At 36.0% G+C, this 70,677-nt stretch overlaps 7 protein-coding genes, 2 non-coding genes and 1 pseudogene across 12 annotated transcripts; 4 read left to right on the forward strand and 6 right to left on the reverse strand.

Moving 5' to 3' along the window:
• Positions 13,418-13,489, forward strand: TRNAG-UCC. Its single transcript has one exon. It is a non-coding gene; the product is annotated as a tRNA-Gly (tRNA).
• On the reverse strand, positions 13,742-14,722 carry LOC18596642 (annotated as a pseudogene).
• LOC18596644 lies at positions 16,891-24,204 on the forward strand. Of its 3 annotated transcripts, none has more exons than XR_001928545.1 (16): positions 16,891-17,128; positions 17,379-17,627; positions 17,717-17,878; positions 18,102-18,152; positions 18,446-18,580; positions 18,793-18,816; positions 18,965-19,076; positions 19,718-19,846; positions 20,009-20,058; positions 20,535-20,693; positions 20,782-20,877; positions 20,958-21,073; positions 21,215-21,338; positions 22,090-22,208; positions 22,623-22,703; positions 23,722-23,759. XR_001928545.1 is itself a non-coding variant. In XM_007025256.2 (16 exons), the coding sequence occupies exons 1-16, from the start codon at positions 17,063-17,065 to the stop codon at positions 23,866-23,868; spliced, it is 1,815 nt and encodes a 604-aa protein (XP_007025318.2). In that variant the 5' UTR covers positions 16,894-17,062; the 3' UTR covers positions 23,869-24,204. The 3 variants fall into 3 exon arrangements, 2 of the variants coding, with proteins under 2 accessions (XP_007025318.2, XP_007025316.2); XM_007025256.2 differs by having other exon boundaries at positions 16,894-17,128; positions 22,095-22,208; positions 23,722-24,204; XM_007025254.2 differs by having other exon boundaries at positions 16,894-17,128; positions 19,721-19,846; positions 22,095-22,208; positions 23,722-24,204.
• Positions 26,520-27,399, reverse strand: LOC18596645. The gene is made up of 2 exons (XM_018122713.1): positions 26,867-27,399; positions 26,520-26,727 (listed from the first exon to the last, which is right to left on the reverse strand). The coding sequence occupies exons 1-2, from the start codon at positions 27,149-27,151 to the stop codon at positions 26,710-26,712; spliced, it is 303 nt and encodes a 100-aa protein (XP_017978202.1). The 5' UTR covers positions 27,152-27,399; the 3' UTR covers positions 26,520-26,709.
• Positions 30,885-34,935, reverse strand: LOC18596646 (probable LRR receptor-like serine/threonine-protein kinase At3g47570). The gene is made up of 4 exons (XM_018122850.1): positions 34,554-34,935; positions 31,994-33,838; positions 31,511-31,870; positions 30,885-31,052 (listed from the first exon to the last, which is right to left on the reverse strand). Exons 1-4 carry the CDS (start codon positions 34,636-34,638, stop codon positions 30,958-30,960), a joined length of 2,385 nt encoding a protein of 794 aa, XP_017978339.1. The 5' UTR covers positions 34,639-34,935; the 3' UTR covers positions 30,885-30,957.
• LOC108662459 (probable leucine-rich repeat receptor-like protein kinase At5g63930) lies at positions 34,811-36,251 on the reverse strand. Its single transcript, XM_018122851.1, has 3 exons — positions 35,419-36,251; positions 34,927-35,292; positions 34,811-34,839 (listed from the first exon to the last, which is right to left on the reverse strand). Exons 1-3 carry the CDS (start codon positions 36,035-36,037, stop codon positions 34,811-34,813), a joined length of 1,014 nt encoding a protein of 337 aa, XP_017978340.1. The 5' UTR covers positions 36,038-36,251.
• LOC18596647 (ras-related protein RABA1c) lies at positions 38,708-42,471 on the forward strand. The gene is made up of 2 exons (XM_007025259.2): positions 38,708-39,169; positions 41,676-42,471. The coding sequence occupies exons 1-2, from the start codon at positions 38,949-38,951 to the stop codon at positions 42,109-42,111; spliced, it is 657 nt and encodes a 218-aa protein (XP_007025321.1). The 5' UTR covers positions 38,708-38,948; the 3' UTR covers positions 42,112-42,471.
• LOC18596648 (probable WRKY transcription factor 65) lies at positions 43,830-45,274 on the reverse strand. 2 transcript variants are annotated; one of them, XM_018122584.1, is made up of 3 exons: positions 45,021-45,274; positions 44,763-44,906; positions 43,830-44,655 (listed from the first exon to the last, which is right to left on the reverse strand). In XM_018122584.1, the coding sequence occupies exons 1-3, from the start codon at positions 45,164-45,166 to the stop codon at positions 44,112-44,114; spliced, it is 834 nt and encodes a 277-aa protein (XP_017978073.1). In that variant the 5' UTR covers positions 45,167-45,274; the 3' UTR covers positions 43,830-44,111. The 2 variants fall into 2 exon arrangements, with proteins under 2 accessions (XP_017978073.1, XP_017978072.1); XM_018122583.1 differs by having other exon boundaries at positions 44,763-44,909; positions 45,021-45,273.
• On the forward strand, positions 49,502-49,573 carry TRNAE-UUC. The gene has a single exon. It is a non-coding gene; the product is annotated as a tRNA-Glu (tRNA).
• LOC18596649 lies at positions 49,781-50,748 on the reverse strand. Its single transcript, XM_018123011.1, has 3 exons — positions 50,619-50,748; positions 50,313-50,459; positions 49,781-50,216 (listed from the first exon to the last, which is right to left on the reverse strand). The coding sequence occupies exons 1-3, from the start codon at positions 50,694-50,696 to the stop codon at positions 49,950-49,952; spliced, it is 492 nt and encodes a 163-aa protein (XP_017978500.1). The 5' UTR covers positions 50,697-50,748; the 3' UTR covers positions 49,781-49,949.

Raw genomic sequence — 70,677 nt, forward strand, 5'->3', positions numbered from 1 at the left:
ACTTTCCTCACGTGAGCGTATTCATCAAGAAAACTCTTCCTTTTTTTCACTTGATTTTGTTGTGGAAAATGACCATGCTAGTTTTCTCTTCATTGGGCAAAAATCTCATGTGAGCCTGAGAGAAACAGTTGATCTTCTTCAAATAGTTAAGAGATTCCTTTTAACGATTTTCGGTTTGACATCGTAGTTTCTTCTCATGGTATGAAATATTAACGAGGTTGTTTTTTAAAGTCCAATTCGAAGTTATTTTTTGTATTATATAAAAATATTAAACTTAATCTTTTTACATAATAAAAAACTAAAGTTCTGAATTTATTACTATTATTATTTCTTTTTTTTATTGATCGTGGGTGGAAGCCGGAAAATGAAGTTGAATTGAGGTCAAGTGGCCTGCAACAGTCACATCTTCATCAATCTATTATAGACCTAACCATGCACGTCGGCGACGTGCCAGCAGCCATCTCTTCCTTGTTCCAGCACCTATCTTTAATTTCCACAACGTTTCAAAAGTTATCATCATTTCCTGATCCAACACAAGTCACTTAAGACCTACATGCAAAAGTCAAATCTTACTCACCGCAATGATCCTTCCCTTGATTTTCTTCCGTCCTCTCCCTTAAAGGTGTAACCGGCCATATTCGAAGATAATGACAATTATTTGCTTTATTATAAAGAATTAGTACTATTACCACATGCTTTTATTTGGTGTTTCCATTTTCAGTCTAGTTGATAAATTATTCTCCATTAAAGGATGGCAGTTGCAAGAGACTGATGGTACTGATTGATTTCTGTTAGACATTGTTGCAGATATATACATATTCACGTCTTCCATGAAGGGCAGTTGGGAGAGATTTGGATCAAAGTCAGCGGATTTATATGTGGAATTTCTTCCTCAAAAGCAAATTAAAATTACTCACACCAAGAGACATAGATAGATTCAGTGTATCCTTGAGATCACGGATTATAGTTTTTTGATACGCCAATAGGAGCTGCCCCAAAACCTCTGCTTTTCTAGGACACATGACAATGTTTAGGTTTATGCGACAAGGCATTAATTGACCAAAGAACTCTGTGAAAATCTCCTTCATCTATGTTTCTTTCCTGCTTACTTAAATATATCATGATCTTCACTACATTTAGGGTCCATAATGAACTTGATTGAGATATTAATTAACAACAGTCACCTGGATATTATGTTTTTAGCTAATAATAAAAGAATTTACATGCCTCTTTGTTATTTTAATCCAGAGGATTAACCTTGTTGTGAGTATCTAATTTGATATTTGTCGATTTTCCTTTGATAAAGTTTCTTGATACGAGCCACTAAATACGCGGCGTGGGTCATGCAAATTGGGCGATAGTCGTAAGTTGTAGCACTGTACTATAGTTAGCATTACCACCCTAGGTGGCTAGCCCCCCTCCAGCCCCTAGTTCCATTTTCTTCCTTTTCACTTTTAGTGGTTCCCGGTAAAACGGTTTGCGATAAAAACCCTTTAATTTGCTAGATGTTAATAAGCTCTTTTCAAAGTTGTCCTTAAAAATCAAAAGCCGACGAATATTGTTCACAGATCACCCCCTGTCTTGCTCCCATATCGACCTTAAAAGAACATCATGGCTGCCTTAAGTTACACACTTTTCTTGAGTTGCATCATGATATTTCCCATGTTCATGCCAACAAGTACTGTTTCTGCAATTCGTATCCATCCGCCGCTCACACCATCAGAGTCTCCAACTGAAGAGCCTAATTCGAACATGCTAGGCGTTCATAAAGCTCCTTCGCCGCAAGAATCACGTGGAAATGCTTTCCGTGTTCTCATGAAGGGTCGCATAACGCCTTCCGGTCCGAGCCACAGGGGCAATGCTGAACCCATTTTCACGAGACATCTCTTGAGAAACAACGATATTATAAGCTTTCAAGAGCTAACTTCTGTGCCAAGCCCCGGAATTGGCCATCGATGACACTTTTTAACTTTGTACTTGTCCTCAGGTTCTTGTTGAACTTCATTTTTTTTTTTATACTGCTCTGGTTGTTTTAGAAACCAAGTGTAGAAAAGGCAAAAGAAAGCTCAATTTTTAATAGCTGGTATAAGATTCTATCTGTATCATGTTTTCAATTTCATTGCAATTAAATCCTTCTGCTTCGATTTTAATATTTATCGCTTGTATTGTTTAATATCCTTCTATTACTCTGTTTTCTGAAGTTTCCTAGAAAGTTCGTGTGAAGGTACTGTGTAAACTGTGTCGGATCGTATATTAATAAAAAGAAACTCATTGGCATGATGATACCCCCTTTTTCATGCTTCTTTTTGTTTCTTTTTTTGAATGTCAATTCCTTTTATCGCAATTCGCACAGCAATGGCCACGGGTGTACGATTCCTTTTGCAGAGGATGTAGGTAGGTACAGCAGCTATAACAATTGCTGACGAGTGAACACATGCTACTTTTAATTTTCATAAAGTTCTTGCCAAAGCTTTAATGGTGCTGTTATTGTTTCTGGGGTCTTATGATCCCACAATCGAGGGTCATAATAGACCTCATGCCCCTGATCATGTGAACCAATTTTGATTTGCATCTCTGCTTTTACTATCTAGCCTAATGGCCAAAGATATCAACACAAGAACCATTCTCATTTTCATTTTCTTTACCCTCCACAACTCTGCTAGTTTCCATGGCCTTTCCCGTACTATTTTCCAGCAGCTTGAAGTCGTGAACCGGTCCAGCATGGAATGCACATCTCCTCAGAAGTGAAAAATAGTTAATGCCCTCCCTAGTCTTTGAAAATATATAGCGAATATGGCAAAATCACATGAGAAGCATTACGTAATGAGGTTAAGCTTTCCCTTCTGCAAATGGAGATTCAACATTTCTAGGAATTTTTACAGCCCATCTGACCATGTGCCCCTTCTGAGTATCAGTAATTAACCAACAAGGAATCGCATTATGTGCTAGCATTCTACTCAAATGCATGCTGTCAATTTATGTCACAGCTTTTCTCGGTATATATGAGAAAATTCTTGGGAAAGAAGGATTAAAGTCTTGGACCTTAAAGAAGAAGATTAGGAAATAACATTAGATTTGAAATTCAAACGAGATCATTGCAGCATAGGAATTATCCACGGAATGAACTTATAATTGTACCAAAAAAAGAAAAACATCTTCAGCATGGGTTTTAAATTTTAATCATTCCGGAATTGATCACCGACAATTATGATTTGTGATTAACTTGCCTTTGACTATTTTTCCATGAACAGAACTTTATCATGAGATCTCAAGATGGTTGAGGAATCCAATTTGTAAGGAAAAATGGGCAGCAGACTTTCCAATTGTTGGGTTTTCTTTTTCTAATAGACGGCTCAAGATATAAAAAGCAACTAAATTTATATGCCAATTTGTGATGGATATAGACCAATGCTTTCTTTTTCATGGTTTGGGCCATCGTTAATTCAAGATCCCATTGTGAGTGTGTTGCTTTCATTTGTCAACTAGATTTAGCCCAGGGACGGGATCTTGCGTGGAAAGTCGACCCAACGATTTTTAGATTGGGACTACAGATTAAATGCAAGAAAACGTATCAAAGTTTTTCTTCAACTCGGAGGTTGTTTTCCATTGGAAATTTGCTCTTAAAGTCTTAACCGAGGTGTAAGCGATAGGGATGTTCTCAGTTGGGTTCATTCTGTCAAAAAATTGTCTACATGCATTTATTCCACATTGATTTCCAGAACGTGAAATTTCCGACATCTTGGAAAATTGCCCTCTCACATTATTAACTTGATTAAGGTGGACTAATTAGACTAGAGATCGAAAAACACGAGTGGGAATTTGGGTAAGAAGATGACCCACGTGTGGTCCAAACCCCTGGAGTCAAACCGTCAAGGATTTTCTGGTAGGCTGCTCTCATGGTGCCCCTTGACTGAGTGACACTGATAGGTCATTTCAAATTACAAATCAAACCTTCCCCGTTTAACATTATACTATACATTATCACATGTTTCACTTAAAGTCGTACTGGGGCAACGTTTAATTGGCTAGGCAAGAGACGAAGAAAGAAAAATGGTCTTTCAATTCTGTCACCTCACTTGTTGATGCCATAACTTAAGGGTACCATGAAAAACTGCCTTCTGAAATCTACATCGTCATATAAGACAGAGATACTGCCTTAAATCAAACAGATTGGATAAACAATTGAAGTCCGATCGTAGAGATTCATGTGCCAAATAAATAAAAGTTTTTGTCACATATAAATTTAGCTCTCTAAATTGGTTCATGTCGATTATGTTCTCAATATCATTAAAGAATTGAATGAAGAACTACAGATCAGAGTAAAAAATCTACCGTTAATGACCATGTTTCTTGCCAAAAGCTGTTGTCACAGAGTTAAGATTCAGACAAATTGATGGTCGACTGAACCACGAACATATGCAAAACGATTTGATTTCAAGTGTTCCCTATATTTGCAGGTGACTGGTGGTTTTGTGGAGCCCTTTTGTTGGTATGGACGAAGGCAAAATTACGTTAGCATTTTTTGATCATTGACAGACAGGATGCTTGAAGCATGAAACTTATGTAGCTCATCACAAGGATTAATCTCGTCATCAACCACTTTTCTTCCACATTTCCTCCCGATCACTTTTTTTTTTTTTTTGAAAGGTGACCTACCGATCACTTCAAACCAACCGAGGCAGCATTGATTAATACTAATCAGCCTATGAGTGGAATCACTTGATCATGCATGGTCTTTTGGGTACTGAAATTTATGTATGATTGAGGTAATTTGTTAACTTAGTGGTTGATGACAGATGATGCCTTAATTTATATCATAGAGAAGTGACTAATCTCACATTAACATGACCCCAAATGCAAAAAGGTTAAGGCAATATCAACCGTCCTATCAAACTTTTGGGACACAAGATCATGTAATCTATGTGGCTTTTTGTCGTGTGGGAAATACCTTTTGTTTTTCCTTTCAACCTGGTATAGCTGTTTTGTCACTGATTATAATTCTCTCTCAAGTTTCAATTGCTGATCAGCTTTGAGAACAGAGCTCTCTGCTAGTCTCAGTTTGCTGACAATTTTTACTCTGCCACCGGTACATAAATTTGCAGCTTTAATGGGCAGCGGTGTTGAAGTCCCAATAATTGACACCTAGACTACTTTTCTGCAGAAGAAGTTAGCCGGTAGCTTCCATAATTTGAGGGATTAAGAAATTTGAGGTTGGACTTTGGGGTTTAAAGTTCAAACTAGTCAAAATTTCTGTATATACCCAGAAATTCAGGGAAAGATCTAGTGGTGACACAAGAAGTAAGCAGCTTCATCTTAGACTCTAAAGGACCCATACCACCAGTCCATTTTGATGGCTTAGTGTCCTAGAATTTAGATTGTTAGTTTCATGCTTTGGTTGAATTCAGCCTGCGGCTGAAGACATAAATTGGGTTCATAACATCTTTAATTATTCACCAATGTTGAATTTAGAAATAAAAGGAATATTTTACAAGAATTTCGCAGGCAATAGTGCATTAATTGAATTGATTTTGACCCGTTGAATCATTTGATTATTCCATGGGATTAGAAATAGTCACATTCCTGCTACATTCTTGGAAGAAAAACGTTTGAAACAAGGAAAGGAAAAATCTCAAGCAAAATGAACCTTAATTGGGACGTTGCAAACCTCTTGATAGATTAGACTTAGAAATTAAAGGAGCTCAAGTATTGTCTGGCAAACATAGCGTGTACCAAAAGGAAATAAGTCTCAGGTGAAAATCATGGAAGGAAAGAAAATTATCCTAATGATAAGTTTCTTATTTTTAACCTTTCCTTCTTACAAGACATACTGTGTGATTTGGCATCTGTGTTATTGGCCCAAAGCTCCAAAAGTTCAATAACCATCTTTATGTAAAAGCAACCGACAGTTAATGGTTTGTGATGTATTTGTCTCCAAACCAGTCCTTTCTCCTTTTTTGGTCGACCTCCTTTTGTTTTAAAAAATTAGGGGCCAAATGGCGTGCCATTTTGTCGACATTATGAACAGACCTTTCCCTTCCATTTTGCTTCTAGTTCTTTTACCCTTTCCTTTGAGTTGTGTATCATTGTTGCTTACCTTTATGATTGGAAATGTAATCCTTCTCATATCCAAAAACAAAAAGGGAAAAAAGTTAATAGTAAAAGCATGAAAAGCTCACTTTCACTTAAGTGTTTGAAAAGTACATTAAACAGTGCTTAATTTAATGTTTACATATCTTAATCAATAGTAAAAAGAAAAAAGATAATATTCACATAGTCATTAGATACTAGCTAGGTTAGTAACTTTTCTTCTTCTTCTTCTTCTCTTTTTACATTTTAAATATTGGTTGATTTACTAATAAGTGGTGATTTCCTTCTATCATTTCATCAAATTCTGTTCTTGTTCATGGACATTTATTGATCAAATATATGAAAAGAGAGAGAGAGAGGATTCCAAGAAATGCAAGAACTAATTACTGATAAGAAGAATTAAGACACTTTCATATTACTAAACTATTAAGACAATGGCATTGATCAAAGGGATATAACAAAACCAATCCCAGTGAAAGGATATAAATAGAAAGAAAGAATAAATAAAGCCTTACTGAGTATGCACTTCTATGTGTACAATAATAATCTAAACCCTAATTATAAAGAATATAAGAAAAAAGTAGTCAAAATTGTCGACAGAAAAGTCTAACCAAAAAAAAAAAAGAAGAAGAAGAAGAAGAAGGAGAAGAACCCTCTGTATCAAGATATCTGGAAAACCGGGGAGAAATTCCAGAGAGACTAATGGCCTGCGCCAGGGCTTGGAACAGACTGAAGAATCCGATCAATGCCAGCAAGATGCCGGGCAAAGAGCTTCTCGTTGTCGAGCGTGGCGTGACCCTTCTTGCTAGGAGCAGAAGCTGGCACCGTACCCTTAGGAAGGGCACTAAGCACCAAGCTTGCAAATAAAGAAGGGACATTTTTGTTGCTATCCCCTCTGTTTAGTAGCTTCCGACTTTCCATTTGTGGCACAAACGAAGCAGAGATCACCAAGAAGATGAGCACCAGATAACTGAAACGAGCCATGGATTTGTATAAAGTACAATTGCAGTAAAATGAGACACAGAGAAGAAAAAGAAGAGAGAACTGGAATCTGGGTTTTGTAGGTGAAGTTGGAAAACGTTAAGAGAAGTTGTAATGTCGTGTTTTGTTTTGATGGCTTGATGATGGGTTTGGTGCACATATATATAGAGAGAAACAAGCAAGAGAGAGTGAGAAATCATGGAATGAACCAACGTGTGACGGCTGCACAGAGAGAGAGAGAGAGAGCGTGGAGGACAAGTTAGAGGGGGCTGTGGCTGAGTCAACATTAAAAGAGTTTGAAAATGAAGAGAAATTAACAAGAAACAAGAAAAGAAAAATTTGAAGTTTCTGAGAGTGGAATGGTCATATTAATTGATATGGTGGTATTACTAATAAATCGGGATACTAAAATTGAGTGTAGGAAAGGCCGCGTGGAGGTGGAGGCAAAGAGTTAGGTAAGGGAGTGAGATAAGCCACCGGCCAATTTCATGCACCGTCAACTCTTAATTTTTGGTCCAACAGTAGTTCGGCATCCACATTTGGTATTGTTTTGGCTCAGTTAGGCTTTTGGCAGTTGATGGCAGCGGCTCTGCTACTGTCTCCAATTCTCCACTAGTGAAGCACAAAACATTGTTTGATTTTGATTTCACGACTCAATCTTCATCTTTGAAATTCCACTCAATCATGTTTCTTATCATGAACAAGAAAGATTTGAAGAAGGGGGAATTTCCTATCTTTACTTATTAGTACAAAAGAAATTAATTATCACATATTTTACTTACACTTTCTTAAAATTGACTAAGACTTTTGCTGTTTGTTACAAGGGAGACTCATAGTTACATTTTTCACCTCAAACGGCTAAAGGACTAACGCAATTCTTGGGAATTGTGAGAGCAACTTCTTTGGCAATATGTATATTGGACTATGACTCATGACTCGTGACTCTTAAATTGAAGCAACTGTGATGTTTCCTCTTCAATATGTGCTTGTGTAGCTTTGACATGGCCCCCAACCGAATAGAGTAACAAATCAATTTTGACTATATATGGGCTTTGTTCAAAGTTCATGAAACTACCTAGGTGGAAATCATTTGAGTAATTGACCATTTTTCCTTCACCGATTAGTTCAATGCTATTGTTCAGTTTACTGAAGGAGATAAGGGTTTGAATTTGTAGTATTCTTCTATGTTGTCCAATAAGGAGGAAAAAAACAAGCTATTCTCTAGGTTCTTGACATGACAAAATCTTAGGTTTGGCAAGAGTGTTACTTGTTTAGTTGGGAAGGTCTAACCAAATCATGTTCAATGCTTAAATCTGAAGGTAATTATAAATATAACAACTGGATTTGGTCGATGTTTACTTTGGACAATTTCTTTGAAAAAACCGCATCAGCTTATGTCACAGATAATTCCCACAAGAACTATCTCAGCAACGACAGTGCTTCTCTATTGGCCGCATCTGTTACTTTTATCTAACAAATGTGATGAGCCACCGCCAAATGTAAGCCAATTTTATAGGTTTAGCCAAGCTGTAAGATTGAATAGAAGCTGGTGCTCTGATTGGCAGGCCAAACTGCCCAAGTCAAAACCGTGAAGGAAAAGAATAAGATTGAGATCCCCATGGTCGCACGCCATGTTCAGATTGGAAAAGTGCTGTCTTTTTTTGTGACAAAAGCTGTTCAATATTGAAGATAAAACCTTAAACAATATAGTATTTGTCTTTCTAATGGTTTCACTGACACCCTGCGTCAGACGGCCGTGAGGTTCCACTAATTTGTATGTTCCGATTCTTCGGAAGCTTTTATTATGCAATAACTTTATAACCCTTTCTTTTTTTAATTAAAGGTTTGGGTATTTATAAATACTTGTTAAGATTAATTAATTGAGGTTTCAACCTTTGTTTGGTCGACGGGAAACTGATTTCTTGGTCAAGGATTAAGATTTCCTGGACATAAGAAAACAAAATCCAAATTACTGTAAAATCATATTTCAGCCATGAAGTACCAAAACTTCTAAACCAAGAACTCTCACATTTCAAATTAATAAGGCACGATAGGACAGCATAGTCACTGTTGCAAGTTTGATCCGCGTCAGAAAATGGAATTGTTTTATGCAGACGCAAACAAAGAATCTTGAAAAGAGATCGTTCCACATCATTAACCTCATCCCAGGAGATGCCAATCAGAAAGGCCAAATTGGGTAAAGACCAACTAATGTGGTTTGGTTTGAAGCTCGCTCTCTCCCACCATCGTTGGTTGTTTCGCACGTAATCGTTCACAAACAGCTGCCGTCAGAGGCCTGTTTGTTTCTTTGATCACCAGTATTAGAAATTTTATGAAGTTGTACTAGTTTGGGATATAGCTGTTCCTGGGGCTGGAACATCGGTTAGGTAACTGTCAAATGTCAGAGATAAGCTCTCATTTGTCACTTTAATGGTTTCTCAATAATTTTGAGGCATGACACACAAGTTAATATCTTCGGTGCCATTACTACTGCCAATGTCATAGGAGAATAGGTCCAGCCTCTTACATATAAAATTTTAGGCCAAAAAAAAAAAGTACATCTTCCATAAGCCATCTAGATAGCTTGCATAGAATTTGTCCATACCCTTTTATACCATTTGTTTGGCTTATTTGCAGGCAGAAATACCCCCCTCATGAAAACTAAATTTTATTGGTTTAATTAAGGTACTGGGATTGACTACAATTGGCAGAAAAATTAACTTAAACAGAATATTTAGTTTGGATCTAACCTTAATTAATGGACCAGGGTCAGGGGGGAACTTTCTGCCGCCCCCATCAGATAAAAGAAGTTTATTTTCAGGTAGAATACATGAATGCATGTTACAGTTTGCCAATGTAATCAAATCATGCCGCGGAATGGAAAAAAAATTAATTAGTTTAAGCAAAAGTTAATTTGCCTGCACATCCATCTGCACTAACCGTGTTCTGTTAGAGTTTTGACTTAGGAATATAATAAGATACATCAGTATCAAATCACACTCACATGGGTATATGTCATAATTATACATACCTACCAACATTATACTATGTGCATAATTAAGCATTTGGCATTATATATATTATGGTTATTGACTTTATTATTCTAATAATTAATTTAATCCAAAACTAATAGTAGTATTTAAACTTGCAAATTGTAATTATTGGTTATATAATTCAACACACTTTCATATATGGTTTAATTGTTTTTAATAACCGGAATACATATTTTTGACATTCTAAGCCGGCCATTGTTGATGCCAGGGGTGTTCAAACCCGGTTGTGGTGGGATGATAATGATATGTGTTCCTTGGGGTTCTTCTTGTTCGTGTTGAAGAGCTATGTTAAGTGAGTTTTTGTTAGTATTGATCCCAAACACAACCGTTTTAAGTTATTATCAAATTCTCATATGTAAATATGTACATAAAGGAATCTTTGTCCCCCAGGTGACGTTTTACTCTACTATCATTTTAAGGTAGTTTTTTGTAATGTTCATTAAGTAATGAAATTAATTCTTATGCTTTTCAAAAAAAAAAAAATAATTGATGCTAGGGAAAGAAGGGTAGCAAAGAACAAAGAAGCACTTCCTGTTGTTTCAATTTTATTGAATGCCCCTTTGAGAATGCAAATTAAGCACCAACGTGGGATCAATCAAGAATTGGTGTAAAAAAATTGTTATCTTTTAAATTGACAAGTGTTCATTAACTTTTTAAATTAATCTCATTAATTAAGACTATCGTATTCTTTCATGATTAAGTAATAACACTTCCTCTTAGATAATTTGGCCCTAAGATCTCTTCAACTCTAGGTTTGTATAGCACATATCATAGTCATAGTTTAGTTCAGACTTGCAAATTGCATGTCGCCGAGGCAAGTAGCCTTATTGGGTAACCATAAACATTAAAATAGTACTATAAAATTGAACACTAGCATTAATTTATTATTTCAGAATATAGCTAACAACAACTATAAAAGAACTCAAAACCGACCTCTCAGTGTCCTAGTTGTTAGCATCTAAGAAGTCAATGAAAATATGCAAGACTTGACTTAGCCTAATTAACTACCAATAATCATACATCCTTAATCCTTAGCAACTAAAACACTTCATTGATTTTTTAATAACGAACAACTCTTTTAGCAAACTACCATAAATTGGCAAATAATTAACTATGTAGACCTCGGATCACTAACCCAAGTAAACCAGAAAAGAAAAGTAGAGGTTAATGTGTAGAAGAAAGGAATTTGACTTCTACATTATGATCTATACATCAAGCCATCATTTCATTTTCTTAATTAATAATATATATGAGTTATATGGTATTTGACAACAGATGGGGAAATGAAAGTGCATTGCATGAATTGCAAGTTTTTGAATAATAATTTATTTGACTTTGTTACATTTTTATTTTATTTTTCATTTTTTTGCTATTATTTTCTATATTATCCAATCGGAACATGTATAGGGTATAGCACCAAATGGCCTATGAAAGATGATTTTGTTTTGTATTGAGAAAGTCAACAACAACCCTCAACAAAGAGTCCTCGAGGGGAGGGCAATTGGCAAAGCATCATTCTAAAATATTTAGTCCTTTCAACCATAGATTATAAACAAGAATTGGATTGAATGATTTTTAATGGCGAAATGCTTACTGGGTCTACTCTCTTTTTTACTTTCAATGAATGCTCATACCTCTAAGGATCACATTTAGCATTCATTTATAAATATGACCATTTGGTTTTACTTTCCCATTCTTTCACCGACAAATTGGAATACGAATATAACAACATTTTCAACTAATTTAGAAATCCTTCACATTTTCACTCATTTAAAACAAAATCAAATTTGCATCAAAATTCAAAAGAAAGACGATAGAAACCGTAACTCATCATGTGAGCCATTTCCCTTACCATATTTGACAAGTACCCTTCCTCTAGATAAATACAAAAGAATAAACGGTCGACATTATTGACCTAAATATATATAATATTTACTAATTGCCAACACAATGAGGAAAAACAAAATCGGGAAACAAAGAGAAAACCCTCTAAAAAATCGTGTTAAATTAGCTAAAACTGTCGGCATAAATGTTTTCACAATAAAAAAAGAAACTGTTTGCTGGGCATAATGTTTACAGAAGGGTCCCTGAAGCATTCACCCACGTCAGCAGCTCGGGTGTCCGCCAGTCGACAAGAACTCACCCGTTGCAGTTAGCCGAAAGTGCTTCCCGTGTCTCACTACACACCCGAAAAGTTCTCAGCTACAAAGTCAGGGACATTACCTTGTGCCCAAAGATATTGCTATTATAAGCATCTTCAATTGACTTTGGAGACCATTTCCATATTTTTTTTATGCTTGATTTTTTGATTAAAAGATTTGCATGAGACAAATAAACGGTCAAAACACTCAAAAGGATAATTCTAATTGATGAAAAAGTGTAGCTAGCTTAGCAAATTTCATAATTTGGTCATCAAAATTAATAAAGTTGGGATGTTGAATTGTTTGTCATTCATTACTATATACAAAATAAATGACACACGTAATTCATGTATGGGACTTGTTATTTTTTTGTATTTTTCGAGAATTCGTCAAAAGTGGATTTGAAAAAAAAAATGATCACAAGCCTACTAGGCTGTTTATATCAAATTCAATTCAGACTGGCCAATAGAAACATACTTCTTTCCCACCGCCACACCCCCTTTATCTCTTTTAATCCAACTTTATATGGGCATATATCTATCTATAATATGTAGATATGGAATATTAATAAAAATGTGCTTGATGATCCCATAAAGATTTGAATTTAAATAACTTCTTGAATATTAGTACTGACCTAGTTTGAGTTCATTCAGCGTAACTTAGTTCATATTTAAAAGGGTTGCTGGGAATTTGCTTTCCCTGTCGAGTAGTAATGTACTATCATTCTTTGCTTTCATTTTTCTCTTCTCCCAATTTAGGTTTAGCTGTTCATTTGTCACCAAAAATGAAGAGAAAAACATTGTATTTTCCTTTTGGGCCAGGAAAAAATTATGGGTCGGTAAAGAGAGAATCTGAGAATGAGTTTGGTATTAGAAGATTGGGTAGAGTTAGGCTCTAACCCAAAAGTAAAGGGCTTGAACCAATCACTTGCAAGTAAGTAGTTAGGGGATATATTTACATACATGCATAATATGGTGTTGGCCAACCTAAATGGGCTGCCAGCTCATTCTATTGCAGGAATAAATATAATAATGGCTTAATTGCAAAATGCAATCAGCACATATCCAACCACTTTCAATGCCACCCAGGGTGAAGAACAACGCTGCTTGAGCCTGTGCTCGTGAAGTTGGTAGGCGAATCCAAGCCAAGCAACAAGCGTTTGTAGTCCAACGGTTAGGATAATTGCCTTCCAAGCAATAGACCCGGGTTCGACTCCCGGCAAACGCATCTTTTTTCTGTTACGCTCTTGAATTTAATGTCACTCTTTCAGCTCCAAGCAGAGGCTATAGTAGGAAGGTAGAAATTGGCTGATTTGACGTGCTGATTGCTAACCAGCGTAAGAAGACTCTAACAGCAGGAAAATGTAAGCCAAAAACATTGTAATAAGAGCTACCTAATCTATTTGGCAGCCAGATATAACAAGGTTATGATAATTGTTTTTTGTGATGCCCATGTTGTGGAATTAAGCTTTTACTAAGATTAATTATCAGAGGGTGGTACAGGAAATGCTAGAGGAAACCTTAAATGGCAGCCTGGTTCAGGCATCTTCTCTTCCTCCAACATTTTTACCACTGAACTCATACAGGGCCGTCTTGTATAATCTTCATTCACACACCATAGTCCCAGCATTGTCATAGCATTGACTTCTTCAAGGTGCTGTTGCAGATCTTCACTTGTGAGGTCAATAATATTCATCAGCCGATTCCCAAGGCACTTCTTCTTTAGAAGATTCAGCAAACTAACATCTGAATCCGGTTGACTGTAATCTAAGATCTTCCTTCCCCTGACAACTTCTAGGAGAACAATTCCAAAGCTGTAAATGTCAGCTTTTACTGTAATTCTTTAGTGTTGCCACTCAGGAGCTAAGTACCCCAACGTACCTCTTATCCGGGTCACTACTTGACTCTGATCTCTATTAATCAGCTTTGACAGCCCAAAATCAGAAACCTTTGCATTGAAATTGTCATCAAGAAGAATGTTTTGCGGCTTAACATCTAAATGAGCAATTCTTTGTCTGCAATCTCCATGAAGATATGCTAAGCCTTTCGGTATGTCTAATACAATCTTCTTTCTTGTTTTCCAATCAAGACAAAAGTTACTGTTTTCATGGAAGATCCATTTGTCCAACGACCCTCTGCTCATATATTCGTAAACTAAAATCCTGAGCCTTTTCTCAACACGGTAACCGATTAGCTTCACCAAGTTACTGTGATGTATGTTTCCTATTGTGTCCACCTTTGCTAGAAACTCTTCAATCCCTTGCCCGGTGTTTTCAAGCCCCTTTACTGCAATTATTGTTCCATCCTTTAACATCCCTTTCTACGCCACTCCGAAACCTCCTCCTCCCAACCTTTTAGCAAACTTAGCAGTTGCGAAAGATAATTCACTGTAAGAGAAACTTATTAGAGTTCCTGAGATGACTGACTTACGATCTTTCTGTTGTATGCAAGCACAGGTCATCTTTTCCCGCAGCAGGAAGCATATTGTAACAAGAACAATCATACTTAGCAAAAAGGCATATATGGCTAAATAGCATTAGCTTCCAAGACTTAAGAGTGAAAGGGTCTGTTTTCCGGATAGGAAGAGGAAGCGACCTTTGTGTATGATGACACATGGTACCCTTCTTCACGTGGATTACCCATCATTGAGAGAAGATCGGAATGCAAATAACAATATCCTTCCGAAGTTGTTTCATAGAAACGAAAAAGGCAGCTTTACAAGATTCATTTTCCTTACAGGCTTGCTTGCATCTTTCCTCATTGATTAATTGAAGAGTAGATGCCTTCAGATCAAAGCTAGTGAAATAGGAAAGATTTCCGAAATAAATCATTTCATATTCAGGAGATGTACCTTGAAATGGTACTTGTGGACGATTGATTTCGCGACGAACATGATTAGGATGTCGATCATTTCTTATTGTAAAGTAGTCCGCGCCACTTGGTGCAACAGGACAAGTGCACTCACTACTTTTGCAAACCCCATACCTGCCACACTTGAGTGGGATCCAACATTTATCTGATTTATGCGGCCAAAAGTGAACCGTTCTCTATCTATCTCGAGGGTTCCACCCATATATCCTAAGACCCCCATCAATATCCAGCCTCAGAAACTGAATAGTTGCTGAACTTGAAACATTGAGTGCTGTTTTATTCATTTTACCCTTTGTTTGGAAATAGAAACCGATTCCTCCCACTAGAAACTGAACAAATTTCAGGTGACGAACTTGCTTTGGTGTAGAGAGAGCTACAGCCTCCGCAGCGGGACCAACGGTTAGACACTGGGTTGGTTTGTCACCCATCAGATATGCAACCATGCCAAGAGAATTTAGAGAAAGGTAAAACAAGCCTTGGCTGGCATTGACAGAAGTGATTCTTGAAGTAAGCCGTTGGTTTTCCCTCATTACTTGCCCAAGTAGAAGAGTATCAGTAGGATAGACGGAAGCCTCCCAAACAGGCCAATTGCTTTCGTTCACCAGCATCATGTTACCTTTTTCATCAATTCACATACCAACAATAAACATACCAAATGTATGAATTGACCAAATTTCAGTACCATTTTCGTCTATCAAGGGCAAATTTCCACCGTGGGAGAATTTGAGTGTTGCATTTTCTCTGGCTGGACTGTTCCAATTTGCTGACCGAGCTACCTGGGGACCCCTCTTTGAATTAACTTGACCATTGAGCCACGAAAAGAATCGACAAGTCACAGAAACCAGCAAAAGCCCAATTGCAATAAAAGCCAAATCCGAATCCAAAACGGCCCACTGCACAAACAGGGCTTGCTGCTGCTTTGAATAGCATAAAACGAGCCAGTGAGCCATCCTTGAATTTTGTTGCTTGAGGAAGGGAATCATTGTTGTTTGTCCAAGTTGTTCCGTTGCCTGCAGAAAAATGAACAGTTGAATTTGGCAGAAAAGCCGCTGCAGGACATAGTTAAAAACTTGAGATAATCATTAACTGCAGCAAGCTTAAGCAGGCCATAGTTTAGGTTGTAGAAGCAGCAGTAGCTTGTGGCTAGGTATTGCGTACCAATCGACATAAGATTTATGTATGAGCATTCCCTTGTTCCTACATGCACCACCTGGCAACAAATTCTTCCCTCTGCCTTCTGTTCTTTCCTAGTCTAGGAACTAGGAAGGCACTCGACACATAGAAATCATCGTTTACCTGAAGTGTTAGGAAATTTCTATGTTGTCTAAAAGAAGTAATAGTTAACACTTCAAAATATTGTCTTTCTTTCTTTATTGTTATTACAATTTTATACTTTACTATCACGTTTTTTTTTTATTTAGAAAAATGAGAGATTTGAATCTACTAAGAGATCATATATTAATTATTGAATCAAATATTTAAATACACTATTATAACGCTTTAGACAGTAGAAATATGTATACAATGCATTTAATTACTTTAAAACCAATACAAATTTTCACTTAAATTAGAGATGTCCAAAGTAACTTAAAAAAAAAAGAAATGTCAAAAGTAATTTTATTTACTCTTTTCTTATTGGGTTGGAGTAGACAGCGACTAGGCCACTCTAATGGGTTTTGGAGCCCATTTCCACTGGCTCAGCTGCAAACCCCACCGAGCCCATTCTAAAGAGCGCCTTTTTCCTTCGAGAGTTCAACTATTGGAGGCGACTGTTAAGAAGCTCGGGTGTGTGGTCTGTATTAACTGCTCTGCTTCAAATATCAAACCATCAACCTTCAATCAACAACGCCAACCTTAAAATCTCCTCTTTGTGAACTTTTACTTGTAAATTTTTCTCTTTTTTTTGACTGTGTCACCCACCGTTAAGAAAATGGAAAGTTGTGGCTCTACAGCAATATCATCATCATCTTCCTTCTCCTCCATTCTCAGTATTCAGGCAAGTAAACCATCATTATTAAATGCGTTTGTTTGTGTTAGTGTTTTTTTATGAATATATTTCATTTATAAGTATTTGTGGGGTTCTTATTTTATCTTCACTTGGAGGCGTAAGTATCATTTGTTTCAGAAGGTTGTGATTTTTGATACAATATCTATGAACTACCCTCTTTGCCAAATTTAGTTTCTGCCATTATGTTTATAATCATGGTTTACTTTCAATTTCATAACTTGATCAACTGAAACTGCAGGGGCCTTCATCAAACGTTGGTAGAAAATTTTCTAAGAATTGTATGCATCCTCAGCATCTGTCATGTCCACTTCCTAAACCGTTTCTTCAACTTAATGGCAGACCTAAGTGTTTTCTTTACCAACAAAGATCAGCGTATTTATCTTCCAGAACGTACAAAGGGCCTATATCCGCTGAAAAGCAGAGTTGGGACTTGGGGAGATTTTTGAAAACATTATATTTTTTCAATGGACCACCTTCTCTTGCTAAGGTAAGAAAGACTTTCTATTCCAGTTTTAATCATTTGTAATTGTGAAATATGTGTGCATACAATAATGTGAATTTGTTGTTGCCGTGAAGGTTGTTGAATTCATCATTGGGAAATTGTCCGGCCCGTCACCCGAAGAATCAGCAAAGAAAATGGAAACTTCTAGTTTCATTCTGGTAGCTGGAGCTACTGGGGGCGTAGGAAGAAGAGTGGTTGACAACTTAAGGAAGAAAGGGTTGCCAGTTAAAGCTTTGGTATTTGTCCTTAACTTTTGACATATTTATCGTGCATTCTCTAAAATTATGAATTTATATCTTTTAAAGTGCTTGAGGAGTGCCAGTGTTAGTATTCTTTTGAGCTTCTCTTCCTTTGTACCAAAAAATAGAAAAAGGTGCTCGATAGATGTTACCTCCTTCCTCTCATTCTTTTTGCCTCTTTTCCCTTTCAACTTTTGCTTTCATGTGTGCCTACTTTTAGGTGAGGAATGAAGAGAAGGCAAGAAGGATGTTGGCTCCAGAGATTGAATTGGTGAGCTAGATTGCCATATTTAAGGCCTCAATGGGATTATGTTTTATATTTTTGATTTTGTAATGTAGTGACACTCATGGCTTAAACAAGGTATTGCATAAAATTAATTGCATTTGATTTCTATATTAATCATAGTTCTTGGACTTATGAATTTAACTTTCAGTACTGTCATAATGTCATGTGACCCAGAATTAGAGTCATGGTCATATCCTTCCTTCTTCACTGTTGATAGAGTTTTGCTGTTAATCCTTCCATTCCATGTTTCCAACTTTGACTTTTCATCCAAATTGCAGATTGTAGGAGACATTACGAAGGAAAGCACTCTGGCCCCTGAGTACTTCAAAGGAGTGAGGAAAGTCATAAATGCTGCTTCTGTAATTATTGGCCCAAAGGAAGGGGACACTCCTGACAGAGCGAAATATAGTCAAGTATGATTTTAAGCATTCTCAAAATGATCAGAATTATTGATTATATTGTAAAATAGTTGGTCTAGTTTCTAAAATTTCTTTTAATATGATCTGCCCTTCAATAGTTTATTTGTTTTGTTTATTCCCTTAGAAGATTGAATATGTGATTGGATTTTATTTTAACTTTTTTTTCCTGGTTGAGGAGCCTGACATCCAATTGTTATGTTTTACAGGGAATCAAGTTTTTTGAACCAGAGGTGGCGTACTAATAGCAATCTTGTGCTTCTTAGATTTTCTTTTGTCCCGAGGAAGTTATACTTGAGAATTTGTTTGCTTTTGTTTTCTCTTCTAGAGTTACAACTATTTTGTCCATAACTTTGAGATTTTGTTCATATGTTGAAACAGATAAAAGGTGCTTCACCTGAAATGGTGGAGTATATCGGAATGAAAAATTTGATTAATGCTGTAAAGGAGAGTGCTGGACTTCAAAGTGGGAAACTGCTCTTTGGGTTTGAAGGTATTCTCTTAACTCTCCTGCAAGTGGAAATTGCAATTAATACCCTTGCTACAGCAAAGCTGCAGGAGAACCTTCTTTTCAATTTGGACAAGCTAAATTGATTATAATTAATTATAAATTATGAAGAAAGGGGTGGGATATTCAGGTCTATGTGCTTTACTTTGTCTTGTAAATTAATGAAACAAAGGAGAAAAACTACTATGAATTTAAAATGTTATTACATGAGGTTTTAAGTTTGCATATCGAACATTGATTTCTGAGTATTTCATTTACTCATTTGTAACATCTGTAGTATATCTCAATTTTTAAAGTTGTGATGTAATGTTGGTATAAAATCTATGATATCCTAGCATCAATTTTCAGACAATCCAACAATGTTTGGGCTTGAGTTGATGATTAGTCTACAACAATACCTGCTGGTCAGCTAAAAAATTTTGTCAATAATGCATGTTGGCTAAATTTAGGTAACTATTCTGTAAACAACATTCTATGAGCTTAACAACATATGGAATTGCTGCAAGCAAAACACCACTAACCCATCCAAATGCCAATCGGCACTTTAGGAAAGATGAGAAATCTTATTTTTCTGGTTGTATGCAAAATAACGTTATTGAGGTTTTTTTTCTCATGTTTCTATTAAGCAGGTCAGAGTTCAAAAGAACTTAGTTGGGGTGCTTTAGATGACGTTGTAATGGGCGGTGTTAGTGAAAGTACATTTCAGATTGATTGGACTGGTGGTGAAAGTGGTAAACCAACTGGACTTTTCAAAGGTTTGTTCTTTTGAGAACCTTTCATCAGATTCTCTCTTTCTCTATACTGCATCCTGCTGGTAATTCAATTAGAACCATGATTTATATGCCTCTATATATGACTCTAATCTCTTTGCTCATGTTTATCTCTTTGTCTTCTCCAATTCTTTTTCTCTCTGTCAGGCATTGTTTCAACTGCAAACAATGGTGGGTTTACTAGTATCAGAACAAGGGTATGTAAACTACAATAGCTTTTCTCAAACTTTAATGATCTTGTGCCATGCATGTTTCACAATTTTGTGGTCTGGGTCACTTGAAAATTGTAAGTGTGCTCACTTTGTTAATGGTCATAAAAGGTTAAGAGGCTTTTTTTTCGGCACACTGGTAAGATGCTGGCATTTGCAATCACCATAGTTTTCAACTCCTGAGATTTGCAGGTTTAAGGAAAATATTGATGTAGGATTGTAACAAACTAGATTAGATTATGACTGTTTATTGAAAATCGAACTCATGTTAGTCATCTGCAAAAATCGCATTTGAAGAACTTCTTTGTTATTTATAATTTATAGACATATTGATTCGACTATCTTTTTTGGGTGCACAAGCATGCTTGTCTTTGGGTGTTCAGGAAGAATTTTGGATGCATAGCTTAATGTTTGATTCCATTTTCTCATGTGAAAAGGAAAAAATAATTGGTTTTTATTTTCAGAACTTTTCCACACCAGAGGATCTTTCAGCATATGATGGTTTGGAGCTGCGGTTAAATGGTGATGGGCGTCGGTATAAACTAATTGTTCGCACTAGCACTGATTGGGATACTGTGGGTTATACAACAAGCTTTGACACCATTGGAGGCCAATGGCAGTCTGTGCGTAACACCATGACCACTCGATAATTCAGCATTATTGAACAAATTATATTCTTCATTCAATTTGTAACTTATTGTTTCTTTACAGATTTGTTTGCCATTCTCTTCGTTGAGGCCTGTATTTCGAGCACGGACTGCATCTGATGCCCCAGCCTTTGATCCAAGCAATGTTGTATCACTGCAGGTCTGTTACTGTGTCTATGTTTTCTGATCTTTCTACTTTTTGTGTTTTTACCATGCTGTTTACAAGCAAAATCATTCCAGCTCATGTTCAGCAAGTTTGAATATGATGGGAAACTGAATCCCACTTTTGTAGAAGGACCTTTTGAGCTTCCAGTGTCAAGCATAAGAGCATACATAAAGGATCCTATCACTCCCAGGTTTTTTTTTTTTTTCACTCTTCATTTTATCAGATTCTACGGATAATGAGGTCTAGACTTTCTTCTTCTTTTTGGGGTAGGGAGTGAGGTGTTAAGAGTGAGCTGTCTTATCCAATTTTTTAATTCTTGCATCATGTGTAGGTTTGTCCATGTGAGCTCTGCAGGAGTTACTCGACCAGACAGACCTGGCATTGATCTGAGCAAACAACCTCCTGCTGTTCGCTTGAATAAGGACTTGGGCTTTGTCCTAACATTCAAGTTGAAGGTTTTGTTCAATTCTTCACATGTATTTTTTGTTTATTCATTCATTCATTTTGGGAAAAAGATTAAATCATTTGTTGAAGAGAAAATACCACCTGCTTTTTGCATGCAAAATGGTAGCTGAGTTTCAATTCGCTCTGCTACTTTTCTTTGCACCTGCTATAAATTGTGTTACAACAATTGATATAACTGGAAAATTAACCTGTTTGTATTTCCTAGAACTCTATATTGAAAAAATGAAGTCAAAGTAGCCAGATTAAAATTTTCTTATCTAGATGATATCATTTTGAAATGAAATACTAAGGTGAATTTGAATGTAGTATTGGTTTCAAAGCAAGAAAGTTGCAGCAATTAAACAGTAGAAATCCTTGAATGTATGATATTATCATATAGTATCATTTTTGCTATATATGATGCATTTTCTATCAAGCTGGTGGCTAAAAATAGATATAGAGTTCACATACTTTGGGCAGCATCGAGCAAGAAGGGGAATACATCAACCGAAGTTTCTCTTCGCCCTTCAATGATTTGGAAATGCCTTCTTTTTCAATTTCTTAATCTTGCTACCTTATACAAATATATTTAATTTGATGAATTATTGCTTTAAGAAATGGTGTTGCTAAGTTAATTGTACTTTTTCGTTCCTCTAGCCATGTGGCGTGCTTAGCTGAAGCATTCTTTCTATATCATCAGTCCTTTACCTATGAAGCATAGAATCTGTGTCTTTTCTTACACTGTTTTTCATTTTTTTCTAGAACAGGGTGAGGATTTGATACGGGAAAGTGGAATTCCTTATACAATTGTAAGGCCTTGTGCATTAACTGAAGAGCCTGCTGGAGCAGATCTCATTTTTGATCAAGGAGACAATATAATGGTATGGCATTGAAAGGAAGCTGAACAATCAGCTATTGACTTGGTTTGTCTAATATTCTGAATCTGTGTGTTAGATATCTAATAAAAGGATATCTTTCTTATAATTATTCTACATAACTGGTTCCCTAAATATGATATTTGGCCACTGAGAGGGCAGCCGTTTGCATTAAATGAAGAGCTTGACAGAGCAGATCTCATTTTTTACCAAGCAGACAATGTAATGTTGCTGGCAGTGAATGGAAGTTAAAAATTCGATTTTTGACTAGGCTTGTCCAATATTGATCTGTGGTTATTTATATTAAATCTCAAAATTAAAATACAACTCTACCTCATAACTTGTTTCCTGAATATGAAGATTTGGTGTGGCTGAAACCCTGATCTCTTGCTAAAACTGTCCCATTATCTGATAATACAGGGAAAGATATCAAGGGAAGAAATTGCTCGCATATGCATTGCTGCCTTGGAAAGCCCATATGCATGTGACAAGACATTTGAGGTTAGTCTATTACTTGCTATTATAGCTAATCATATCATTTTGCTACATATGGTTGTAGCTTTACATAGGGATGAGCCATAATTGGTCATAGCATTCAAAATCTTAATAAATGGGTTTAGACACCTGATTTAGCTCCATGGAGGTTAACAAGTGGGTTCTCTGTATTGAAACTCTAAGAAGAAGAGTGAAAAAATGGGAAGTCAAACACACATTGAGGGAGGCAAACCAACAAGCTGATATTCTTGCAAAATCTGGTATAGGGAGAGAAATAGAGTTGTCCACGGTTTGGGGAGATGAGCAAAGGGGTTCTGTCACAATTGAAGGAAGTAGTAGTTAAATTACCTGTTGATTCCTACTGCAACGTCTCGTATTTTTCCGAAGGTTATTTTTTGTGTTTGCCCATTTCTGGGAATAGTCCTGGAGATTGAAAGTTCACATTGTATTTCCTGAGTTCTGTTCCCTTTTTGTCTATAGGGGTTGGTTTGTGTGAGGAATGGGTTTGTATAGGAGTTTTTGCTGGCTTATGTACAGGGGTTGATCCTTTTGTGATTTTGTTATCGCATACCTCAATGTTCTTTTGTAAGGGGAATGCCTTGCAAAATCTTTTTTCTAATGTTCTTTCAGACCTTTAATATAATTGAACTTTCAAAAAAAAAAATGGTTGAGTTGTGGGACTGCTGATATGAAATCAATGATGTGTTGTTGATCAGTCGATGTTAAAAATATATCAGCAGTCATGAGCTTTAGTATAGTGATAATCCACTAGCATTATAATTTTTGAGCCCTGTACGTCACCCCTTTATTATTAACCTAGAAGCATTGATGGACAGGAAAAGAACAGGAATTAAAGCTTGATGAATCAACACTAAACAATGGATGTTTGATAAAATTAGCTTTAGGTGTTAAATGAGAAGATTCGATGCCATTGTCTACTCTAACCTGGGCTGCAGATATGCCTATTGTTGAATGTTAGGTGCCCCTATTTCTTCATATACTATAACTGTTGTTTCTTTTGCAGGTTAAAAGTGTGGTTCCATTTAGTGAGCCATTCACAGTGGACCCAGAAAACCCTCCCCCAGAGAAGGACTACAACATTTATTTTAAAACGTTGAAGGATGGCTTTACAGGGAAAGAAAGTTTGGAACAAAGTGCCATTGCAGTCTGATGTTGATGGCAATATCGCACGGCAGGTCGCTTTCCAAATTCCTTCAAACCTACTATGAATATGATGGGTGTCTCAGGGAGGGATGGTGATCACTTAATTGCTGAAGCTCATCACATTAGACATCTGTAATAACTTCTCAAACACTACCTCCTAGACCTATACTCTTGGTTTTGCTCTTCCTTTTCCCCCCTTTTTCTGAACTAAACCATGGTAGATGCCGTTAAGCAATGGTGTAGTATGGTTCCCATTGTAAATATTAGCAAGTAATATCTAAAAAAGCCTATGTTGTTGCCTTCTTGGAGTTAATGGGTGGTTGAAGTCTTATATTTGAATGTACATATGTCCGGCTGGGGTGAGTAGGAGCATGGTTGGTATTTCTTATTGTGCCACCTGGTGAATATTGGATTGAAAAATTCTACAAAAAAAAAAACATAAAAATCAGAAATTAAAGAACGTAATCGATGCAAATAAGGAAAGGGTGGATGTTAAGTTTGTAAGGAACAGAGAATTATGCGGTGTTATGGATGGTTTTCAGAGGTAAAACTAAAAGGAAGAGATGGGGAGAGAAGATAAAGACAATTAAAGGAAGCGGATGGAGAATCTCTGTTGACCACGTACCACCGGCCACAGCGCAAACGCTCAGGCGTCTCTGCATGCTGCCATGCCTATATGACTGCCCATTTCTAGAGAAAATTTATAGCAACTTGTAAGGAATCTCCACTAAAAAGGAAAAACAAATGGAAAGACCCCTTGATCATGACGTGTAGAGTGTGGATTTGAGTTCATCGACAAGGAAATTGAACAGTCAATTTGACGCAAAATGCACAACAATTCCATAGCTAGCATGAATTCTCTTTGTATCTTTTCGCCCCAATAAGAATGCCTGTAATGACCCTTTTTCACTGTACTTTTTTACTGAGATCAAATGGCTGTAGCTAATGAGTTCTTTCAAGATAACATTGCAGGCGATCAAGAACTCATAAAACATTCTTTTAAACTGATCGTCAATGAATGGGAAAATGCCTGTGTTTGAAATTATTGCTCGGGAAGAACTTGAATAACAAAAGTGTATTAGGTTAGTACCTTTGTTTTGTGCAAAATTTTAGTTACTTTTGCAGCTTCATGAGTTCATGTAAGTAAAGGAACTGGTTTGCGTAAATATGTTTGCAAGTTGCAACATAATTCCATGTAAAGGTTAACAAAAACTACGATAAACAGACAAAAAAGGGACATATTCATTCATTTGTGCACGTCATAAGGGACCACTGTCTCCCCAAGGCCATAAATGTAGTTGACAGGTACTTCCATAGCTACATAGGACTTGATGAAGTTCACTGTTTGAGGAGAACAGTAAAAGTACTATGAAAGCTCTTCTTCTATTTTCCTTTTACTCGATCCCTTCCGTTTACACCTCACTTTGATATCCCAAAATAAGGATTGAAGAACAAGAGGGCAGAACTTGTTTCTGAGAAAAACTGTCCTGTACAACGCAGAACCAGGGCAGGACAGGACCAGCTTGACTTTGGAGCGCTCTCTGATTCAATGTCTTGTCAGATTAGGTTGCTGAAAGAAAAACAAATTTCTTTGGCTGTCTGCATGGTGAGAGGCTGAGAGCAGCTCAAGTCAGGCTGGCCTTTTAAATTTATTCTCCTTGTAATTTGCATGCATACGTTACAGCTCCAGGACCCCACAAAAGTATTGTCCGCAATGCATGAGTTGTGATTTTGGGGATTTGGTTACCAATCCAAAACTGATGACCACATGATTAGCATGTGATTTCCATGTGATATTCCAATCTAGCATCTTCCCATCGCAAATCTTGTCTTCACTTTTCGCACAATTATCCTAAGTATACAGTAACAGGATTAATCAGAATGACTGATGATAATGCTTTATTTGAAGTGTACAATGTAAAGATTCAGCTTTAGTTTTAAATTTCAAACTTTTCTTCCCCCCACTAGTACTGAAACTGAGTTGCTGAAATCGCCATTGATGCTGAGTTGCTCGTTGTTGTTTGAGTCAAAAAGTTCCTTTACTTTACATGCTAAACAGTTTTAAGGAATGTAACATTAACGAGAAAGTGCAGGATGATTCTCAACATTTCATTGTTTATTTGAAACTCCAAATTTCTGTACTTTCCTGAATCCAATTGAGTTATAAAAAGTATGTTACTAATATTTTAGTGATCGAGCATGGAATTTGCATGAAGAAATCATAACAAATTAGATAACAAAATACTTTATGCCTAACTCTGCTTTGAACCAAAACTGACAGCCTGTATACTATAATGCACAGTAATGGATTATAATAAAGCAATATTTAATTTAATTACATCAAATTCTAATTAATCTAATGCAACAGTAGTACTTTTGAGCTTGAGACCCTACCCCAACAAAAATTAGGTGATTTTGGATATTGAATCAATAATTGCATCTACCGAGAAAGTTGAATGAATAATTAGAAACTCTTTTGAGCCTACGCCAACAAATATTAACTGATTTTGGATGTTGGGTCAATGAAATTAGAAACTCTTGGTCCGATTGCAATGTGGTTCAACCTTAGTGGCCTGCAAGCTTGGAAGATATGCATCTTCTGAGAAAGCTAGACTTTGCTTTCCAAGAAAATTACCAGAAGAGAAGGGGGATTGCAGATGAACTTATCAAACAAATGTATATTATTTACCATATATTTCTCCGAGTATATTAACAACATATACATCAAGGAAGGAGAGGAAAGTACTGTTGGTTTCTCTTGTTTCTTTCTTTTCTCTGTTTCTGCTTTTGTTGTTAAACTGCACGGGTGACAGTACCCATTATTGAAAGAAGGTCTACCGTAAATCCTTCAAGAGCAGCAAAATGCCTGCAAAAAGAGTTCAAAAGATTCATCAACAATCCTCAAGGGGACAACAATTTCAAGCTCAACTTAGTTGAATTCTGCTTGTTGACATGAAATAGAAATGAATTCGATTATAAACGACCGGGAAAGTATAGAGCCGTACGCTGAAACAAATATTGTATCTTCTACTACGACGTCTGTCCATTACACTTTTGAGCCTCTCAAGCATTTCTTGTTCAGTGAATATTCTACCAGGTGAGCTTAAAAAGGCACTTCTTCGAACCGGGGGAGACCAAAGTCCACTCTTCTCATAATCAAAGTTGTATTGAGATACATCAAAAAACTTCTCGAGTAGTCGGTCGGATACAGATTTAGAAACCAGTTGAACCTTAACAGGAGATCGCTCAGGCAAAGAAGGTGAAGATAAAAAGACTTCGGAGCTTGACATTGAGAAAACAAAACGCAGAACAAAATAACCTCAAAAGAGAACAAGAAGAAAATGGTAATTATAACAAGCTTGGAATTGGTGAGAGTACTGAGAAGGAGACAACATTTTTAAGAGGGCTAGAGTTGGGAAGAAAGTGGGAACTTTGATAAGGACATGTATGGCTGTATGCAATCATGGGGAGGTCGTGGGTGGCATAACTAAAGGTTTTTATCTCTGGGGTTTGAATTGCAGGTGCTAAGTTTGGAGGAACCTGCTCTAGTATTGGCTAAGCAATCATTTGAGCCATGGAAAGCTTCTTTATATATGTGCAACTTTTGTTTGGTATGGCTGAAGGAAATATTCCTTTCGTGGACCCTCCAATCTTGTTCATTGGAAATCCATGGTTGGTAAGCAAGATCCTTCCGAAAATGTGCTTTTAATCAAGCTGGTCCATTTGGTTCAATTCGGGTACTTCATTATTGAACATGAAAGATGGGATTGACCACCGACTCTAGTATCACCCGCTACATGGATCCATGTTGCCATATGATTTGGAATTGATCATCACCCTGGAAATTGAGAACCAATATGTCACAATTTTGACTTGGTTGCAAAATAATTACTAACAATAATCATTAAGTTTAGGCACATGGGACCGCAGTTTTGAGGTGATCATCATGCAGGGCCGGTATAGGAAGGTTCTATCGCTGCAAAGCAAATGACGAAAAAACATAAAAGTCTTCTATGCTGTTAGAATGCAAGGCTCCGGTGTTACAGGCAGCTGCCAGTTGTGATTGCAGTCTATTTTTCCTTTTTTTTTTTCACCTTCTGAAATTGTATCAAGCTCACTTTGTACCAGAAACAGTATTTTGGTGTAGGGCTACCATGGAAAGCAGGAAGCAGTAGGCCTCTGCGCTTTTCTATTGCTTGGGGCAACGTTTCCGGGGTGGCAATAATTTCAACTCATTGGATACTGAAACTTGTTGAGAATCTTTTCCAAGTAGGCCTCATGTCCCCAACTTTGTGGGGCAGAGAAGAACACAGGCAAGAAAAAAGTCAGCTTGGAAGTTCTTTAAGCACTGCATCAACTCTATTTTCCTGTATGCTATGGGCTGAAGGATCACTTTCTGTTGCACAAGGATAATTGACAACAATAATGACTACATCAGCTGCCTCCCACTCTCGAATTTTGATTAGAATCTCATTAATAACTATAACAGTGAAGATTACAGCTATACTGTTGGTATAATGGAATGTGACCTCTTTTTTCACTTTTATTAAGATTATACGTATAAGGAAAAATTATATTAATTCATCGAATTATTTAAATTCAATAGGTAAATAGATAAAACTCTTATACTTTTATTGAATTTTTATTTTATTGTAGATTTTTACAAAAAAAATCCCTTTTTAGCAAGCAATTTATTTAATAAAAGTCGAATTTGAATCAAAATCCCTTCATTTTTATTAACAATTTATCGATTCATAATTTTACACAAAAAATATCATATTAATTTGATGAAACATTTAACTCTAATGAGTAAGAGAAGCAATTTCTTTCTTATCATGATCTCGTTCCTTCCCTCTTAAATTCCCTTATCATCAAGCAATTTATTCAGTAGAAATCAAATTTGAATCAATATACCTCTAAAATCATTTGATTTTCTATTTTCTGTCGACATTTATTGATTCACAACTGTTCACGGAAAACATCATGGGCCAATGACGAATCATGATTACAATTTAAGGAAAAGGATAATACACAACATAAGATGGGACTGCGTCCAGCTATCTGTCATGAAACCAATAATAGCCGTGGACCATGTCTAGAAATTCTGGTGATCATTTTGAATCCTGAGAGAAAATTTAGGGACTGTCGACCTTTGATCGAGACCAGCAATCCGACATTTGCTGTCTTCTTTATGTCAAGTCATCACTGAAAGACAAGCTTTTAGCATCTTAATATCATGAAAAATGTTATTCCAAATTACAACAATCAAACAATAGCAGCCTAAACATTGACTGCAAGTTTGAGTTGGTTTGGTTCAAGGGTCAAGGCCCAAGTGAAAGTGAATTGTCTGGGCCCCTTGCTGGCAAAGTGGTAAGAAAGGAAGCTACAATAAGAGATCAGGATGGGCCATGAGCTGGGTCAAATTAGTTTACAACTGCATGGTCGGGTCTTCTGACCCAATGCTAGCTTGCTAGATTTAGGAATAGTAAATTAACTTATTGGCAAAATTTTTTTTGTAAAATATTACATAAAAAATTTAATATTTCTTATTGTTTAGATAAACAATTGAAAAAATTTTCTATTGTTTGGATTTGTTTGTGAAAAATATTTTTCATCATCATCAAATTATAAAAATTTTATAAGTATCTAATCCTCCAACATCTCTATGGGAATGAAATTATCAATATTTACTATGATTTCATCCTTTTCAATTAGTTCATTGCTTTCAACTTTAATATCTTTAATATCTTCTATTAAGGTCAAGTACACCTTCTTGCTCTATTGCAAGATCCTCAATTTCATTATCACCATCTTCTAGCACTCCACTCCCATTTTTTTGTCTTTGGATTATCAAACCTAGATGAAGTTTTAAGCTTAACAAAAGGGGTATCTTTTAAAGTGGAATGCTTTATGGTTCCTCCTAAATTGTTATTAGTGGAACTGCTCAAGCTCTCTACAGTTACGGGTTTATGACCACCCAGATTAACAAATGAGTTGTTGAATTGAAAAATGGGTTTCCTGATGAGTTGAGGGTTGGATTTGATGATCCAAGTAAAAAAGAAAACCAAGAAGATAAAAAAGAAGATATTGTGAAACAAAACACCAAAATCTTATAGATTTGAAAGAGAAACTTTTCTGTCTCTCCATCAATGTAGTTTCGACTAAGAAAGCTTTATCACCATCAGTATATCATATCGTCATCATTTATAATATGTTAATATGTTATGTTAGTGACACGTTGATAAATGATATTGATTAAGTCAATCATTAAGATTTATTTGATTTAAAATAAAAATAAAAAAATTTTTCTGACTCAAAATAAAAGTATAAAAACTTGATTGAACTAAAAAAATTTATTTGAATTATTTTAAATAGTTTAAGATTTTTTTATATACTATGTCTAATTTCTTTTTTTTTTATAAACTTTGTTTGGCATGAGAAAAACAAAAAAAAAGCAAAGGAAAAGAAAATGGGCTTAGTAAGAAGCGGCTCAAAGCCCAATGTTTGATGATATCTTTTTCTCATAGCCCAAAATTCTCTTTGAGGCCTTTACGCGACAACAACCTCAATCATTAGCATTATGAAACCGACACAAGCTTCTAAGTCACTTTGAAAATCCTCTCTTCAGAAGTCTTTGGCTTCATCGACAGGCTGATATCTTCTTCTTTTCTTTCTTTCTTTCTTTTTTTTCTGGGTGGAAATTTAAAATGGCTGATCTGAGATGATCAAATTACGTGGAGTCTTCCTGCCATTAGAGGACAACTCTTTTCTTGTAAGTCTAACGTTGAGAGTAGAGATGGGGATTGGATCTGGGCACTCCCCCATCACTTCTTCTTTTCTTCCTAAAGGTACATCCATTTCCAATTCTATAAGTTTTTAAACATTTGTTGAAGCATTTTCCTATTGCTTTCAATCTTTCATTCTTGGTGTTGCTGGTTTTTTCATCAATCCAATTTAGAATGACTTGATTAATTAAATCACGTTTAAGACATGATATCAGCATATCACTTCACTTAATTGTAGTAATTTGTAATCATCGGGTGTATTATAAAAAACTGTGATTGATAAGTCTTAAAGTAAATGCCTTGTGTGAAGACTATCCATTGTTTTCACATACAGCCACATCACTGATCGTAATGGCTCGGTAGTCATCACCAAACCTACAGTTCCTCTCAGCAATCTTTCCTTCTCCTAACAAAGGAGAGAAGAAGACATGGTTAGATATAAAATTTACATAATAATAAAAAAATAATAGCTGAAAATTTTGAAAAGAAGACAGAAATATTAAAAAAAAAAAGAAAGCTTCCTTTTTTTGTTTCCCAGGATAGGGAATTATCAGGTACTTATATTTCTATTAACATTGAAACAGATCTTCTTAATCATTTTAATAACTTGATTTTTAAAGCTGCCTTTCTATAATTCATGCTCTTGGGTATTTAGGAACTGATGTTTCCTCAAAGAAAACAAAAGTTAAAGGACCCACAATATGTACCCTCTGGCTCCCAAGCTTAAAACAGAGCAATTTGAAGGAAGTTGTATAGACTGGCATGCATAATTTTTTTAATAAGCTTATACTACAAAGCTTCAACCAAAAAAAAAAAAAAAGAAAGTGTAAATTGTAAAGAATTAAAAGTAAACATATTCATTACCATTATAAGCCATCTCAACATCCTTTAGAAACTTAATTTTGATTTTCTTGAGTATGGCCACAACAGCCTTCATATTTTTCCTTTCTTCAGGCAACTTAGTTGTACAGTCTAGAGCTAATCCCATGATAGATGATAAAGCGTTCACTTTATCTATGAAAAGTTCCTCCTCTCTTAACAAATTGGCATCCAAAACCTCATCAATTGTTCCATTGGAAAGTGAATTTTTCACCCAATCCTTCAAACTCATTTCAACGGAAAAAATTTCTTCGGTAGGTTTCTTTCTTGTGAAAGTTTCCATCAATAAAATACCATAACTATAGACATCACCTTTTAGAGAAACAATTCCAGTCGATCCATATTCTGTATGTAAAACATGATCAAATGTTTTAGTTAATGTAACATCATTAATCATCAATGGAAAACTAAAAGATTGAAGCAACTGTATATACAGAAACATAAATATGAATAAGAAGCAAAAAATACCTGGTGCCATATACCCAATAGTAGCAAGTGTCTTAGTTTGTCTTATAGAATCTTCTTCTCCCAAGAGTTTGGCAAGGCCAAAATCTCCAACATGTGCAACCATGTCATTATCTAGCAGGATATTGCTTGGCTTTAAGTCACAATGGATCACAGGTACTGAGCAGCCAAAATGGAGATATTCTAGTGCTGATGCAACATCAATCATTATGTCAATTCTTTGTAGGAGATTGAGATAATAGTTATAGGAATATAACCATTTCTCAAGGTTGCCGTTAGGCATGAACTCAAACATTAAGGCTCTGAAGTCAACATTAGAGCAACTACTAAAGACCTTGACAAGATTCCGATGAAAAATATTGCGCATTGCTTCACATTCAACATCAAAACTCTTGAAGCCGTCCTCTGAGTGCATATTGAACACTTTTATTGCGACATTCATCCCATCTGAAAGTGTTCCTCTATACACAGACCCAAAACCCCCTGAACCAAGCAAGTTGCATTCATCAAATCCATTAGTTGCTTGTAAAAGTTCACTGTAGGAAATTCTTCTCCATTTTTCCAGAGGCAATAAATCTTCGTTAACAGGCAGATTTATACTCTTTTTTTGGCATCTTTTAAGGAGAATAAAGAAGATTGCTATCAGTATTAATGAAGCAACTACTGGTAAAACATATTTCAAAACATGCCAAGGAGTCATCTTCGATTGTCTACTTTTACAAGGTGGAACTTGTAGTGCCGGTGAACCGCAAAGTCCACAGTTATTCATAAATGATTTAGCTGAGAAGTTTCTAAAGGGTCCTCTACTGGGGATTTCTCCTTCTAGTCTATTGAAGGACACATTAAAATGATTGAGAGACGAAAGTCTCTCCAAAGATTTGGGAATGACTCCAGAGAGATTGTTGTTGGATAAATCCAAGGATTCCAAACTTATCAAATCACCAAATGATTCAGGAATATAACCATCAAATCTATTATTGGATAAGTCTAGAGAAATCAGATCCTGGAGTTCTCCAATTGAACTCAAGATTTCACCCGATAACAGATTCCTTGACAAATTCAAATGTGTCAATACCTTCAGTTTCTCAATGCCCAGTTGAAGGGAACCATTCAAATAATTTGAGGACAAGTCTACCTCTAAGATATCATTAAGGCTCCACAAGGATAAGGGTATTGTTGAATTCAATTTGTTGGAGTCTAAGTAAAGATACCTCAGAGAAGTCAAATTCGCCAAACAAGTTGGTATAGGACCATGGAGCATGTTGCCACCTAATGATAGGTTATATAATCTCTCTAAACCGCAGACACTTGGTGGGATAGACCCTTGTAATTGATTACCATGAAGAAGCAAACCCTGGACATTTCGTAGCCTTCCTATTGTTGCTGGAATAGATCCACTAAATTCATTATGGGAAAGGTCTAAAGTTGTAATATTGCTTAAGTTACCAATTTCCCTGGGAATGCTACCTGTAATTTTGACATCTGAGGCATAGAAAAAATGAAGAGATGTCGACAGATTTGAGATAGAACTTGGAAGAATGCCATTCAATGGATTGAATGATAGGTTCAAATATCTCAGATTCCTGCAATTTGCCAAAGAAGACAAAAAGCTCCACTCATGTGTTGAAGTTTCAGTGATCAAATTATTAGATGCGAGGCTCAGCCGCTCAAGGAAAGTTAAATTGCCAAGTGTATTTGGGATAAGACCAAAGAATGAGTTTTCTTCTAGTGCTAAGATTCTGAGCTTAGAAGCACTGGAGATAAAATTGGGAATATTGCCGCTGAGATTATTTCCCCATAGTCTAAGCTCCTCAAGATTTGAAATTGAGATCATAGAAGGTATTTCACCTGTCAAAATGAACAAATACATTATTCTACAAGTTTTAGGTTACCTTATTGCATTATATGTGATTCTATGGTACAACTAAAATGAATGTTATGAGTAACTTTACTAGGAATAGAAGCAAGAAGCATTAACCATCCAAATTGTCAAAAAAAGACAGCAATTATCAAAATCAAGCCTCTATATATACATATTTGAACTTTCATACTTATCTTTTCTATGATTAAAACCTTTGTAATGTAATGCTTTCTATGATTAAAACCTTCGCAATGCTATGCCTATTACTATTCTTTAATTTCAAGACAGAAACATGAACCTTGCACTTTCAAGTTACAATAGCATAATATGGGTAATTTTGTTAGTGAAAAAAATTGTTGTCTTATCCTATTATCAGTGATGTCTTTGCTGAAACATAACACTTTATTATCTTATTTTTACACTATGTAACAAACAAAGGATATCATAACAAATATCATAGTAATTACATCATCTTGCTCAAACTTTGAACTAGGGACTATTGAATATTGCACTAACAAGAACCAAATACTCATCAGAATTTACTTCAAAATTACTTGACCTATGAATGTAAAGATACATATATGGATCAAATCTGAATGTATTATCATGATTCTCCTATTATTGATTTTATGATTATTTCTTTTATATTAATTCTTACAACATATGTTAGAAAATTTTGCCAAATGTTCATAAGTAGATTACCAGATAGACTATTGTTGTTCAGAGAAATTTCTTTTAAAGAAGATATGTTGAAGATGGAAGGTGGGATGGGACCAGTTAGACGCATATGCTGGACAGCCAATATCTCCAGTGAATAAAGATTTCCAATTTCCCATGGGATTTCCCCTGCAAGCGTAACAAAAACCAAAGGAGCAAAATCTCAGTATTATAAAGCTATCCACTTTCTCAACATTTTTACAGAAGGAAATTATTTGCAAATAAACTAGGGAATAAAATGTTTATGCAAATATCAGGGACAAGGTTCCAGCTATAGTTTAGTACCATATAATGCATAATTTGGAAGTAAAAACTCTTACCTGTTGCTTTTCAAAAAATAAAAAACTTAAACTCTTACCTGTTAAATCATTTTCACGCAGATTCAGTCGTGTGAGGCTAGTCAAATTTCCAATACTTCTTGGAATGGTTCCATTGAATCGATTAGTTGACAGTGATAAAATCTCAAGATTCTTACATTCACCTATACTTGATGGAATATGACCAGAAAATTCATTCAAAGAGATAACAAGCTCCTCAAGTTTGGAAAGATGATTACACATGCTATCCGGTAAACGACCGGATAGACTATTGTTGAAGAGGACAAGTTTTGTCAATGAAGAAATGTTAAATATGGAAGGTGGAATCCCACCTGTAAGACCCCCATTATTTTCTGCAGCAAATATCTCCAAATTAAAAAGGTTACCTATTTCCCATGGAATTGCACCTGCAAATACAAATAAAAGTTCAATGTTTTTCCCACACTTAGATAATATATCGAGCAACTCCTTCGCATTGCCAAAAAAAAATTGATAAAACTTAAAGCAAAAAGAAAGATGAAAAAGAAGCATACCTTGTAAACTATTTCCACTCAGGCGTATTTCTTTCAGCCTAGTTAAATTCCCAATACTTCTTGGAATGAATCCATTGAATCTATTATTAGACAGCGACAAATTTCGAAGATTGGTACAGTCACCTAACCTTGAAGGAACACTTTCGGAAAACCCATTGAAAGCCAAATGAAGAACCTCAAGCTTGGGAAAATACCTACAAAAGTCATCTGGGAAATCACCAGATAGTTCATTAGATGTTAAGTCCATGATTTGCAAAGAAGACAAGTTATAAATTGTCGAAGGTAGATAGCCGTTAAGCTTGTTGCCGCTCAAGTCGAGAGAGAGGAGAGAAGAAAGGTCCCCAAGGTGCGGAGAAATGGTTCCTGTAAGATTCATGCTGCGAAGATTTAAGGAGGTGACTCTTTCAGGGCTAGAACTGCATGAAACACCAACCCAGTTGCAAACAGAGGTAGAGCTGGTCCAATTGTTTGCTAATATGGTGTCGGAATCAAGGCTGTCTTTGAATTCGAGCAGTGCGTATTGATCTGTGGTGAGGTTTGCTGCAGTTATAACAGCTAAGCTTCCCATGAAACATTGTATCAACAAAAGCGAAAGGAAATTGAAGCATGAATCATCCATGACTGTGGGGGTGCATGTTTAGCAAAGAGTAGCGAGATGAACTTTAAATTTATACGTAGCTCGAGCTCTTCCCCATTTCTCTAATTGAAGCAAACATGCAGAGTGGGAAAGCTGGTGGGGAAAAGCAAATGTGAATGGTATTGTTTTGACGTAATTTCGTGGTCGCTGCCTGGATTGGAACAGTCTCCATACCTAATAAATTTTGTTTTCTCTGTTTGTCAGTAATGATGGATACAGATTACTTGCTATATAAACTTTTCAGGAAAATTATTGAATGCAAAGAACCAAACATTTACTTCCATTTAGAAAAGTATGACACGAGCAGGTTAGCCTGCTACCCCATCTCGTTGACCGTAGTCATTCATCTGTAGTCTGAACAATTTTTTTATTGCCAATAGTAACCAAGAAATCTCCATACAAATGAAGGGGAATGGTTTGCTCCATTAGTCAATATGTGGTACTAGAAGAGGAAAAAAAACACACAAAATTGCGAGAAATTTACAGGAAACAAATGAAATGAAATATTCTACATAAAAGAAAAGAAATGAAATATGTTCCGTGATCTGCAATTGCCAGAAAACTGCTCCCATTAGCTTTAGAAATCCAAATTGACTAAGGTTGAACTGATTTCTAAAAGAAAACAAAATTGACTTTGGTGTCTCAAAGCCATGTGGCGTGTCCATCTGAAGTTTTGAATTCTAAGGTTGAGCTGATTGCACCAAGATTGACTTTTATCTTTTGGGACTAGTCCATATAGAAGACCCGTCCATGTTGACCTAAAGACAAACCAGCTCCAGGTGGAACTGGAACAGTGCTTTACTGGCCTTGTTCTTAGGCCTATTGGTGAATCCAAGATGAAAGCAAATGATTTAACAGATTAAGAAAGGGCTTCTTTTGTCTTGGGCTTATATTTGATTTTCTTTTTGCTTTGGGCTAGACTTTGTTCTTTTAAGCAAAGTCGGCTGTATGAGAAGTTCCGTTCCCTGCAATGTCGATGGCACAATGAACCTATTTTGCTGTGCCTTAAACTCCAGTTTACTTTGATCTTAGGCTCCTCAGACATTCAAACTAGAAATCTAAACACCAGGGGGTAGGTGACAATGTGAGATTGGACATGATCCAACAATTCATCGTCAACACTGCTGAAAAGCAGAAGGAAAAGTGAGATTCATGTCAAGTCGTCACTGTAAGACAATCATTTTAGCATCTTAATATCACAAAAAATGTTATCTAAATTACAACAATCGAACAATGGCAGCCTAAACACTGTCTTCTTCTTCCTTGATAACCAACTTATTGCTGCAAGTTTGAGTTAGAGTCGGTTTGGTTCAAGGGTCAAGGGCCAAGTGAAAGTGAATACTATGGACCCCATGCTGGCAGAGTGGTATGAAAAGAGGCCCGGATTCAGGGATCAAGACAGGCCATGAGCTGGGTCAAAATATTTCATACTGCAATGGTCTGGCCTTGTAACCCAATACTGGCTGCCAGATTTGGCGTTGAAAACTTGAATGTGGAAAGTGTGGCTGTCATATTTGATTCAGTTTCACGTGCGTTTAAATTGTATCCGCATCAAACCCAAAAACAATAAAATATTGTATGAGAATCAACAAAATCAAAGAAAACAGCTGGATTGGTTTAAACTGGATTCAAACCAAATTTATTCCTCCACTATGGAAAAATATTATTAGCAACTCGGAGTCTTTTGACCAAATGATGATAAATTAAGGTAAAGGTATGGTCCTTCTCTAGAAAAAAGAAATGGAGAGTATGATGAAAAGTACTTGAAATTCACAGGTGCTCCAAAATTGAAGATGATGGTGATTAGTTGTAGCCCATGAAGGCTCAAGTTTAACAAATTATATAACCCATGAAGAATTACCTGTCATTTTCTCCTCCAATTACTCCCAATAAAAGCTGTGCATTTCACTAGGCTTTTTGGTAGAAAACCACTCTCAACATTTTAACTTTTTGGGTATAGCTTAATTAGTATATTTAGTAGTAGGTTTTCCTTCTTAAATAGTAGATTTGAAATCCAAACTCTATTTTTTTTTCTTTCCTCTTATCTGATTTCAACTACAATTGACTAACTTCAAACAAGTTTAAATAAATTCTAACAACTGAATTTGTTTTCCTCATTCATTTTAATATCATACTAGTATTAAATTATGAAAAGACAACAGTTTACATGCTCATTTGTTTTTTAATAACAAAACAAAGAACATAAACCAACAAAAAAGAGTACAATGAACAGTATTCAAACAACAGGAATCATGTCCTTAAACCTCACCAGTCACCCCTTATTCAACAACAATCAATCACCAACCTCATTTAAACCTCAAGCCAAAAAACAGCAAAGATCCCAACACCAACATTGAAGTCATTTGAAGACTTCAAATTGAAGGATTTCTTTCTCTAAAAAACGACACGAAAACAACAGATGGTGTCCTATAATTACCCACCTTCAAGGCTTCAACCCACTTCCATGGCATTCAGTAAACTGACCAATACACCCTCATTTCATAACACCTAAAAGATATTAGAGAGGGAGAATTTGAAGGCATTAATGTCATTTTAAGTTCCTGAAGAAACCCAAGAGGCCTAAAGGGCCGAAACCATAGAACTCGGCCCCAACTTTCAAAAAGGACATACCCCCACTTCCTCTGTTGTTTTTCCACTCTGGAGTCCAACCAAGCAGACAGCAGTCTTTTGCATTTCCAACTCATCAAAATAAAAGGTTAAAGAAAGAAAAGGAAAACACAAGAAATTTTTTCTAGAGGGAGAGATCTTAGGCAAGGCTTAATAACCTTGAAACAACCCGTATTTCACTCTCTCTTTCTCATATTTCCTTGAAGTAAAGCAAAGGCGAAGTAAAAAAGAGTGCAACAACGGTGGTTTTGAGAAGAGTGAAAAGATGGCTGGTTACAGAGCAGAGGATGACTATGACTACCTTTTCAAGGTGGTGTTGATCGGTGATTCAGGAGTGGGAAAGTCCAATCTGCTCTCGAGGTTCACCAGGAACGAGTTTAGCCTCGAGTCTAAGTCCACCATTGGCGTCGAGTTCGCTACTCGTAGCTTGAATGTTGATGGCAAGGTCATCAAGGCCCAGATTTGGGACACCGCTGGTCAAGAAAGGTCTCACTTTTTTACTATTCCCTTGTCTTCCTTTCTTGTTTCTTGATCTGGGTATCATTTGTTTTGAGCTGATTTTGCTAACAAAGATGAGCAAATATCAAAACGGAATTGGGTTTTTGTTCTTCTTGGAGATCGTGTTCTGGAAATGTTTGGCTGCTTGGGAAAAGAAAGCAACTTTGATTCTGGAAGAGTTTGATTTTATCTGAATGGGATTTAAGAAATGTTTTCTTTACCTATATATTACAAAAAGGAAGTTTCTTGCATATCTAGATCTGTTAGTAACATGTGCCTAAATGGCGTTGTGGTGGTTTGTTTTTATAAAATCTCTTGTTTTCCTAATAGGCTTGGGTTTTGAATAGATTGAACATAGATTTGAAGTGCGGATCAGCAGATCTTGACGTTTCTGCGTCATGTTATACGAGTTATATGTATTTCTTTTGCAGTTTTTACTAGTGGCTTGACAATGAGTAAGAAATGAAGTGTTTATGCTTTGCATTAATATGTTTGCTTCCTGCTAGGTATTGTTTCGGCTTCATGCTAGAGCTAGATTGCACTATGAGAATTTAGTTTACTCGCGTAAGTTCTGTAACAAGTTGGGTTTTGAGAGATTATCGTCAGCTGCCTGATAATGCCAGTCACAACCATCATCTGTTAGTCTTCGTTGCTTGCGTGCTTCCTGATTTTGTCATGTGTAGTCACAAGGAGATGATGATTGTTTATCTGTATCTTGTGTCTGTGTGTGTGTATGGAATCTGCAAGTCTAGGGTTTATCAGTAAACGTGGCTTGACATTTCTGGTTGTTACAGGGACCTTGTAGTCACCGTGTAATAACGGAAGAAATTGCCTGAACAAGTAAATAGATGTTGATTGGTACAGGGATCTTTTAGTCATGATGTGGTTTGACAGTTCAGGATGTTATGGGGAAAGAGTAGTTCTTCAATTATTTATTTATTTATTTTATTCTTCTCTGCTGTAAAAGTTGGTACTGACTGTTTCTTATGGTTTCTTTTGCACTGTGAAACACATTACACGGAGACTGACATGCTATTATTTACTACTGAATTTGGAGGGACTTCTAGCTTGTTTCACTTCGGTAATGTTGTGATAACATTTGTTGAACAACTCCTAAATCTTATGTTTAGATGAGATACTTTGTTGTCCAATGTAGACTTGACAAGGATTTTAGCTTGTTAAAATAAAAAATCTTCAAAAGCAAAGTCCCTTGGATCCTAGAGCTAAGCTCCCCATTGTATGTATATCATTTTACCTTTCTGTTGCAAGAAGTGGTTAAAAACCCTTCTGCAAAGCCCCTTATGGGTACCGCCATTATCTTGTGGTGCAGAGTGCGGTTGCAGTAGCATGATCACTGCTGCTGCCAACCTGCTAGCCTGGCACTGCCATTTGCTCCTGCTGTATAATCTTTACCATCTTAGCTGCCACATCATCACCAACTAGTAAGGTCAATCATCCATTATTGCTGCCAACACCAATTTGACAATTAGTATTGCAAATGCTGCCTGCCACACTGTCCCCCCAGCCAGACACCCCTCTACCATATTCTATTCTGTCAAATATCCAAAATTTTAAACTCACTCCGGAGTGGCTGGGGAATTCCTTTTTTGCCACTATAGCTCGTACCACCTCCAAGACCACAAAATCTTAGTTGACAAATGACATGATTCCTTGAAGCATACTCACATATATTGCAGTTCAAATGTACTTAAGTTTTCAAACCACAAGATTTGAAATAGTTGGATTATCTTTCCTTTAATATAAGTTTCTACTTTGTTTCCCAATCTTCCTCCAAGAATGTTAGATGAGGCATTAAATTGAAGTTCTCATTGAAAAAGTGATGAAAAATAATTATAAGGTTAGTAAGCAGAAAACCACCATTTCTAACTGAAATGTGGGGGCTTCGAGATCCAAAAGAGCAAGAAGACAAGATTTCCTTGTTCAAATAGGATGTAAGGCTACTATATGTGCTTTCTAAGGTGGTTCATTGCTTTAAGAAACAAAGCACAAGGCATCATCCTCTTCCTTGGGTTGGCAGAAAGAAAGGGGAAGGAACAGATGAGGATAGGCCCAGAAGAATAGCGAATACATCTCACTCAGCAAGAGTTTGAGTTGAGGTTTACAATATGCTTACAGTTCGGATTCAGATAAGGGTGGTTTGGTAGAATGCTTTTTCATCATAGATTGCACCTGTTATAGTTTTAGTATTGCAGAAAAAGAATAGACTGTATGATTGAACCTTTGATTTCAACCCCTTGATCTTTAGGGACATGGGTATAGAGTGTGGTTAAGGATGATGAGGTTGTTAAATGGCTTGATACTTTGTGATGTATCCTCTTTATATCATAAACATTGTTCTTTTGTACTGAAATGAGTGTTACAAATCAATTTGTTTTAATTTTAGATCTTTGACATTTTTACTTGTAGAAATCACTTGTTGTGTTCTTCTGATTCTTATGTATTGTATTCTGAACTTCTCTTTTCACACTTATAGGTATCGTGCCATAACAAGTGCCTACTACCGAGGAGCTGTTGGTGCACTTCTTGTGTACGATGTTACGCGGCACTCCACATTTGAAAATGTTGAGAGGTGGTTAAGAGAGTTGAGAGATCACACGGATCCCAACATTGTAGTCATGCTCATTGGTAACAAATCAGATCTTCGTCACCTTGTGGCTGTCTCAACCGAAGATGGGAAATCCTTTGCTGAGAAAGAGTCTCTCTACTTCATGGAAACTTCAGCTCTGGAAGCTACTAACGTGGAAAACGCATTTGCTGAAGTTCTTACTCAGATCTACCATATTGTGAGCAAGAAGGCTATGGAGACAGGCGACGAAGGGGCTGCTTCAGCTGTTCCTTCCAAGGGCGAGAAAATTGATGTCAGTAAAGACGTCTCTGCAATGAAGAAAGGGGGGTGCTGCTCAAGCTAGGATGTTAACCTGAAGTCGATTGTCTTAAGGATGTGGCTGGGGGTTTGTTTCTGCCGCATGGATTTCTTTGTAAACCTTGGTTTTGTAAAATTTTTCTCAAAAAGGTACCTACAGTAGGGGAGATCGGCCGAGATTGATTTAATTTACATTCAAAATTTTTCCGGGTGGCTGTTATAACTTATTTTTAGTAGACAAGAGGCGAATGAGGAACAAGGTATTACACTATTGCATTTAAATAGGTGCTTAGGAAAATCTGTTGGCTGAGAACAGTTGTTCCCGGCACTTATATTGAAATTACCATATCTAGTCTTTCCCTTCCCAGGCAGACCCAAAATGAATGAATGATGGTACTTATCCTTCTCTCCCAGAAGTTTGTTTTTTGAGTTTGCATGATTTTATACTATTAAGGCAGGCCAAAGTACTTGTAAATTAGTTCACAACCAAAACTTAATATCCAAATGCTGAGATTTACAGATAGGTTTTTTTTACATTAACGGCTAACCCTGATTAGCTAAGCTGGCATTTGTCTTAATTTTATGTATCCCTATGCAATAATGGATAAGAAGAAAATTAAAAAAGTATATATCTCATGGGTGACGTTACCCTGACCTCTTCTACAAACGTGTAAGACGTTGAGTTGCAAATCAAGACTTAATCTAAAAAATAAATATAAATTTCAAATTAACAACCACTGCTTACAGATTTAAGAGATTGTGATCTAAAATAAAAAAAAAAAAATTGACTGAATCTTAATTATTAACCAATAAAAAATAATTAAAAGCTTTGAACTTTAATATCAACTTGGGTCCCTCAATCCCTCTTCTCTGCCTCAACTACTCCTTACATTAGTATTTTTCTTTTTTATTTTTGGGTATCACGGATTATAAAATTGTAATTTTCTTTGTCTTTGGCTTAGCTGGGGGAAAGCTTAAGATACAAGCAAAGATTAGCTCATCTAAAACCATGTGAACCTCTGTAAATGTACTAACGTATACGATGTTTGAGTGATTAAGAACCGAAGCTTATAAAAATGGGTTGTATTTTTCCAGCCATACCCATCACCTAAAAGTCAATGTTTTCAGTTTATTTGACTTTACGGTATAGCCGGCCAATCATTTGAACTTTCCTCCAATCAAAAGCATTAGAATCTTCCCACATTCATTTTTCTTTGTTCTTGTGAAAGTCGTGACCATCCAACTTGTCCTTGGTAGGCAAGATGTAGATGCAAATTGCAGCTTGCTTGCTGCTTATATCGACCCAATCTGAAGGGGTCATTTTTTCACTTGTACACATCCAAACTTGTAATACCCGGCAATTTGCAATAAGATCCAACGACGTGTGGCGTTCATGCCCCAATCTACGGGCATGTAAAAATCAATTTACAAGTACGTAAATGATTGGGATTGAATCTTAATAGATAATAATTTACGGCACGACGTTATGATTTGATTTCATGTAAAAAGTAAGAACTTGTTTGACAAGTTATAAAGGGGAAAATGTGGGATTAACATAAAAGTCCAAATCGGCAATTACCATCACTTTCGTCAAGCTAGAGCTCAAATTTGAGAAGTAAGAAATGCTGGCTGTGAGTTAAGTTTGCACCGAAACAAGAACCGGGTGATGGTAAAATTTTCAGATTTATTTATGTTAAAAAATAAAGTAATTTATATTCGATCAAATCTCGTAAAAAGACGGCAAATATGTTAACTACAACAATGTAACGACAGAATGAAGAATTCGGAATTTTTTATTCATTTACTACACCGAAATCAAGGCAAATTAAACTGTAAAAGAAGAAAAAATATCAGAGAAAATTCAAAATGTGCTTGAAGGGATAATGTAAGAGGTTATAAAAAAAAATAAAAATTTCGTTTTCCCTTTCCTTCTTTTTCCTCTTGTTTGTCTCCGTTTTTCTTTTTTCGTATCTTGTGGCACACGAACGCACGCCGTTGAAACCAACGACTCCTCCACATACTTGTAAATTGCTCATTAGCCACGTGTCAGCAGATCCCCACCTGTGGTCCCACATTCCGTTGGTGCCTAAACACAAACGAGCACTCGGGCAACTCGCCCAAATCGGCGAATAACGACTCGTCCTCTTCCCTCATCGGGAAAATCATCGCCACGTCAGCTACACTATTATCCCTCTCCGTAAATATCGGGCTCTCCAACACCGTCGACGACGTCGTTTCCATCTCGCCGAACCAAGCGAATTCATCCCTCGTCGTAAGGATGGAGTCGTCCGTCAGATCAGCGAACTTCTCTTCGGTTCCGAATTCCGGTTCCGTGTCGGGCTGCGACGTAGATGGCTCGGCCTTTACCGCTGTTGTGGTTGTTGTCTCCGTTGCTGTTGCTGCTGCTGCAGCCGCTGCCGCTGCCGCCGCCGCAGCTTGTTTAGCGGCCGCGGTATTGTTCCTAGAAGCGGGCCAAGGGTGATTGTGTTCGCAGGAGTACGTAATCACTAACATTGAAGGGTCCATACGGCTCCTCTCAACTTGTTTTCTTGCTGGACATCCCTTGGAGCTACTACACCGGTAATAACCTCTGTCGTATGATGAAACCAGAAACCTTAATCACCGGTTGATGTTTAATTGACGCCTCTATGCAGATAAACATGGGTTAAATCACTGCTAGTTGCTTTAGTTGCTTACCTTGGGTAAGGAGAGCCTTTGATGGGCTTCTGGCCGTACTTTCTCCAAGCCCAAGAATCTGACGGTGGAGCGCTCTCTCCTTTAAGGCGGGAACCTTCAACGTCCTTGATTGGCACTGACACCACTCTTTTCTGTATGGATCTTCTACTGTAACAAACTCCATTACGTCAAAACCAAAGGAAAAAATGCGAACAACGAACTTAACAGAATTTTGAGTATTTTTAAGCCAAAAAAAGGAACACGGTAGGGAAAAATTACCCTTTTTTAGGAGAAGCGAGTTTCATGTCGTTGAAAGTGGTAGAAGGAGGAGATTCGGCGCCGTTTTCTGATGAAACGTTGTCGTTTTCTTCTAATTGTTGTTCGCTAACAAAAGGGTTGTTGGCTTTGTTGAAACTACCATCCATGACGATCAGAGAGCTTGATGATCACAGAGAAGTTGATGATGCGTTTGACGGTGACCGTTGATTAACCCTGGAGGAGGAGCAAAGCGAAGAAGAAGAAGAGAGATAGGGTTAGGTCGAAGAAGAAGAAGAGAGATAGGGTTAGGTCGAAGAAGAAGAAGAAGCAAATAGAGAGAAGAGAGTGGTCCTTTTAAAAATGGGGGGGCGGCATGTTGACAGATTGGGTTTTGGTATTTGTTTATAAAGGACGTGCAAGCAAATGTGATATAATCCTAGACTTTATTATAATGCAACTTGAAAGTGACCCCTTCTTTTCATTATTTTCACCTTCTATTTAATATATACCTCTTTGTCTTTTTTTTTTTTATATTAATTTTTTAATTATTGGTTATTATATTATTCAAAGCACATTGATTAGAGTTCCCACTGTTCATCATCTTTCTTATATGAGAATTGCCAAGTACCCACCCCCCGTTCCTCACTATTCTGGTTGTCTTTTTTCTTTTATACATATATAGCATGTTCTTCTATTTTTTCTCTTTTTTTTTTTTTTTTGGAGGGGATTGGTGTTGTTAGAAACTGTCTCTTCTACAAATGCCTAACCCTGAATCTAGTATATAGACCAAGCATTGTTTTAGGTTAATTAGATTAGTTGCTAGTACAGCTTTTGGGCAACATTAGCTTTAGAATTGATCGAGTTCGGTGGTTAGTACTTAAAAGGTTATTTTTTTGTTATTATTACTTTGTTTTTTAATTAAATATGAACTACTGATAAAGGTTCCGCTTGCATGTATTCGTATTTGTAAACAGAAAATGTAATTATGTAATTTTTAGTATGCATTTCTATTGAAAAAAAAAAGAATTGTAGGTATGGCCTATGTGTTAAATCTGCTAGTTTCTTTTAATTAAACTTTGACAAAAAAAGAAGGTAAATTAGAATTAGTACTTAATTAATTTAATACATGCTTGACATTCATTAATCGTGCTAGGACTGCAAGAAACAAGTAGCTGTTTTTGATATTTTGAGGCTCCTAAAGAGGAGACCAACTATCTTTCTAATCCACACACAACAACAAAAAAAAAAAAAAGAAAGAAAGGAAAAGGAGACACTTTGATTCAGTTCACATGGTCTTTTCGTAACAATTGAGGAGAAAGTTATCCATTTGCTTAATTTATATACTATCTAGTCAATTATAATAACACAATTCAATGATGGTGACTTCATCAACTTTGGCCTTGTCTTAATCTTAAGTCTCTTCGTTCCTTGGGCACTAACCCCCCCTCCTAACCAACTCTCACTCTTGTCTTCACTTCCATTTCTTTGATTTTTTCTCCTTCATTATTAAGAAAATGGCTTATATATTTGAAACTTCTCATGAACACCGTTGCTGATTATTCTACTATTTAATACAAATATACAATACAATACTCCTACTTTCATAATTGAGATTCCCCCAGCTCTCACTCCAATTAAAATATAGAAAAGCCTCTCCCTATTACAGACTAATGGATAAGTGGCATATTGATATGTGAAAAGTTAAAGGACTTGGAAACAACCATTTGATGAGAGGATTTCGATGAGGACAATGTATAATTTAGTCCCATCGCAATGATTTAATCGTCAATCTTTGGTTCGATATTATGAGGATGTAATCACAGCCATATACGACTAGAAAGATGTACATTCACCTTTTGTAATTCAAAACAATGTTTGATTTGGATTCTTGGTTTCTGTTCTAATGTGGATTTATGCTTCCAAATAGATAATGAGGATTGGAACTTAAAAATCGAAAAATCCTACATTGTTGACTAGGTCACTCCTTGGACTGTGTCTCTGCCCAATAGGGAAAGGGATGGACAGAGGCAATTGGGTGATTTGTCACATCAAAAATATCATAAGACTTTAATCCTTCTAGAGTTAATTGATGCGTGAAGCAATGAGATTATGATGATTTTTAATTTCTTCTTCTTATAATTAATACGTTTTAAATTTTTTAAATATGAGAATTGAATGACTCTTATTAACTGCTCACTGTTCCCATCTCTGACTTCCCACACCTACGGCATCTGCCATGCCCCTCTCTACCCCTCAAAAAGAAAAAAAAAATAGCAACAAAAATGGGAGAAAATATTACATTTATTATTTAATTGAAGGAACAGAAACTTCCCCATGCCTTCCTCTTTTACATTTTAACTTGGAACTCCCTCCAAACTATGAGCAAACCAGGATCTATTGTACTTTTTAGAGACGACAATGCATGACATTTTTTAATTTAGAACCCGTTTGACATATGCAAATTTTGATGGTTTTTTTAATTGTACAAAGATTAAGATAAAAACAAACCCTTACCCTGGTTTGCTTGTATTCGTAAAATCTTTTGGATCTCAACATCCAATGGAATGTATTTCACATGCTTTCTAGATCCATGTAATGTGGGATCAAGATCACTACGAAGTCGACCAATCAAGGCATGCACGATCGAGGTGGATACCTTGCTTCATTAGTTGCAAATCAACACTTTGCCATTCCTAGACTCTATCAATATATCACCACAAGATTGTACAATGTCTTTTTTTTCTTCTAGTTTAACATGTAGGGATTAATTAGGTAAGCATGGTGCATATCTGTTGGTATTCAGAACAAGAAACCAACTTGATGCGAACTATGTTGAATTGATAGCCTTTCATGTTGAGGCATTATCTAAGATTATAGGTCAGGCAGCTTTTTAGTTAACTGAAACTCTTACTTGCCTGGAACCGTTTTGAGCTTTTGACTGGGGCATAAAAGTAAGTGACAACTTCAGCCAATGGGTTGTCGAAAGCTTTGACATATAACTGTTGGACCGCCATAGCCACTCAAGTAAGGTACCAAACTCTTATTACGGCTATATTCTCATGACATATATAGCTTGTGTAAATGACAATTAAAAAAAAAAAACCCAACAATTTTCATCATCTTCTGGGTCACATCAATTAATATAATAACGGACGGTCAAGATGCTTACAACATCTAATGTAGACTCAATGTATATATGAACACCTTTATGGACTTGTTTAAAAGAAACCTGGGGCCAATCCTTGATTGCGTATATCCAATTCTCTGGTAATTAAAACGATTTATTAATGTATTAATACTTTAATTAACTCGATAGTGCTGGCCCTAGTTTGATTATCAGTGATATATATATATATATAAAACAAAACAGGTTCTTTCGATATTTACAATGGTTTAATTCCATGGAATTGGAAAGTAAATCATTTGTTTTACGGATAGGGTTTTAAGCTGTCATCAGCTTTGGGTTCTTTGAAGTTTTTCTTTTTTGGTCGTGTCACATCCAGATTGTTTTTTAATTTAATTTGGAGATTCGTATGATGATTTTCTCGCAAGGGTCAGAGTTTCACTACCAAACGGCTTGAATTTATGTGCCATAAACATTTGAAGTCTACCTAAACTTGTAGCTATTGAATATATATTGGCTGAGCATGCATAATTTTTAATTTTTGGACTGAATATATTGTTGTCTAATATATGGAAGAGGATTATATAACAATATCAAAAGTTCAGTCTCTCTTTTACATTTTTTCTTTTTTATTCTAAATTAAAAAAGAAGAATTTTCTCCTGGGCTCTGGCCTTCATCTAGGGTTGGACTGAGGGTAAAGTTTGTAAATGATGGGCCCATTATTCCACATTGGATTTAATGGGTCAGAATTTGCCCCAAGTTCAAATGATCTCAGCCCACTGATTAATTACCAATCAATAGCTTGATTTGTATTCTAACTACAGGTTTTTTTTTTTTTAATGCTGGAAAAGACACGCAGGGCCCAATTACTTGTTAATTTTATTAATTACGAAATATAAAGTACAAAAGGGGAGAGCATGAACCAAACCTCCAAATTACATGAGCATAAGAAAGTTACGAAGATGCACCTAGATTAAAATTGAAACTGAAAATATACTTTGCAATACGTGCACTAGAAATACCTCTCGCGTTCCCAACTGGCTGCAAAGTTCACTGAGATGGCATCTTCATCCAAGGCCTCATCATTTTCCCCCATGTCCACTGCTTTATCTGAGACTAAGCTTAATATTTTATCAATTGAAATTTCAGTGTCTGAATGTCAATATATTTTACTTTCTAACTATAGGTAGTATATTTTACTTTCTCCAGAATAGGGACCTAGAAATACCAAAAATTTTTTTTCATTTTCCAAAACTTTGCAAAAGGAATGCTTCAATGCGTATTATTAAAAAAATACATGGAATGCTTCAATGCGTATTATTGAAAAAAAATATAGGCTAAGTATTGATAAAATTAAACTCGAGGTTATGGTAGCAATCCGTTGTCGTCCAGCGGTTAGGATATCTGGCTTTCACCCAGGAGACCCGGGTTCGATTCCCGGCAACGGAATTTTTTTTTTGTGGTTAATTCTTTCTTGCCTATTTTTGTTACCCTTTCTGCAATCTTACTGCCTATTTATGTTGCCCTTTCTGCAATAAGAAGATCTTTGTGATAAATAAATAAATGGGGCTAAACAGCTGCTGCTGTGTTTTTTATTTTTTCCTTTTAAAGTAATAAACAATAATCAAATCCGATAAGGGGATAATGATATGGTGGTGAGACAAAAATACAAGACGAATATTGATTAGAATTCTTACATGTCTACTCATGTTCAAAATCCTCCTTAGCATTACAAATGAAAACGAGAACCTAGCTAGGTCGTTAGACAAAACGTTAATGTTTCCAATACATGGGCAAACCTTCCATTAATTAATAAGGAATACTTCTATGTTACAAGCGTCTCCTCCCCCCCGCCATGCTTTTCAATGGCCTTAAGAACAGCTTGAGTTACATCTTTGATATCAGTTGTTTGTTGGTCTTGAGCTACAGCAATGGCTTCCATGGAAAAGAAATGGTTGCATGAAACTCTTGCTTGAAGAACATTAAGACCCAGTTCATCAAAAGCCTCTAGTATTGACACCAATTTGTCCCCTCCTTTGTTGCAAGTCACTTTAACTACAAACTCTTCTCCAATCTTCTCCACCTTCACTTCCTGCTAAGATTTCATGCATATATATGAATTGAAAAAAGAATGTACGTACTTATATATATACATTGTCACCAGACACCAGAGAGAAAAGCAGATCACCTTTGGGATTTGTACATGCTCCAATAGAGTTAAGTATTCGTTTTTGATAGCCATAAGGTTTTGATACTCTCTTTGTATTTCTTCCAACTTGACTTTGAGCTTGTAAATGTGGAGAAGAACATTTAAGACGACGGAACTCCTTTTAACCTTCAAAAACAAACAAAAGGAAAAGTGGGATTAACATCATGAACCTGATAAGTTTTTGGAATCCAAAGAATGATCACTGCTGATTTCTAAACCAAGATTAATTGGTATTGACAAAAAAAACAAACAAGGGGATAGAACAATAGTATATTTTTGTATTACAGATTTGGAGTTGGTGAGAGTTCGCAGAAGGTGAAGCTTTCTGCGAGGTGCTGTTCTCCTTTGCAGCTTAGTTACCATCTCTTCTCTCTCTCTCTCTGGTGATCTCCCCTTTCTGTCTTTCTCTGTAAAATGTGTAGAAGTAAGATTTGAATGTAGTGGCCTAGCTTTATAGGATGGGAAAAGGGGATGAGTGGTTGAGAGGGTATGTCTTGGGATCCATAAATGCCTAGTTGCCATGTACTTGTCTTATATGATAGTAGAATTAAGCAGAAAAACTTAGGGATGGAGGGGAAGGGAAAGATGAATACTTTGCAAACACTAGGCAATTATTGGCACGGGTAACATGATGTTCTTCCTATAAGTTTTAATAACTCATAACTGTGGTTGATGTAGAATTTTTTTGGAATATTAAAGGGAATAGTTGTGGAATTCTATACTTGAAAATTTTTTAATTTCTAATTTGGATTTTGTGTTGGAATGGTTTTCAGCTGCTTCATTAGGTAGCATATCATGTGACTTCTTAGAATTGTTGGAAGTAGTTATGGCAACTTTAGAAATGAGAAGAGACAAGAATTTTATTAATTAACAGTAATAAGAGTAGAGTATTCAATTTGATGTATATATCCCTCTCCATAGATTAACCAACAATAAAGTATGGACGAGCAAATACCAAGACATGAAATCTGGGGACAAAATAATACTCTATTGATAATGTAAGAGAACAGGGCCACTAGAGGCTAACAAGATATGCCAAAATAATAAGGCTCAAATTGAAATGATACACAAACTGGATTATTTGGTTGTCATATTCTCTGTTTCAGTTGGCAATATTTGCATGGGAAGGGATGTGGGAATTGAGTTAGATATGGCTGAGGAGCTAGATGGTCACAGTCAGACTCTCAGAATCAGGCAATCAATCAAACCATAGGGCAACAGAGTCAGTCAATGTTTGTATATATCTATGCCATGCTGCTGGTGAGGCATATTTCAGTCGTCACGGGCCAACTCTTATTGGTTTCTCTTTGTCCCCCGCAAAGGCCCTCTGCCTTGCCTGCTAGCTAGTTGTGGCCTTTGTAGGTCACATGTTCTGACACTCTCACTTCTGTTTTATTCTTTATCGTTCTTTCTTCTTCTGGGGGTCATCATATACCCTCTTTGAATCCAGCTGTCTAGCTATTCTGGGTTTCAAGTACGTACACCACATCCACACCCTTGTTTCAAAGGTGAAAAAGTATTTCACCCTAGAGCTTTTCAGATTGAAAACTTCGATCATTGCAGTTCTTTCCCCACCTTCTCTTAGCATTTTTCTCCTCATTTTATGCCTCATAATACTCGGTTGGTAGTACTTTGTTTCGTTCTGAAACGTATTAAGGAGATATTTTGGATGTGTAGTTAAACATATACAGAAGAGATCTCTGATAAATGACTAAAAAAGGGTGTGCAAAGTAAAAGCTCGATTCCTACAGTGCGTTGTACGTCATATAGGTTCTACTGTGACACCAAATAATGGTTATCCATAACCTAGATGTCCGCAAATTCTTGTTCCCTTTCGTCGTTTTAATAAGAGAAGTGCAAAGATAACATAAAAAAAAAATACTAGAAGTACCCATTAATCAAAGGAACAAGATTATTCTTATATGACAATAAAAGCATAATTGGCTGCATCTGGCTCACACAGACATTTCATTACAATTTTCTTTTCTTATAACGAATCATATCAAGTTATCCACAATGAACTTGAGAGGAAACTGGAAGCTGATTGGAGATTCTTAACGACATTGAAAAAATATTACTACTGCATAAAACGGCCAAAAGAATTGATAGATATGATAAAATATAATAGCAAAACCGTTGGTATAAACAGTGAGAGAATAGTTCATGAGCTGTACCAAGATAAGGCCAAGTATATAGCAGGGTTCTTTTGCCTATTATCAATGACAGAAGTTGTCCACTTTTCAAATTTTTATCATTTCTTTGACAAGCATGCAGCAGGAAGCAGCCAACAAACACACATAAAGGCAAAAAGGGCAAGAACCTTGGATTTTAGTAGCTCCGTTACTTTGCACCCCTCCTTAAATCACTCTTATTAGCTTTTGTTTGTTGCGTACTCTAGTGGCACCCCCTCCCCTCTCTTTTGAAACCCCATTTAGGGGTCCTTTTCTGCCCCTTTTTCCTCTGATATTTCAATGTTTTAAACCCGTCTTTCCATCTGTTTCCTTTGTCCATTTCTGCTTGACATCTCCCTCTCAGTTTTGTGAGATGAGGCTCTACTTTCTACCAAATTCTTGTCTAGATGTGGAAGCCCTGTTTCCCTTTTTTCTTCTCGTCCAGGGAATCAGGAGTCACATGATCAGCTAACTGTCGAGCTTGCAAGCACTACTAAAGTTTTTACGTTGGGAATAAATAAAACAATTTTTTAACCAAAACAAGGGGCAAAAACCTTAAGCCTGTCGTATTTGGTGTTCATTCTAGGATTGTATAATTTCCTTAGGACGGCTATATCTAGGACTATTTCGATGTCCAATGTGTTAAAGCGAGTCTTGGAAGCAGTATATCCGTAGAGATTGAAGATGAAAACTCCTTTTTCTTAAAGTTTGTCATAGATTATTGGAATGTACAAGCCTTATAGGGATACCCAAACTGTTCTTTTGTTAACAAATGAGGAATCTCAACTCTGTAAATTATCAGAAAGCTGAAAGTACTTCTACAGCCCTGCATTGTAGCAGTGTCTACAGTAGTCCTGTTATCACAGGACAAGATAAAAATTAGAAACAGCAAAAGAAAAACAAGTTGTCCTTGATAGCAGTGTAAATAATAGGATGAAAATTGGACTGGAACGTAAACTAATCTTTCGATAACCTTCGAAACAAGACACACGCACACGCACACGCACGAAAAGGGTATATGCCTGTTTGGGCCTCAAGACCCAGCATATCTGGACTTATAATTTACCGATCAGGTTGTCAGTATATCTAGACTTGGATCACCTCTTGGGCTTGTTTTAGTTGGTGCAAGTAGAATTTCACTGCTTGTGATTAGGCCTAGATTCAAGTCAGTGGCAAGGAGTACTGAAATTTACTAGTTGCCATCGTGGGCGGACTTCTTGTTAGGTTTCAACGTAATGAAATCATAAAATCAATTGCTTTCTCCATTATAGTAACTTCAATTTACTTTATTGATGCAACAATTTCCTGGACAGCTTATGTGATTATCAGATAATTCAAGAGCCAACAGAGGATTCTCTTTTTTTTATTCCTCTGGTTGGAAGTGCATAAAGGAAACTGTCTCCTTACTCTCTTAAGTTAAAGTATAGGTGTTTTAAAGCCTGAGGTTGAATCCTAAGGCTAACAGCTTTCTTATGGATGAAGAAGGTTGCGGTTATAAGTGGAATAATCAGTAATTGCCATATTATATGTGCACAATGGAGGACAAAAAGAATTAAGCCCTGGGGATAAATGCAGCCTCGAGTTTCTGCATAAATCAACCTTTGGGGTCCATTTGGCTGCTTGACTACAGCCTTACAAAAGGGACAGCACGAGTAGATAATATATCAGAACATTCTCCGGATCTTCCATATCAAAGCATCCATTACAGCTTATTCTCCAACTTTTCTTTTCTCTTTCCTTTTTCTATCTTTTGTGAGAATTTATTCATTTTCTAAACAGGATGAGATTAAGGACTAGTTTTAATGCCCTAATCAAAATCTACAAAGTCGATTCGATATTTACTACAGCTAGTAAAATTTGTTGTGGTCCTGATGAATTACAAGGGGACCATATTGTTCACATGTCCAAGTGATACTCAATCCTGGTCATTTGTTTCTTACATTTTCCTCTATACATTTCACTGAAACATATATGGAATTTCAAGATATGTACAATCAAGTGGCTGTGATTCACCCCAGAAAAAGCAACATTCATCTAGCTTGCAAAGTCGAACAGCAAAGAATTGTTCCATTGAATATGCTTCTTCCAGGAGGGCATAAATAAGGGAAAGGACACTGTAGCAAACACAAGGCGAGTTCAGGGTGCAACTGCATTACAGGGCAAGATTTCCATTGGCAGGCAGCCACTTATATGTGCACCCAAACTCATTCATTCATGTGGTGTGCCCTCTGCCAAAGGAGATTTGCCCGGCAATTCTTTTGTACTACTTACATACAATTAATCCCTTTATAATTTGATTGTCAATATCAAGATTCAAAGCTTTACCACAGTTTGATTTTATGCATTTTTTGTTTTTAATTTCTTATGGCATCTTCTGCTTTAGAAAACATTAGACCGCATTCACGTGGAAAAGCATGTCTTTTTTATTTGTAAGTATGTTGTCATCTTCTTGTGGATAAACAGTGTAGCTAACAATTATCATTATAATTTCCTGCCTCTTCCGTCCAGATTCTAAACCTGTACTACTTCTAGAAGGTAATGCAAGTTTATATTTGCTATGCCGACGCCAATTGGGCTTGTTCTCTGCAGGCATGATTTAAAGAAGAATTGAAGAAATATATATATGCAAGCTGTGATATGGGGCATATTCTCATTATATTCATTTTGAACAGCAGTACTTTAAAATTGATTCTATGTCTTGGAGCAACTGCAAGTCCATGGACATGTCTGGTCTCAAGCAAGTTAACAGTCGTCCCTACACATGACTCTCTAGGACAATGTACTTACTTTTTTGCTTTTCCTTGTAAAACTTGGTTAATTGGGTTTAGTTTGTTAGGATCGCTCTGTTCCTTATTTATGATGTGACAAAGTTGGATTAAACTGAGGTTTAATTAAAGCATTTCATAATCTCTGGCCAATATTGTACCCCAAAACGAAATAATTTCTGGCCTTGAGAATGCAACACAGTGAAGTATTAACTCTGATTGAAGTACTGGTCTCCTCTAACTGGCTACTTCACCTTATTCTGTCATATATATTCCTTAAGTTCAAATTTCTCTTTTCAATTTCACCATTAAAATAAAGCACATAAAAAAAAAAAAACCAAACACTTGCAGAGGAAAAAAAATGTGCAGTGGCCCTATCTAATTTTCTCGACCTTTGTTGGTCTGAGGAGCCAGTTTGTGGGCTTTCGTGAAAGTGATAAAAGATTGCCTCATAGTGATCACAGCTCATAAACAAGAATCTTCCACATGGAAAAAGTCTGCATTTGCAGATGCCTTGCCCTTTAGGTTGAAATGGGTGAATACTCATGTACAGCATGTACAAAGGCAATTGCCTTGAGTTCATATATACATGCAATCACGACTCATTTCTAAATGCTAACCCACGTATCGATACCATATTGTATGTTTACATATTGCACGTACATAGTTCTTGGGATCAATCTTTGCAACTTGTTACTATTCCATTTTTTGGTACAATTTATTATTCATTTTTAGTGTTAAGATAATATCACAATAATTATGAACAACCAATTCTTTATTACTATTATTATCTTCATAAAATATTCTGTATTAATTATATTATTATTTTCCTATTACTTCTTTTCATTTTTCTCTATGATATTACGTACAAAGATTATAAATTTGGCTAGCAAAAAAATAAAATATATTGGAATAGTAGATATTACTACAAAAAATATGATTTAATCTCTGTGATTAATTATTAATATATAATGTCAGATGGCCTGGCATACACCAGGGGCAGAACTATATATATAGTATCCAGTGAGATCATTTTTCCAACTAAAATTTGAAATTCCTTTATAACATATGCATTAATATAGGATAAATCATAAATTGATTACCCTGAAAAGAAAATTAATTTGAGGATCAATATATAACATTGACCTCAATGAAAAAAAATTGAGGATTAATTTATAAAAAAGTAAAATAATTTGAGGTCAATATATAGTTAGTGAAAAGTAGAGATCACATATTGACTTTTGTTTCAAAATAAGCAGCCAAAAAAACAAAAACATAAAGAACAATAGAGAAGACAAGCAAGATATTATTATTTATCCACTGGTTTTTTTTTTTGACCCCATTGAAAAGAATTTCTCACTACACTACTAGCGAACACATATAAATAATGAACTTATTATTTTTGTTTTGAAATTGAAGGAAGGGCAATTCGACTTGCTTTTTAAACAAAAAATCGTACATTAACTAATAAGTTAAATATTCGGGTGTGATAATAATGGACTTATTGCTGCTATTACACCACTCTTTGTCAATTTCTACATTTGACCTTTTGCAATTTACTCATTATGACCAAAAACAAATAATCAATTTAGGGTGTTCTTGCTAGACATATATATCTAGATCTTTGTCAAGAGAATATTTTAAGCAAAAACTGTTGTACGAGGAAAACAATCAGACAAGACGAATATGATCTTTTGTATGAGAAGGAATATCTTTTAATTTGTTGATTGGTACGTTATTATACAGTTCGAGGTAACTCCATCTTTTTACTGAAGAAAACAAATTATATCACCACATCATGCAGTCATTGGCACGATAAGGAAAAGGAATAAACTCATTGGAAGCCCTTCGATCACAAAAGCATAGTTTGTACCTCGGATATGCGTGCAGCTTTATCAATTTATGAGGGCATAAATAAGAGGCCGCTGGGGTTCTTCTCTCTGCAATTTTCAGCTGCAGTTGCATTACAGGGCAAATCTTCACTGGCAGGCAGCCACTTTGGCTTACCATCACCTGTCATGCTTTTTTTTTTTTTTATTGTGCTCTCTGCCAATGGAGATTTGCCCAGCAATTCCACTGCAACATTGGCGTACCACCTGGAAATCTATGTTCAAGAAATAAGATATATCTTCTATTTAGTTTTCTCAGTTTCTTGAGGTAGGAATTAAAGTTGTTTTTTCATAAAATATATTCTCTTTTCTTCATACTTGTCTTAGTTTGCCTTTCTTTATAGTTTTCTTATAATTAGCTAGATCTACATGATTGGACGAATCTCCTATTAGCTATATATTAGTTAAGTTCTTGACATTAAGTTAAAGTATTAAACAATTATTGACTCATATAGTTTTATGTTCATAAGTTATGTACTAGTCGAGTTCTACTAAATTAATAAGTTACTTATTTGATTAATAATTAGTCCTAGAGTACCTATTTTCCAAACGATTAACTTAATTTTTTTTTAAAGTTAGAATAATTCATTAAAGTGAGTAACCAACGGTTAAACTCCAATCAAAAGTACAGAAAAGAGCTGCAATTTTAAGGTTTATGTGTAGTCCCAGTGATGGCATAACCCTCAAAATTACATAATTGGGCAAAGCTAAGTCCACTAACATAGATTTTCCTATACAATAAGCTCACAATTCCCACCAAGTTAAAGGTTGTCTTTAATCTCAATCTTTCAACCAGAGCACGCCAGCATCAGGCAACACCTTTCACCACCTCTCCCTACCTGGGAAACCAATGGAGGTCCAGAAACATCTGTCATAGACTGTCTTCAACAAAAAACAAACTAGCTGTCCGCCTACCAGTCAATACTGAAAACAGCAATCAGGCAAGAAAGATGTGATGCAAACAGGAACAGCTGGGAGCACTCCTGGGGAGCCAACTGCAAGCAAATGCCAACGCCACAACAAGCAAAAGATAAGTGCATATAGATATAAGTGTTATTTTACATTATATATATATGTATATATGTATGTGTGTGTGTGTATGCATGTATGTGCACGTACTAAATTGATATGAATCAAGTAGTTCAAGTTACAAATTCGTTGACTCTCACGTTTGATTTCATAATAGGTACAGTGGCTCATGGATATCATCTTGTGTTTTAGCCCATTAGGGCGGGAGCTTCCATCTTTAGTGATCAGGTACCCACTCTTAGTTATTGCGGTAGCTGAAAGTTCACAATTTAGGGCTTTATTCATTCTACTACGTACCTTCTGAGTAGAAATTTATAAATGACAGGTACGATGATAGATAGCGCTGGTTTGCACCTCCTAATTCCTAATTCAGTTGGGATAATGATAATTGATAGATTTGTCTAATGTGGTCACCCCCTCTTAATGGATTAGTCACAAATAAAGTGTAAACTAGTAGTTAAGGTATTATTTATACCAGAAATCATAATTCAAATTGAGTAAAGTCGATAGATTATTAAATAAAAAAAAGTATTTCTTTTAATATAAAAATTTAATTAGTTTTTATATTCGTTAACATACATAACCCTATGTAGCTTGTTATAAAGCCAATGAGTTGACATTGGTTGGCTGTTTTTTGGCCAATTAACTAAACATTATATTTTTTTCCGATAAGTTAAATTTTATTTGTCCAAAGAAATTAGGTAAAAAACATGCTACAGCAGTGAACAAAACTATCAAAGACAGTTACAAGTTACAATCAAAGAAAGGTAAACTACAAACAGGCTCAAGGAAAATTCCAGGACTAAAACCCCAATTCTGACAAAGAGCTGAATTACTGGATCCCTGGAAATATTGCTTAGACCAATTAACTTTCCCTTAGTAATATCTGCAACAAGCCTGAGAACCATTGAAGAAGAAGCAAGAGTCTTGCCAAAATATCGGTTATTTCTCTCCCTCCGGGTGAAATAGATGACAGCACTCCAAGCAATCCTAGGCAAGTCAGGGACTAGCTAGCGCCTTGCCTTTAGGGTTTTGCTTGGCCAAACAAATATCTGTTACTCCTCTCCAACTTGCTTATGAACCCCAGAGATATTCAAAACCCTCTCCCATATTTCCCTGGAGAAGTTTGCAGGTGAAGAAAAGATGATCCCGGGACTCATCCTCCTGGTTAAATAGCAGGCACCTGCTATTTCCAATTAATAATAACTCCCCAGCCGCCTAGTCTATCCTTAGTAGGAAGTCTGTTAAACACTGCCATCCAAGCTACAATTCATGTCTTGGGACATGACTTTGAAACCAAACCAGTAGATCCCAGTCGACTTTCATTTGCCTAATGGATTGCGAAGCAGGATGAGTCTGAATATTCACCTGATTCAGCTAAACAGCCTTAGCAGTCTCCCTTAGATGAAGCAATTTAACTTAATATTTTAATGGTAGCTAGTTGTACCAAAATATCCTAAAACAAGATTTAATGGTAGCAGAAGGCCAAATTGAGGGGCAGCTGGCTCACGTATTTAAATGGCCGAAACTTAGAACCTTTTTAATTAATATGCTTTACCAAAAACATGGGGCATTGTTTGCAAGATTATTACTAGAGTCTAGAGATCTCTAGGAATAAAAGTAAATAAATTTCTCTTTAAATAATATAGAGAGGAATCAAAATATGGAAAATTGTACAGACTTTAATTTATTGTATATTTTATTAAATGTTTAAATATAGTTCAATAGATATATATATATATATATTTATATATTACAAAGCTTGTTCTTTAGTGATATACCGACAATTTATGCATGTGTACGGGGAATTGATAACAAGCATAAAACCCCAACCCAAAAAAGTAAAATCTGCTACTTCTAGTTTCCGCGTAGACAAAATATCAACAATCAAATCCCAGTCCATTTCGGCAACCCTTGGCAACCTCGAAAGGCAACATTAATATGTAGGAATTGGACGTTGATAACAGTCCACAAAATGGAAAGAAGAAAAACAAAGCAGGACATGCTTGGCATCTTCCATATATCGAAGCATATCCAAAAAAACCTTTTGTCTTTTGTATTTTTCTCATCACTTTCCTTATCTCAAGTGTTCCATTGATCAGTAACACACCTTTAAAATTGATGCTCCATGTGCAAACTACGATCGTCCTTTCTTTAGTACCCTTCTAATTTGAGCTGGCAAGGGAAATAGATGGAAAAGGGCTCTCTACATTGACCATACAAAGTTGATAATTATCAATAGTTTTTTATTCTTTTTTTATCTAGGGCTGCAATCAATATCTCGCCTTTGAGATTTATTCCAAAAGTTACAGATACTATATATGTTACATCTATAATATTATAATGTAAAATCATGGCCTTGTCGACAAATTAGCATAAACTTTTGCCCGAATCATGATCAGATCTTTCAATAGGCTTCTGTTAAAACTTTGGCTGGAGTAAGGAAGTGGTTCTGATTTCGGGAATAAAGTGAAAAACAGCATTCAACCTTAGAATTCGGCATTGTTCCATCGTATATGGTTCCTCTGAACAACATAGATAACAGGAGTGTCGGATCCGTTGATCATCGCTCAGCAACTTCTCTGGTGCAGTTGCATTACAGGGCAAAGATCTCCATTGGCAGGCTGCCACTTTGGGTCACGAACCGAATTATGTGTTCCTATAGTGTGTCTTCTGCCAAAGGAGATTTGCCCGGCAATTCTTCCGCATTGATATCTCTGGGTAGACCTTCGAAACGCCATTGCATTGTTGAGAACTCTGATCGTCTTTTCTTTTTCGGAATGACAGATTAGAAGTTAGAACATTATCCCTGACATACAGCCCATACATCCCACAGTTGAGTGCAGAAGGTTAAAGGGCAGTCAAATCTTGGATATAATAGAATGTAGCTTTGGTGTATATGTCATGGACTCAAAGTGTTGCAATGGTTATTTTTGGACTGCTATTTTCTCATGTGGCTATGTATGAACGTGCATAATCATATTATACCATCGTCATTTCTCCTGTTAAGTACTGTGATACATATTTCCATGTAGAAATCAAAGAAGAGTCTCTGGTCATTCTGACATATTTGACCAAAATGATCTCACTCTATTCAAGCAACAAGGTTGATTTCCTGCATCAACTCAATATTCTCTATCAAGCAATGCTGTATAATCCAAATTTCACAATCTTCTTTTCTGCCTTATGCTTTACCTTTTTTTCCCAGCTCTGAGTCTGACAACAATTTAACAGGCTATTCTTAAATTTTTAATGATCTTCTAACATAAAGCAAGTGATCAAATTACATACCCTAAGTATCCAACATATATATTTTTCTAAAAAACCCAAGTTGTTTTGGTCCTTTTCGTATAAAACTGAATCTCAAGTTTTCTCTGAGCTTCAGTTTGTGTTCGCAGTTTTACCCAAATTAAAATTTTCAAATCTACTAATAAATGGCTCCAAATCTGCTAATAAATGGCTTTTCCAAGCTTCAACAACTTGATATATGAGTAGCTCAGAGAGCACTGAACAGGATGAGTAGCAGTGAAATAGTTTTTGATGGTGCAATTCCGTGACTGTTCAATCTTTTATATAGTTAATGATAGCTACCTATAGTATATCTACATGAACATTGTGAAGAGGAGGATATCACTCTTAATCTTAAACCCCATTCTACACACATATATATATATATATATAGATACATGAAATTTTGGAGGACAAGGTTTTGATTAAGGAAAAGGCTGATTACAAAGACAAATGTCTTTTTGTTCTGGTTGTCAAAGCAAAATCCACCAAACAGACTTTTTTTAATAAGGGAACCAAAAAAATACTAATAACTTGCTCCAAATACTCCAGGGATGTTGGCTGAATAGAATAAAAAAGGAGAAAAAGGAACAAAACAAGGCTTCAACCTCAGCGGTTTCTCAGGACAATTTTGTGTTTACTTTGCACTGCACCAGTTTAATCGTACAACACTAGAAACAAAAAGAATAACAATGTCTTCATTCATCTGATGCTTTTGCAATGATTTTGGGATGTAGTATTTGTACAGTAAAATGAACAAAATGTAATACATAAATCTTAGCATCAGACAGTTTAGCCATCAGAAGTAAAGCTTTGATCCATGCAAGGAGTTTTGAAATATTGTATCAGAAATTTGGGGATGATGGCTTCATAAGCCTTGGAGAAGGACTGCCAGCTTAGATTAACTTTGATACGTAGCATTTGATCATTTATAAGGTACGTGACTAAATGAAATGGTTTTAATTTGACAACCTTTTCACTTCATTGTTATCAATAATGCTGTGTTCTTAAGCACTGAGCAGGGCAATTTTCTTAAGTAAAGCTTGACAGACCTAGTGAAACACGATACCTCCTCATATAGCTGAAGATATCCTTACACAACTTCACTGAAGAATGATAACAAAACATAGCTTGCAACTCTTGTGACTTTCACAGCAAATGTACGAGTGTCTGCTATTGTTCATCACGGTCTCTGACTTCTTTTCAGCTGCAACAAGCAAGTAAATCAGTTAAACAAATGAGAAGAATAAAAAAAATGATAAAAAATATAATGTTAAATAAATACTGTTACAGTCAATGTCAAGAACAGAAAGCTGTGCATTATGTGTTCTATGTTAGACGCTCCAGGACAAACGATGTAGAGTAGTTGAATGGCAGGGCAATTCTCCTTTGGCGGATAATATAGCACTTTTTCTACAAGTGCAACATTTTCTGCCAAAGGAGAATTGCGCTGTTATTCTTCTCTACCCTTAGAACATCCTTGATGATCACATTTGTGCTTATCTTTCCAGGTTGAATAGAGTTTCCTCTTATATTTCTGCATTATTCGCATATCGATGTGGATATTCCATGGAACTGGATTGGTATATGCTGAGGTTCATTCCTATGAAAAGCTTGCTCTTCACTACTGCTATTGTCATTATGGTCCCCTTCTTCAATCTTCATCAGGCTCCTTTCAACAACCTTTTCCAGAACTTAAATGCGTTTTATAAATGAATTTATATTCATAAGCATTAATCTAAATATACAGGAAATTTTATAGCACAATCAAAATTAAGTCAGACTGTTTAGCATACTTTTTTCATGTGATAGAAAAACTTTTGTTTTTTTTTTTGCCTTTATCAAACTTTGTAAATGCATAAAAATAATGTTACCATGGTATTGTTCATATGCAAGCACTAATATACCTAAGATCAAATATGCTTGATATGCAAATCAGTAAATGTGCATTTGCAGATAAACTGGCTACAAGCAAGATAGTTTTCCGTGAATAAGATTTTCTATCCTGTGTTTCTATGCACATAAACCACCTTCAGCGTTTGCTCGTGATGTAGCAGGGGATTGCTTAGGAATATCTCACTTAATTATCACATTATTGCCGTTACCTTCCTTTGTATCCTCTGTTCAGGGTTTCTTCTCATACTTTTAGAAGGCTAAACAACTGTCAGGCGACCAATTTATTCATATCTTTTTCTTTTTCTCTTATGAAAAAGCAAAAGAATAATTGTACATCCTTAAAGGATGACTTTTTATGGACTTATTCTTTCAGTGAAAGAGCCTTATAAAAGCAATGACCACATATATTGCTGGACCACATCTAAGGAATTTTTACCTCAATATCTCTCTCTCTCTCTCTCTCTCTGATGTTATATGAATGACAAAACCATTACAATAGATGGCATTTGTATCTATTGGTAGATTCCAGAATGATGCTTCCTTCCTTCCAAGACAGTTTCTATCTTTCTGTTCTTTGCATATAAAATATAACACAAGAATGCATTAAGGATAAGCGAAGAAAATATAGTGATGGTTCACTTAACTGCATCATTTCATTGTGTATATTTCTGGCTATGTTACAGTATCTGATAATTACTAAATAGCATTCACCAGCTGAAGGTATATTGCTAACCAAACTCTCTTGAACCGGTGCTGCTTGCGTAACAGCTTTTGCGAAGAGATATTCAATGAATTGGACTATCTACTAAAGGAGATTCTCACCACTTCTACTGCAACTTTTTCCTCAAGCTCATTCATAGTCATCACTGATTTTTCTATCAACTGAACTTGTCTGAAAATCAATGAATCTAGCTCAATATGTACATAAATTTTAATTTACCTCTTAAATTAAACAGTAAAAGTGTTTTATTTTTCTTTTAAAGGCTGGATACAAGCAAATAGAGATGTTCTCATCATCAAATTACTGATATTTTCAGTAGATGACACAGCAGCTTAATACACTTTTGTCTAACATTGCATTTTTTGCTTAATCCATGGCATAAAAAATACAACTTCTAAGCATGGGAGTGAATGACCAAATTTGTTTCACTCTTTCCTTTAACTATTGAGTGAAGTTGGTAGGTGTCTTCAGTAATATGGTACATGACCAGCTCTAAATTCCAATATGCACTCACCTGATGTGAGGTGGACCTAAATAATCAACACAATGCAAGGAACAATTAGAGTTAAAACTTGGGAAGTACAAAAGGATAGATGGAGATTTCAGATAGCAACAATCTATACTTGTGTAATGGTCTGGATTTCTTGTTAATAAGTACCAACCACAAGATAAAAGATAAAAAAATATTTGCTTCTGAAAGCAGAAGTGCAGAATTGAGTTCAACTCTGGCATCCCGTGTAGTAGTGAACTGCAAATATTATGTTCCAGAGTCTCAAAAAACTATAGAAAGTCTATCGACCAAAAACAAAGCCAAAGCCCCTATCCGCGGTTCAGCAAAGGATCTTCCACTCCCATGTGTTTGCTTTGTTGCAAAAGCTGCGGCAGCAGAACCTATTATCAACTAGCTAGAGTAAATATACACGAAAACATTATTAATGGAATTGATCTTAGAGCACTTAGATTCTCATCTCTTATGGCCCTTTCATAAACTGTAGTTAGGACAATTCTTTCAGCACTCTGATATTTCGTTGGACGTATTACCTACTTGAAAAAGGAAGACGGTTTTCCAAGAAAAACAATAACGGGAAGACAACATTGCTAAGAACACTGGTTTAGAGAAGTAAATCATTGTGTGAGTGAATGGCAGGGCAAATCTCCTCTGGCAAAATAGAACTATGAAGGAGCATAAGCATTTGTGCTGAAGGAGAATTGCTCTGTAATTCCTCAACTCCACATGTATCTTGCTTCCATAACCGATGTTTCCTTGGCTGGTTGTAGAGATTCAAGAGCAGTATTTATAGTGCTCACCATATGATTTCTTTCTAATTTAGGAAATAGATAACACTTATCAATTAAAATAATTTTGGATATGCCAATTGAAGGAGTGGCATATGCCAAGCCAAACCTGTGAAGGTTCCCCATCTAAATCATGGGAAAGTGGTCCTGATTTTCTTATATACGTATCTGCTTTCTCTTGCAAAAGTGATGCCATTTTTCCCTATGTATGCTTCATTATTATTTATGATTGATAAAACAGTTTATCATTTTGCTTCTCAATTATTATAACCATCAAATTCTGCAAGAAAAATTAACAATTGTGTCGAACACAAGGACGAGTAAGAGGAGACAAACTACATGACAAACATGGGTATGTCAAATGTCAAACAAGCTGGTTAAAGGCTGGTTCAGGTATTGCATTGAGAAATAAAAAATATCCCTTTCAATCATGTGTGCAGCAAATCTTCTATCCATAAAAAAATTGTTTATGCGTCTTTCAACACTTAGGATTCCAATATTAGTTTAATGTCATTATCAGTTATGAATGCTGTCTGAGAACATGAGAACAGTTAATAAAGAATATTGTACAAGCATATCAGAGCTGGATGGACATATGCTAATGGAAAATGTGGACATATGCGAAACATGCATGAGTACACGTAAAAACATGCAGCATCAACAGAAGAATGCTCCTTTGACACTGAAAACCAAAGAGATCAGAGAGATAAGAACTAGAACATGCCACTGGATCTTCCTTCTCTATCACTCGATATGATTTTTCCTTTTCTCCTAATTTTTTCTGAATGGTGCCTAATCATTATTGAGACAAAAAAGAAGTACTTATATTCGATGCTTCACTTTACAGTAAATCTGGTTTCCTGCAGCTTCTTGTGAGCTTTGACCCTTAGAAGAGTGAAGGGGCGTTAAACTGAAGGACCACATAAATCAGTTAGGTATGTTCTTAACTCAGGTGCCACAGACTAACCATCAAGAAGAATAAAAAACAGTTTTATTTGCAGAAAAACATGAATAACTCGGAATAAAAAATATATGGGATGCTTAGGCTCATGTTTGTAAAGGACAATCGGAACTCATAAAGAACCTTATGATAATATCTTCCTCTCCAGTGTCACTAGTCCTTTATGATTCTTTCGGCCCTCCTATTACTTTGATTTCAGAAAAAATTGCCAACCAGATTGTAGAAAGAAAGATGACACGTCTCACTTACAGCCCACAATTAAAGAAGTGGATAAGCTAAGAATATGCTATGTGCAGGGAAATGCCAGACTTTTCCTGGCCTATAAATGAAGATTGAATTTTGGAACTGCTCATCAGCACAAAAACTGTACTTTCAGGTATGAATGCATTACTAGGCATTCGACTTTGGCAATTTGTTACTCAAGGCTGTTAATAGGTCGCCTTATGAAACAGGAATCGGGGGTAATCTTATTGCCAAAGGAGATATGCCCAGCAATTCAGCTGTACATTTTTCAGTCAATTTGATGTTGCAGAATTTCATGGTACTACTTCCAAACCTCAGAAGAAATCTACAATATTATAATCTTTTTACTTCCTTTTATATCCCAGTATGCATTGAAATGTTCAAGTAGGTTCTTGTTGCTTAGAATTGGAACACTTCAGAAAAGAGGTTACTACTTTTTTACCAGTCTGAAAGTGCTAATGTATTAAAGCATAAGAGAAAGCTTGTAATTTTCTTAATGGATTATACAAATCCAAGGAAAAGATCATTCAATTAAAGCAATGCTCTAATTTTTATTCTTGCATGATCTCAGCGCCAACTAAGCCTAATGGATAGCAGTTAAAAAACACAATGGCAAAGTCAACTAAGTGGCTATGTAGTTTACATGCTTTTTGCCCAAATTTAACTAGATTTATTGATGCAGATAATTAAACTAGAGCCTATACCTTGCTTTCAACAGACTGCCAAAAGGAACACAGAGAAAAAATGAACTGTTCTGTCTGTGGAGTATTGAGGTAGCAGAAAAACAAAAATCAGAATGATAAGAAAATGTCTACTTTACTTCTCTCCAAAATACTCACTGCGTTAACTTTTCTGTTTTTAGTAACTCAGGTATCTCCAGAATGATAACTCTCAACAAATTATACAAGTTAAAGGTTCTGTGCTATTTCTGATATGCAATTGACTTCCTATATGGTTTAATAGAAACAATAACTACAGTTGCCTTGGTTGCAGAAAGACAACAGGCCAAAAAAAAAAGGAGCTAGGGAATATCTTCTCAGCTAAATTATTAATATGCAGACAAGATTTCTATTACTGATCACAAGGGAAATGAGGTAATTAAAAGGTAAGTAATATCATATACCAGAATGATATCCAGGGTTAAGTATACAAAATCATATTGATTTCAAGTAGTCAAAAATCTGACTTTGATTGGCTTATTTTCACCCTACCTGAAGGAAGATATTCATCTATCCATGAGAACATAAGAAAGAAAACAAATCATTGCTTGGTATGATTACCAAACTCTTGTTCACTTAATAAGCCTTAATTTCAGCATAATATACAAGATGAACAGAGAACAGAAAGAAGAAAGGTTGAGACGAAAGAAAGAAAAGATGAGCAAGTTTTTCTTTTTTATTTCTTTCTGGTGATAAGCAGTAGGCAATTCTTTTACCAGAGAAATTCAATCTAAATAAACAGAACCACTGTCGTGCTCAGCTGATTTAGGAGTAATTGGATCAGCAAGCACAGATACCATATATAGTCTTTTCTTATCCTAATCAAGGAAAAAAGTGCAGGAGTGGTTAATAACTTATTACTACATTCTTGATTACCATTAATCTTAGAAACTTGTGAAAACTGAAGAAGTTGGCATTGATCTATTACAGTCTCAGAAAGCTATAAATAATGCTAATCATAAAGGTAAGTAGTCGACATCTGTGCTTTTTTCTATGGAGGGCCTCTTGACTTAGATCGCATGTCCAAGGTTAATCTTATAAACCATTGATGTTAAACTTAAACAGTGTATAAGATATATGGAGGCCTATGCACCCTTGTACATCAAATGCTTCAGCAGTAACTAATCAACAAGTGCTCTCCTGCATAGGAGATAATAAGCCTGATGATGAAGCAACCACATTATCATGTTGGGTTCAAAGAACCTGCTACATGGAGATCCGGTGAAATGACAAGATTCACACTGTTACTACTCCTAATAGTTTTTTACTGTATCAGCATTATATTTTGTTCAAACTGACTTGTCTGTTTCCACTTTTGTAATTAGTCTGACTATGAACCTGATCCATTCTCTGAAATCTGTCTCTAGTCTCAATTACCTTGGAATACTAAAAGTTGCCAACATTAGTGGAACAGATTAGCTGAGACATGGTAAAGATGTAGCCTTTGCCACTTCCAGTTGAGCTTTACCTGTCTTAGACTAGCTAATATCATGAGCTGCTCCTTATTGCCTGCCAATTGAAGAAACAAAATGGACAGTCAATTGAGTAGAAATCCTTCAGCAAAAGGCATCCTGAATTAAGGAAATTGAGGAGTAAGCTGTTTTTGTTGTTTACCGACTAGTTGACATGTGTAGCATACATATGGTAACTGCAGGAATGAATGGCAGGGCAATTCTCCTTTGGCAAAACAGAAGTCACTAGTTGACATGTGTAGCATACATATGGTAACTGCAGGAATGAATGGCAGGGCAATTCTCCTTTGGCAAAACAGAAGTCACGTATGCCATGTCTTCTCTGTGCCAAAGAAGGACTGCACTGTTATTCGTCAACTGCACATCTGTGTTTGCTTCCATCACATGGTCAAATAAGCATGGTAATTCAAGAGGTCTCTTTATATCACATATGATTCGCACCTGAATATGGATATGCTAGAAGGATTCATACTTGCGCTTCCTTTTATGCTAATGGTTTTATGGTCCCCATCATTTTCTCACAATTGATTCTTTGCTGAAGACCAATGGGGAGCATTGACCCCATCAAATAAGAGAAGTACATGCTATTTTGTGGGCCGATGATGCTAGAAAGGTGAAGATATTCTTGTTTTCCAGGAAACGAATGGCATTTGTTACTGTAAGTACAATTTGTTGTTCTTTCTATTGCATTGATGATCCACTGAATCCCCCTGATCCCCTGTCCTTTAGTTTTCCTTTAGAACCATATATAAGTACAAAGCATTGTCCATCGTCACTTAAACTTATGGAATTCTTTAAAGATTTCCAAATCCTGAAAGCATATATATCTTTTGACTTACAAAGTCTTACAAAGGAACTGCCAAATTACCTGCTGAGAACTAATGTATTTCAAAGGAAATGTTGAGATATATTTTCCACTATGTAATGCTAAATAATTTCAGTACTGTGGGTTAATCAACATGTCAGGTGAATCAGAAGGCAATCTCTTCTGAATCCACTCAGCTTGTATTCCCAGCCTGGACTGAAACCTTTTCCATTGCCTATTACATAATTAAGCTCATCAAGGTAGACCAGATGCCTTTTGGCAAATAAGATAACCTTTGCAAGCATTGCTGATTAATATGATCAACTGAATACAAATATAGGCAATTACAAAGATGAGCATAGACAATTCTTCCAGCAAATCTAAGCAAATTTATGCATCTTCTCAAGAACCTTTACCAATACAAATGAAAAGAAAGCAGAGAAAGGTAATGGCCACAAATGAAGATAAGAATGACAAATGGGCGGCAAGGAAAGAGCATAGTAGTAGATCTTTTGGAATTTGTTGTTCACAAAAAATGTGTATGGCAAAGAGAGAGCATAACTATACTAGATCTCTTGGAATGTGCTGTTCTCCTTTCGTTTTCATTTTTTACCAGTTTTTTACTTTTTTTTTTTCTGATAGATATCTTTTGATGGACTCAAGTTAAAGGTGGTACATAGAAAATCTGATGCCTTAATTTCAGGTACATTTGGACCTCCACTAGCTCTTGCCTGTCTTTGAACTTATAGGATCCAGGACCACATTGTTTTGAAGGCAATTTAAAGCAGGATACCATGCTGATTTGCCTTCCTTTTTAACTTTCTGCATAGCAAGATAACCTTTCCGACACGTAATGCAGAGGCAATGTGCAGTACAAGGACAGATAGATATTTAGAACAATGACAACAAAGAAGAAGGAAAATAGAAAAAATCATCCCAGTTGATAGTCTACTGTCTTTCGTGTTTGCCATCTAAGAGAAAATGTGGAAATTACTCAACATGCATGAAACGTATTGAGAAGATGGATAATAAACGTCTCTGATCCCTTAGATGCAGAGATTCTACTCGTGCGTCCTGATTTACTAGTTA

Source organism: Theobroma cacao, chromosome 6 (assembly GCF_000208745.1).
Source record: "Theobroma cacao cultivar B97-61/B2 chromosome 6, Criollo_cocoa_genome_V2, whole genome shotgun sequence".
Classification (NCBI taxonomy): Eukaryota; Viridiplantae; Streptophyta; class Magnoliopsida; order Malvales; family Malvaceae; genus Theobroma; species Theobroma cacao.

Coding starts and splice junctions, on each gene's coding strand:
- LOC18596644 (XM_007025256.2), top strand. CDS start 17,063: ATGGAAAGTTGTGGCTCTACAGCAATATCATCATCATCTTCCTTCTCC. Junction 17,129..17,378: donor CCTCCATTCTCAGTATTCAG/GCAAGTAAACCA, acceptor CTGAAACTGCAG/GGGCCTTCATCAAACGTTGG. Junction 19,847..20,008: donor ACCAACTGGACTTTTCAAAG/GTTTGTTCTTTT, acceptor TCTCTCTGTCAG/GCATTGTTTCAACTGCAAAC.
- LOC18596645 (XM_018122713.1), bottom strand. CDS start 27,151: ATGTCAAGCTCCGAAGTCTTTTTATCTTCACCTTCTTTGCCTGAGCGA.
- LOC18596646 (XM_018122850.1), bottom strand. CDS start 34,638: ATGCGTCTAACTGGTCCCATCCCACCTTCCATCTTCAACATATCTTCT. Junction 33,839..34,553: donor GAACAACAATAGTCTATCTG/GTAATCTACTTA, acceptor TCATTTTGACAG/GTGAAATACCTTCTATGATC. Junction 31,871..31,993: donor TATTGGGTATATGGCACCAG/GTATTTTTTGCT, acceptor TTTTACATACAG/AATATGGATCGACTGGAATT.
- LOC108662459 (XM_018122851.1), bottom strand. CDS start 36,037: ATGGATGATTCATGCTTCAATTTCCTTTCGCTTTTGTTGATACAATGT. Junction 35,293..35,418: donor GAGTGGAAATAGTTTACAAG/GTATGCTTCTTT, acceptor TTGTATTTGCAG/GTGCAATTCCATGGGAAATA. Junction 34,840..34,926: donor GCGTGAAAATGATTTAACAG/GTAAGAGTTTAA, acceptor ACTAAACTATAG/CTGGAACCTTGTCCCTGATA.
- LOC18596647 (XM_007025259.2), top strand. CDS start 38,949: ATGGCTGGTTACAGAGCAGAGGATGACTATGACTACCTTTTCAAGGTG. Junction 39,170..41,675: donor GACACCGCTGGTCAAGAAAG/GTCTCACTTTTT, acceptor TCACACTTATAG/GTATCGTGCCATAACAAGTG.
- LOC18596648 (XM_018122583.1), bottom strand. CDS start 45,166: ATGGATGGTAGTTTCAACAAAGCCAACAACCCTTTTGTTAGCGAACAA. Junction 44,910..45,020: donor CTCGCTTCTCCTAAAAAAGG/GTAATTTTTCCC, acceptor AGTTTGTTACAG/TAGAAGATCCATACAGAAAA. Junction 44,656..44,762: donor AAAGGCTCTCCTTACCCAAG/GTAAGCAACTAA, acceptor ATCATACGACAG/AGGTTATTACCGGTGTAGTA.
- LOC18596649 (XM_018123011.1), bottom strand. CDS start 50,696: ATGGTAACTAAGCTGCAAAGGAGAACAGCACCTCGCAGAAAGCTTCAC. Junction 50,460..50,618: donor CTCTCACCAACTCCAAATCT/GTAATACAAAAA, acceptor TTGTTTTTGAAG/GTTAAAAGGAGTTCCGTCGT. Junction 50,217..50,312: donor AGCATGTACAAATCCCAAAG/GTGATCTGCTTT, acceptor AAATCTTAGCAG/GAAGTGAAGGTGGAGAAGAT.